Here is a 72089-nt window from a genome sequence, read left to right as displayed (position 1 = left end):
TATCAACATAAATATACCTAAATATAAAGAAAATAGGCCAGTATATTATCAAAATATGTCGGAATGTTTTAAAAATTCCTAGCTATATCTAGGGGAAAACTATGAGTTACCAACACGATAACCAGGAACAATCTACTAGTTATCCATTCAGTGAGGACATAAATCCAGCAATTAGAAGAAACAGCTTAGCACGAACTCCTCCACCTGTAAACACTCAAAAAGACAGTTCCAATCCACTAGATGAACAGCAGAAAATAGTCAAAACATACAACAACGATCTACAATCACATTTATCAAATTTTCAAATAGATAAACCGCAAGAACATCTCCCAGATGCAGATGTAGCAAAAAGTGATGGTGAATGGGTAGCAGTCCACCACAATAAACGTCAACGCAATGACGACAGTCCTGATTTGAAAAAAACCAAACAAGCTACACTCAATGATTATTGGCTGAGTAAAACTGTTCATACATCTAACAGATACGAGTTACTTGAAGATGATACATTTCGTGAAGAAGTTGTAACGTTGGAAGACCGAAGAGAGGATCAGCCACCACCCATATTTATACAAAATGTTGAACGCATCAAACCACTACAGGAATTACTACAGAAGATAACTCCAGGTAAATATACTTTAAAATGTCTTGCTAACAATCAAATTAAAGTTCAAGCTGATTCATCAAAAACCTACTCAATAATCGTAAAATCTCTATCAGAAAAAAATACGCAGTACCATACATACCAACTAAAACAAAACCGAGGATTCCGAGTTGTTATACGTCATATCCACCCTTCAACAGATCCAGACGACATTAAAAAAGCATTGCTGGATCTCGGCCATACTGCACTGAACATCTCTAATATTAAGCAAAGAGGCACAAAGAAAGATCTGCCGCTATTTAATATAGAACTGGCTATTCACAGCAATAATAAAGATATATATGAGATCACGAAATTACTCAACACTATTGTCACAGTTGAGGCACCGCATCCGAAGAGGGAACTACCTCAATGTCAAAGATGTCAACATTTTGGCCACACACACAATTATTGCCACAGGAGTCCGCGCTGCGTAAAATGCGTAGGAGATCACCTATCGTATAAATGTCCAAAAGAAAAGAATATAAAAGATGTCCAATGTGTAAATTGTCGAGAAAATCATCCTGCAAGCTACAAGGGATGTTCTGTATACAAAGAACTGCAAAAGAAAAAAATGCCATCGCTTCGAGAAAAAAACGCAAGTCAAACACCTCGTGTTGCACATTCGTCAATCACTCAACCAAATATCAGTTATGCGAACATTGCTGCAGGAAAAGATAATAAAAATACAACTAACACAAATGAGACTACTCATGAGATAGAAACAGCAACTCCCCAACATATACAAAACAATTTAGAACTTGTGGTACATAAACTAATGGAAAGAATGGATAAGATGTTTGATCTAATAATGTCTCTGATATCTAAGCTTAACCTTCAACACTAAACTTAAGATGTGCTGTTGGAATGCCAATGGCTTAACTAATCATTTTCATGAAGTAAAAGCTTTTATTTATTCTCATAATCTAGATGTTATGTTTATTTCCGAAGCACACATGACTATTAAGAGTTATTTTAATATTCCCAAATATTCAACCTATGTAACTCAACATCCATTAGGAACGGCCCATGGAGGTACGGCAATTATTATAAGAAATAATATTAAGCATCATGAAATAAACAAAATTAGCAGAGTTAACATTCAAGTCACATCAGTGTCGGTAGAAGATTCACAAGGCTCGATTGTTTTGTCTGCTGTTTACTGTCCACCGAATAAAATAATTAAAGCTGATCATTTTACTGAATACTTTGAGATACTCGGACACCGTTTCATTACTGCTGGAGATTACAATGCCAAACATCACAAATGGAGCTCCAGAATCATAACCTCACAAGGGCGAGAATTATTAAAAAGTATTAATGAGAATCATTTAACTTCTCTCTCTACTGGACAGCCTACTTATTGGCCCACTGATAGACAAAAAATGCCTGATCTTATTGATTTCGCTATATTACAAGGAATAACACACACCCATATCCAAATTTCTCGTTCTTTTGACCTATCATCGGATCATTCCCCTTTCTTCATAGACCTACTAAGCCAAATTCACAATTGTCCTAAACTTCTAACACTGTGTAATAAAAGAACAAACTGGGTTAGGTATAGAAACGAAATAAAATCATCCATTAACCTAAACTTGCCTCTTAAAAGTGACAGGGACATAGAAAATGCAGTCACTCACTTAACTACAGTTATTCAGCAAGCTGCTTGGTCGTCCACTCCAGAAATTACCTACACACACAACTCCGAGTCGTATCCTGCTCACATAAATACACTTATACTGGAAAAAATAAAACTAAGAAAGAGGTGGCAGCTCACTAGGCACCCAGAAGATAAAACAAATTTTAATAGAGCTTGCAGATTGCTCAAAAGAAACTTGATCCAACATAAAGACAATGGAATCAACAATTATTTAAAGAACCTCTCACCTTCAGATGATACAAATTATTCTCTGTGGAAACTAACAAAAAAACTTAAAGACAACGAACAAATGAATATGCCAATCAGGAAACCAAATGGCACATGGGCTAAAACTGACAAAGATAAAGCTTATACTTTCGCAAATCATTTATGCGAGGTATTTCAACCGCATCAGAGGGAAGTCTCAGCTGAAGAAGAAGAAGATATTCATGAAGTCATAAACGCACCATATCAAATGGCTCCGCCTATTAAAATTTTCAAGAAATCTGAAGTAGAAGAAGTAATTGATAAACTGGAGAATAAGAAGTCACCTGGGTATGATATAATATCTAGTTTGGTACTAAAAAATCTACCCAACGAAGGTGTAAGCTTAATTACTTATATATTTAATTCAATATTAAAAACAGGTTACTTTCCACTCCAATGGAAAGTAGCTCAAATTATTCTAATCAGAAAACCTAATAAGGATCACACGGAAGTATCTTCATATCGCCCAATAAGCTTGTTGCCTATTATATCCAAAGTGTTCGAGCGGCTTTTCCTGAGAAGACTAGAGCCTACATTAGACAGCAACAATGTTTTACCTAATTATCAGTTTGGCTTTAGGAAACAACATGGTACCATCGAGCAAATTCATAGGGTAGTAAAAACTATCAGAAATTCGCTCGAACACAAAAATTACTGTACAGCTGCATTCCTAGATATCTCACAGGCATTCGACAAAGTTTGGCATGTAGGTCTTATCTCCAAGATTAAATCCATATTTTCTTATCCCGTAAGTTCACTATTAACATCTTATCTGACAGATAGATTTTTTCAAGTCAAAAGAGGAGGGGAAATTACTAACCTGTTTCCAATATGTTCTGGAGTTCCACAAGGAAGCATATTAGGACCAACACTTTACTTAATATACACATCGGATCTTCCAACCACCATTAATACAACAATTGCTACATACGCGGATGACACAGTTATAATGGCTTCAAATCCTATAGCAACAGAAGCATCCGAGGTATTGCAAAATCATATGACTGAACTAGAGAGCTGGCTTAAATTGTGGCGAGTACAAGTCAACAGTTTAAAATCCACATAAATAACATTTACTTTAAAAAAAGGTGTCGCGCCTCCGGTTTCTATAAATAACACTCCACTACCAGTCAATACCGCCGTAAAATACCTGGGAATTCATTTAGATAGTAAACTTAATTGGGGCACCCACATCTGGAAGAAACGTCTTCAACTCGGTCTAATCTACAGGAAAATGTATTGGTACATGAGTAGGAAATCAAATCTTAGCCTGGAGAACAAAATTATGATTTATAAATGTATTTTAAAACCGGTGTGCCTATATGCAGCACAAATATGGGGAACAGCAAGTAATACCAACATTCAAAAACTTCAACGGTTCCAGTCAAAAGTGTTGCGCCAGATCTGCAATGCCCCTTGGTATGTTACGAACCAGAGATTGCACCACGACCTACAGCTACCAACAGTTAGCGAAGCAATATCTGCTGTAAATTCTAGATACAAGACCAGACTATCCTGCCATACAAATCCACTCGCCACGGACCTGCTCAACATTTCTCATGAAAGACGATTAAAAAGACCTGACCCTTTGGACCTCTAGTACATCTGGACATCAGAGCAACAACAGAGTGCAGTGTCATAGTGCAGTGAAATAATCATGTTTTAGTTTCAGTGATTTTTTAAACTTCTATCGTATTTTTATTCATGTTCCTTAGACTTTTAATAATCATATTTTTATTGTCTGAACTGTCCATTATACTAAATTTTATCTATGTATGTATTATGTTCCAAGTAATTGTTATGTCTTATTTTAAAATTATAATGTTATATGTCTTACTGGGTGCTCGCCACTGGGCGGCTTCCATCTGTGTTATTTTTTAATAATTATATGTATTGCTTATTGTTTGTGATCAGACAGATTGCAATAAACGTTGGATGTTAAAAAAAAATTAACATATTCCTTGGCGAACACCAATCAAATACGTCTATTTCTTTGCCTAATAAAAGGTTTATTTCTAGCGTTTCGACCATGTAGATTATTTTTTGGTATATTTGGGGGTTACATATTTTTCCAAACTGTGTTTCCAGCTTATCTCGCAATTTTGGCGCACTTTTTTTAGGATTATTTGCTATTTTTCTGATAATCCATCTTTCCTCGCGCTCGGTAAAAATTTTATTAGGAGCTAGCCTTGATTTATTTTCAACTCTATTTTCATTTCGGTAACGTTCAATGATGTGCTGAACTGCCGATGAACATTTATTTACCATTTTGGATATGTTTCTTTGGCTATATTCGTTTCTATGGTGAGTAATACTTAATAATTTTTTCACTAATCATAGTTCGGCGGCCCATTTCTAAATAATTTTGTTATTTGGCAATTAAATGCTTTGAATTCACAAATGCCAAATTTCAAATTAAACAGAAATAATTACAATATAAATTTGATCTAACGCCTACTTCGCAAATTTCAAATTGATAAGTGGTGTAAGTCTTTATCGTATCTGCATCATTTTAGCTGTGGCAGGTATCTACATAAAAATCGTACATAAAATAATCAAACCTTTTTTGTTATTTAAGTATGTGTATTTGAAACCCAAAAAATAGCTTATGCTATTTTCTAAGAGTAAAGGGCCGGTTGTTCAAACGCTAATCAAGAAGTTGATTATAATCATTCAGTTTATTGTAATCAATTTTCTGGATGGGAATCAAATCGAGACATAAAAAATACATGTAAAACACTAATCATTCATTGATTGTATGTTGGTAAATCAGGAATTAAAATATAGCTGCAGCTCTTAAATTATTATAAATTGTTTAATATCATTATTGATTTGTAAGTAAAAACAAGAAATTAACATCAGAAATACACACACAGGCAAAATTAGCCGAACATCTTAAAAATGGGACATGTTTGATGTCTCGAATTTCCTAAACCACTGGTCCGATTTGAGTGATTTTTTTAGTATATTATAGCCTTTTTATTTAACAATATCGTAGTAATAATATTGTTGCTGGACAGGTAAATATCATTTTATACCGGGTGTACCAATCATACTGTGTTTTTTTCTTAAAGTTTGGAACACCCTGTGGAATATTCTAGCATATGTAAAATATTAAAATTAATACTCGATTGTAGTCTGAGGCTTTCTTAACATTTTTCTTTTTGATTTATTTACTTATGTGAGATAATAAAAAAGTTATGTGCGTTAACAACTATCCATGTTTTTCATGGGGTCGTTTACTCAAGTGTTATGGGGACCTATTGGATTGTGAAGAGTATGTTGTGCTAAAATCAGAAAAAGGTTAAGTTAAATTTTCCATAAAGTGTGGGACTTTTCATTTTTTAATTTAATTTTCCATTTGAAACAATCATTTTTCTCCGACTATAGCGCTATCTATCCATAATACTCTGAGCTAATTAGCAAAATACAAGGAAAAGTTATTTACCAGCAATTTTATTGCTGGAATCGAATCTTATTATTGTATGTATTAATAATATAGATATGCAAAGTCCGCAGATAGTGTGCTACTTTTTTTATAAACAAAATGGCGCCCGAAAATCGTGTTTTTTTTCCATTTTTGCTCTATAACTCCAAAGATTTTAAATTCAGACCAAAAACACCAAAATAAAAATTCACCGCAATTAAATTGTACCGGGTGTCCCAATAAGAATGGCTCTCGGCCATATCTCAGGAACGGTTTATAGTAGAGCTTTGAAATAAAAAATTTTATAACAAAAGTTGCCTCAGGAAAAGCCTGGAAATTATTTTCATAATTGTGGGTCCACCGCTAGAGGGCGTAATTGAATATCAAAAATTAAAAAATCTAAATTTTACAAAATTTTCCTATTGAAGGGGCATTGGAAATCCGATTATTGTATTCTTCATCAAATTCTGCGCATATTTGATTTAACAAGTTTAACTCTACCTTTGCAAATAAGAGGTGGGGGTGAGTGGGAACCTTGTTATGAAAAAATGGCTGTAAGTCCGGTTCTGCTAAATCAAATTTTGAAAACTGGGTCTTGTTGAAGACAGATCTTTTTCTTCGATGTAAGCGTGATAATTTTGAACCATCCTAATAAGTAATAAGCCAGCTGGGAGGCGTTATTTAATTTTTTTCAGAAATCTAGTTTTTTTTGGAAAATATTAAATACAAGTATGCATTTTTAATCATACTTTATAAAATTAGATTAAATTAGCAATAGAATAGCGAAAACCGCATGTCGATACCTTTTGTCTATCTCAAGATATCTCGAGAAACGTGTAAATTTTATACATAACTGTTACTATCACCGGTAAACTAAGTTAATGAAAAGTAGTGTGCTGTGGAAAAAAACAAAATAACATTTTCCAGATGTCAACGTATAAAAATATAATTAATTAAAACAACAATATAAGGAGAAACAATACTATTAAAATTAAATATAACACAGAACACAAAGAACTACTTAGTGACGACCTAAATATTCAAATTGTTGCCCATCATACACTACTCTAGAATACATTATCCAGAGAATACTAAACGCCATTCAAAGCATATCGAGAGCAGAAATTGAGACTGCTGTTCAATCTACTCTTGAAAGAGTAAATGTTTGCAACGAAAATGATGGGCAAAAATTTGAACGTTTATGTCATCACTAAATAGTTGTTTTTATTTCTTTGTAATAGGGCTTTTCAACGCTTCTCATTTGTTTCGAGCCTCTGTCATATGCCGTATAATCCGTGTATAATATTAATATACGAGTTATGAACGAGGCTCGAAACAAATGAGAAGCGTTGAAAAGACCTAATATACGTTGACAGCTGGAAAATGTTTCTTTGTTGTTTCCATAGCACACTACTTTTAATAAATTATTTCGTTTACCGGTGACAGTAACAGTTATGTTTTTAAATTTACACGTTTTGTAAGATATCTCGAGATAGAAAAAAGGTATTAACATGCGGTTTTCGCTATTCTGTTGCTAATTTTGTCTAATTTTGTAATATGGTATTAAAAATGCATGTTTGTATTTAATATTTTCCAAGGAACACTAGATTTCTGAAAAAATTAAATAACGCCTTCTAGCTGGCATATTACTCAGTAAGTTGGTTCGAAATCATAACTTTTACATTGACGAAAAAGATCTGTCTTCAACAAGACCAAGTTTGCAAAATTTAATTAAGCAGAACCGGACTCACAGCCAGTTTTTCATAACAAGGTTCCCACTCACCCCCACCTCTTATTTCCAAAGGTAGGCCTAAACTTGTCAAATCAAATATGCGTAGAATTTTATGAAGAATACGACGATCGGATTTCCAGTGCCCCTTCATTAGGAAAATTTTGTAAAATTTAGATTTTTTAATTTTTGATATTCAATTACGCCCTCTAGCGGTGGTCCCACAATTATGAAAATAACTTCCAGGCTTTTCCTGAGGCAACTTTTGTCATAAAATTTTTTATTTCAAAGCTCTACTATAAACGGTTCCTGAGATATGGCCGAGAGCCATTCTTATTGGGACACCCGGTACATAGAGACGTGTTTTTTCCGATTTACTTTGACGAAAACTTTCCCCGGAAAAAGCGGGTTTTTCCAACAAAATCTTTAATTTTCAACTAAACTTTTAGATAAGTAGTTTTTAATCATCAGGGAGTTGAGTTGAAGCAAGCGAGGAGGTCGCACGTATTTTATGTGACTCGGCGGTAAACAACTCGGATTCGGGCTTTACCACGAAAACCATTTAGATATGTGATGTAAATTGATTTAAAAGTGATTTAGGATTGATTTAGGATTATTTAGTGTTGTGAATGTTGTTTGTGTACAAAGGACACAGAAGGATTTTGATTTAGCATTTTGCGAGCGGTAAGTGATTTTTTAATTAGTAATGGTTTTATAAATTTGACCTAGTTGAAATCGGTGTCAAATTCCTCGTGCATAAACAATTTGAATTAAACCTTTACTGTAAATAGCAAATTGATTGCAAAACATATATTTATTTTATAAATAAAAACAAACAACATTCAGATAGAAATAGGAATACCAGTAAAATACAGTCAAACAATTAATTATAATAGTAATTGAAATTAAGATGACTGACAGCGGCAGCGACACTTATTTATCAGAGGATGGTAAAAGGAAAGGAAATGAATTTGACGGAATCTTTAGTAAGAGCAGAAAAGTATATCGATCTCCCGATATAAAGAATGCTGGAGGTAGAGAGAATGAAATTACGGAACTGATGAAAACGTTAATAACTGATAATAAAAAGAAAGATAAGGAACTAGAGGATATAAAAAACATGGTAGGTGAGTTGGTAGGAGAAATGAAAGAACTCAGAAAAGAGAATAGCGAGTACAAAGAAAAGATTAAACAAATAATTCAAGAAAATGAAAATTTAAAAAAGGAAATGATGAGTATGAAACAAAAAATGGATAAATTAGAGCTAACTTTAGAAATCTGCCAAAAAGAAAGAAAGAAAAATAATTTAATAATGAAGGGTTTGCCAATAAGTACGTCTGATATAGAACAGCTTAAGAATGAAATAGGAAACTTTTTAAATAAAGAGCTACGAATAATGGCAGAGTTAAATAAGGTACAAAAGATCAACGACAATATGTGCATTATTGAGTTTAGTAATTTTGAAGACAAACTAAGAGTACTAAAAGCAAAAAGTAATCTTAGAAGTTATAGACAACACCGCGTATACATTGAATGCGATTTAACACTTAAAGAGATTGATATGCAGAAAAATCTTAGACATATAGCAGCAAAAGAAAAGGCAAATGGCAAAAGAATAAAAATGGGTTATGGTTTTATCGTTATTGAAGACACCAAATGGAGATGGAACCATAGTACGAATAATATAGAAATAGTCAGAGATAATGTAGCAGCAACTGGTTTAAAAAACTACTAGTTAATGCAAATTCGAGGATGGATATGGATACGAACATGGCACAGATTATGGACATGAGAGAATATAACAAAATCGATGCGAGTCTTGACAAAAATATGCAAAAACTAAACCATAAAAATACAGACAATGAAAGAACTATGAATGCAAAAAATGAAAAACAAAATAAGTATTAGAAAATTGGGTTGTGGAATATACAAAGTCTAAATGGTAAAGAAGAGGAACTTATTGATGAGTTTGAAAACACAAAAATGGATTTTTTAGCATTAACTGAAACAAAGAGAAAAGGTAGTGGATGTATTAAAATGAGAAATGAGCACTACATGATTTTTGGAGGTGTTAATGAGTCAGAACGTGCGAGGGCAGGAGTTGCCCTAATGGTTCACAGAAATGAGCATAAAAATATCACTAGATGGAAAAATATTTCGGAAAGACTCCTTAGAATAGATATGAGTAAAAACGAGAAGACAACAATTATTGTTGGGTATGGGCCATCGGAAAATGAAGCCAAGGAACTCAAAGATAGCGTCTGGGAACAATTGCAGGACGAAATGGACCAAATAAACCATAAGGTCATAATAGTAGGCGATTTTAATGGGCGAGTGGGGTCAAGCAATGAATATGACTACCCTATAGGACCATATGGAGAAATGGTCAGGAATAATAATGGGCAAAGAGTCATCGAGTTTTGCATCATGAATGATATGCAAGTTAGTAACACATTTTTTCAACACAAGGAGATTCATAAATACACACGAGTGATGGATTCGCGGAACGAAAAATCCGTTATTGACCTAGTATTAGTACAGAACAGATACAAAAATGAAATAGCGGACGTGCGTGTTAAAAGAGGCTATGAGATCAGCTCGGATCATTTTCTCGTTGAAACTAAAGTAAAGACAAGGAGAGAACAGGCATTTAATATTAAAAATGAAGAAAATCGCTACGAACAACCAAGTATTAAAGTATACAAACTTCAGTCTGAAAATATTAGGAAAGAATACTGTCGTAAATTAAATGAAGAAATACGAAAAACAAATTGGAAAAATGAGGAGGATATAGAAATATTATGGAACATTTTTAAGGAGCTGGTGTACGCAACTGGGATAAAGTATGTGGGGTAACGAAAGGAAGATATCTGAAAGGTACAGCTTGGTGGAATAATGACATACAATTGGAAGTTTCGAAGAAGAAAAAATTGTGGAAAAAGTATATAAGCAATAAAAGTGAAAGTAATTATCAAGAATATAAGGAACAGAGAATACTGGTTAAAAATAAAATTAAAGAAGCTAAGAATCGACAATGGGAAGAATTTGAAAATAAAATGGAGTGATAGTAAGGGGAATGCGAAGTTGCTTTATAGAACTTTAAAAAATCTAAGACAAAAAAAATCAAACGGATTAACAGGTTTAGAGGACAAAGATGGTAACATATTATTAAAAAATGAAGAGATTTCCGAAAGATGGCGAGAACATTTTATGGAGTTATTAATGGGAGACAACAACGAAATAGAGAATGACAGGGAGGAGTACAATTTAAATGAACAACAAGATGATGATGACATAACATACGAAGAATACAGGGAAGCAATTTTAAAATTAAAAAATGGCAAGGCTGCAGGACACGATAATATTAAGGCTGAGCTAATTAAATATATGGAAGGAGAAGGATTACAATTACTATGGAAGATCATAAGGATCTGTTGGCGTACCGGATGCATACCTAGAGATTGGACGCTTGCAACTATTCTACCATTACACAAAAAGGGCGATAAACATATAAGTGTTCTAACTATAGAGGAATATCATTGTTGGTAGTTGCTAGTAAAATCTACGAAATAATACTAGAGAAAAAGCTGCGAGAAAAGATCGAGGCCACACTGGATGACAGCCAATGCGGCTTTAGGCCAGGGCGAGGTACAACCGATCTCATATTCACGGTGAGACAGTTATCAGAAAAAGCCCTAGAGCATAACAGTAAGTTGTATCTCTGTTTTGTGGACTTGGAAAAAGCATTTGATCGGGCGCCACGTAACAAGATCTGGGAAATATTAAACCGCAGAAATGTGAAACCGAAGTTAATCCAAGCAATAAAAAGTATATATAAATGTACACGTAATAATGTAAAAACGAACAATTGCTCATCTCTTGAATTCTACACAAGGACAGGTGTAAGACAAGGTGGTGTTCTGAGTCCTTTGTTATTTATCACTCTAATGGACGAAATTGCAAAAGAATGCAGGGGTAAGGTAAAAAGAACTAGGGTTGGGGTGTATAAACTTCAACAAGTTTGCGTGTCAGAGTTGATATATGCCGATGACCTGGTTATTGTGGCAAAATCAGAAAAAGACTTGCAAGTAAATGTGAATGTTTGGAATGAAGCCTTTAAGAAATTTGGGATGAGAATAAATATTGAAAAAACAGAAGCTTTAGTAATATCGAAAACACAAGAAAATATAAATGTTAAGTTGAATAATGAGACCATTACACAAGTTGAGGACTTCAAGTATCTAGGATCAACAATGAATGGGCAAGGAAATATAGAACCAGAAATAAACAGCAGGGTAATGAGTGCAACAAAATTATACTATGCACTAAATAAAAGTTTTATTAGGAAGAAAGAAGTAAGCCTGAAAACAAAAATGAAAGTATTTCAAACCGTATACGAGCCGGTGCTACTCTACGGTAGTGAAACGTGGACAGTGAACGACAACATCCGTAGTAAAATCCAAGCATGCGAGATGCGATATTTACGTGCGGTATCCGGGGTGACCAGACGTGATCGTATAAGAAATGAAGACATACGTGAAAGGTGCGGTGTTGGAAGGACCTTAGACAGACTTGAAACGAAACAGTTATCGTGGTTCGGACATATGGCGAGAATGAGTGAAGGTAGAACTGTAAAGAGGGTATGGAAAGCGGCATCTGACAACAAACGAAGAAGAGGCAGGCCAGCAAGAACGTGGAATGCAAATATTGGAAAGGCTTGCGGAAAAAGAAATATTGGGTGGAGAGAAGCAGAAAGACTAGCTACCGACCGAAAGGCATGGAGACGTCTCATTTCTCCACTTACCTCGACACCGTAAGGTACAAGAGGACGGCTTAAGTAAGTAAGTTTTTAATCAATAATTAAATAACTTGGTAACGTAAAAGACCTTTCCGTATGTATTATAATTCCAGAAGCCTATGGAAATTGAATGAACATTTTAGCAACAATTAAAATGTTAATTAAAAATTTACGGTCGCTATAATAACGACAATAATTATGATGCATAAGAATAACTATGAGTTTTTCATAAAAAGACACTAAACCTATCTAATGTACTTTACAGAATTGAAATTGGACTATTTAAGCGGCCTCGGGAATATTTTAAGATTATAAACAATTTTTGGGTTTAAAATCAAATAGAATATCTCGGGAAATATTAAACTAAATTAAATTTTGAAAACGTTGTTCGAAAGGCAGCGGCAGAACGCTTCTTTTAAAAGAAATAACGTTTAATTACGATGAGTGGTTCCTGAGATACAACCGGTCAAATTTGACCGGAATTTACGGCAAAGATATAAACAATAGAATCATAATTTTCAAACCGTCACCTTTTTATTTTTGTCCTCTTTCTCCACACCAATTTTCATATCTTTAAAATCCTCATAACATATATTATTATAATAAAAACTATCGATAATACGTGTGAAAATTGCCAAAAATAGCAAAATTCCAATCAAAAATTAGGTTGGAGAAAATGTAACCCTCAAAGTTCAAAATCGGTATACGTTAACAAAATGCATTTTCTCGGCTTCCCATGGAGCAATTTCCTTCATTCTTTTGTTTCCTAATAATTCGAGTAGAGCCATCGAACTAATGCATTATTAAATGTCAAACTTGCTTTTGTTTTGTTATAATAGATTAATTTATTTATAAGAACAGAAAATTACATATGTTTTCCAGTTGTAGGCTTTTTTTAGATAAATTTACTACAAGTGTACCTTTTAAAGTTAAAAACATAAATATTCTCATTTGAAAGCTGTATAATTATTTAAACAATTTTTATTTAAACAAATTAAAATATTGTGTTATAATAAATAAATTAATTTATTATAACAAAACAAAAGCAAGTTTGACATTTAATAATGCGTTAGTTCGACGGCTCTACTCGAGTTACTTGGGAACAAAAAAAAAGAATGAAGGAAATTGCTCAATGGGAAGCCGAGAAAATGCATTTTTTTTAACGTATACCGATTTTGAACTTTGAGGGTTACATTTTCTCCAACCTAATTTTTGATTGGAATTTTGCTATTTTTGGCAATTTTCACACGTATTATCGATAGTTTTTATTATAATAATATATGTTATGAGAATTTTAAAGGTATGAAAATTTGTGTGGAGAAAGAGGACAAAAACAAAAAGGTGACGGTTTGAAAATTATGATCCTGTTGTTTATATCTTTGCCGTAAATTTCGGTCAAATTTGACCGGTTGTATCTCAGGAACCACTCATCGTAATTAAACTTTTTTCTTTTAAAAGAAGCGTCCTGCCGCTGTCTTTAGAAAACCGTTTTCAAATTTAATTTAGTTTAATATTTCCCGAGATATTCTATTTGTTTATAAGCCAGAAAATTGTTTATAATTTTAAAATATTCCTGAGGCCGCTTAAATAGTAAAATTTCAATTCTGTAAAGTACATTAGATAGGTATAGTGTCTTTTTATGAAAAAATCATAGTTATTCTTAGGCATCATAATTATTGTCGTTATTATAGCGACCGTAAATTTTTAATTAACATTTTAATTGTTGCTAAACTGTTCAATTAATTTCCATCGGCTTCTGGAATTATAATATATACGGAAAGAGCTTTTATGTTACCAAGTTATAATATTATTGATTAACAACTACTTATCTAAAAGTTTAGTTGAAAATTAAAGATTTTGTTGGAAAAACCCGCTTTTTCTGGGGAAAGTTTTCGTCGAACTAAATCGAAAAAAACACGTCTCTATGCAGAATTTAATTGCGGTGAATTTTTATTTGAGTGTTTTTGGTCTATAGTTAAAATCTTTGGAGTTATAAAGCAAAAATTGAAAAAAACACGATTTTCGGGCGCCATTTTGTTTATAAAAAATGTAGCACACTATCTGCGGACTTTGCATATCCATATTATTAATATATACAATCATAAGATTCGATTCCAGCAATAAAATTGCTGGTAAATAACTTTTCCCAAAAATGGCCTATTCTCCGATAATCAACCCAGACTATAATTCGAAAACATATGTGTCGAATAAAAGTTACTTATTTTTACGTAAAGAATCCAAATATGCAATAAAAATTGGGGGCTCCAAAAAGTGGGGGTAAATTCAAAATTTTAAATACTAATCCCGCGATATTTCGCGAAATGAACATCAGATCGTAAAACTGCAAAATACACCTATTCAATATTTTTCAAAAATCTACCGAATGGCACCATATAAGACCCCCACGGAGGTAGGGTTAAAATATTAAATAGGAGCCCCCAATTTTTATTGCAGATTTGGATCCTTGACGTAATAATAAGCAACTTTTATTCGCAACATTTTTTCCAATTATGGATAGATGTCGCTATAATCGGAAAAAAACGATTGGTGGAAATGGAAAATTAAATTAAAAAATGGAGAGTCCCACACTTTAAGGAAAACTTAACTTAACTTTTTTTGGTTTTAGGACCTACTCTTACACAATCCAATAGGTCCCCATAACGCTCGAGTAACTGTAAATTTAGCATACTTTCCTTCCCTACTATGAGGATTTATTGATAAAAAACATGGCTAGTTGTTAAAGCACATAACTTTTTTATTTTCCAACATAAGCAAATTAATCAAAAAAGAAAATGTTAAGAAAGTCTAATCTACAGTCTAGTATTAATTTTAATATTTTACATATGCTAGAATATTCCACAGGGTGTTCCGAACTTTAAGAAAAAAACACAGTATGATTGTAACACCCGGTATTTACCTGTCTAGCAACAATATTATTACACCGATATTGTTAACTAATAAGGCTATAACATACTAAAAGAATCACTCAAATTGGACAACAGGTTTCGGAAATTAGAGACATCAAACATGTCCCATTTTTAAGGTGTTCGGCTAATTTTGTCGGTGTGTGTAGTTTAATTATGGTTTAAAGGCGCGTTTACGTGTATCCAGTAACTGGCGCCAGTCGCACTGGAACGACAGTGCTGGCATCATGTAAACGCTTTTTTGTTCCAGTCCAGCGCTGTCTGCCAGCACTGTCTCGAGTAGAAGGCTGGTCTATTTTTCGTGCCAGTGGCACTCGTCCGCGTCCCCTCTAACCCCGTGCCAGTGGTTGTAGACACGTGTAAACACAGCGTTCCAGTCGCTGGCGCTGTCGTACCTGTGGTTTCAGTGGCCGTATTAGGATTTTTAATAAGAGTGCCAGTGAGATTGGCGCCAGTTACTGGATACGTGTAAACGAACCTATCCAGCGCTATATTAGTCAAGCACTCGCATTCCAGTGAGACTGGCGCCAGTTACTGGATACGTGTAAACGTTACTTCATTTTAAATTAACGCCAAAATAATAAAATAAATCAATAAACATCACCTCAACATCTGTCAGAAGTACGCTTAATCAAATATAATTGTAATTAAATATTTGATAATGATCATTGGATTCCATTTTTGACTGGCGTTCGAACAACCGGCCCTAATAGTAATTTAATTTCAGTATGTAATGTTTTTCTAATAAATATTGAGCCACTGACACTAGCTAGTTTTATTGCGTAGCGACTGCGTCATTTAAGCTGCGACTGCATCATTATCCTTCATGTATGTAGTTTATATTTTTCCCTATGGCTAATGAATTTATCACGTAAATACTGCCGTCGAAATTCCAGGGGTGGTCCAATAATCATAGCATGGTAAAATAAAAGTGCTATATTTGGATCGGCACCCCAATTAGTTCCACAAAAAGCTCTTAGAATACTCATTGCGTTTTCAGACTACTTTTTTATGACTTGATGGATGAGATCCTTTTATAGAAGTTTTCTTTCTAAATAAGTACCGAGATATTTTATACCATTTCTAATAGAAAATTGAATTTGACCTACTACTGTCAACTGACCGTGTGGAATTTGAAGATTTCTGGAGAAAATGCTTTCTGTTTTAGATTATAATATTACAATATATTATTAAAACACTATAAATTACAACAGAACATAATTTAAAATATATATCACAGAAATAAATTTGTTTTTGTCTTTCATTTGGTCCCTAAAGACGATTAAAATCGAGAGCAGTAGCAAATTATTATACCAGCCAACCCAAAACGCATCATCATTGGTCGTGACGTCATATTATAATTTGATCGACGTTTGAGATCCGCGCCATTAATTCATTATGTTTAATATTCGTTTACTTGTTGTTATCATTTTATGGTGTACCTGTCTCAATTTTATAAATCTTAAGTTCTATAAATCTAAAGTAAAGGTAGTTGCTGTGAACTGTATTATCTCATAATATTCGAGTGTTTTTGTCTAGACAATATTTTAAAGAGCAGGGGTTTTTCTAAAGATCAGTATGATAACTCACGCATTATGAACGTAAAGCTTTATTATTATGATTAGCTAATTTTAATGTTATAGTAAAAACTGTTCCAGAAAATTATTGTATAAATAAATATCATTCAATCTGTAATATACATCTAAAAAAATTTACCAAAATTTATATTTTTTTGTTTAAAATACACTTGATTGATTTAAAAATATATATATATACTAAACAGACAACAGACATTAAATACTTACTTTAAAATTAGTTTCACATACATGAAGACCTTGAGAATAAACTAAAATGTCTTTAATATTCTTTCAACATGCATGGAATCACTTTATTAAACTCCGTTTCTTATGCACTGGTAATCTAATAAATATTTTTCGTACTTCCGGGCCTAAAGTGACAACTTCACTCCCTTGTGACAGGTACTAAAGTGTCACATTTAATCCCTCCGGGATTAAATATTGACGAAACTCCCGGAACGATTAAATCACAAACAAACGAATTTAAGGGATATTTTATTGAAAAATATAATTAATTAGAATGGTAATTAACGTTAATATTCAAATTAATATTGTGACAAATTTCCAAATTTACCTTAAGCATTAAATATTTATCATCCGGAGCCTCCCGTAAGAACTGATCTACCTCCTCAGACGTGAGAATTCTTGACTTCTTTGGCTTAAATCCCTCATTTCTTCTCTTCAAAAAAGCTAATAATTTTGGAAATTTACTTATATCAATATCTTCTCTAATGTTAATAACCGATTTCAGCATTGAGTAATGTGCCCAGAGAGTTGAGGCACAAACCGCTTTTGATTTATCATCGAAGTAGACTAACAGCGCATTTTCAGTAGGTTGTCTCACATTTTTTAAGCGGCACCACTTTTTAAAAGCATCGTACTGCTGCTCGTATAGTTTTCTAGATTTCGGTGGTAACAATTCTTCACCTACTTCGGCTGCTCTTTTATCAATATCAGATACACCTTCTTCACTCATGATACCAATAATTATCAATAACAATGTTTCTTTACAATGACACTAGTAATGACAATGTTTCTAAATTATAACTGTCACAACGCAATGTTACTATGGTAACTTATTTTAAAGACAGTTTATTAAATGAGTTGAAGAGAGAAAAAACTGATTGAAATTATTGAAATAATTAATAAAATCATACCGGAAGTACGAAAAGTATCGTATATACCTTGCGACTGAAGTACATTTAATCCTTCAGGTAAATTATGGCCCTCCCTGCGGTCGGGCCATAAACTTTACCTTCAGGATTAAATGTACTACTTCAGTCCCGCGGTATATAATGTACTATTATTGAGGGTTTCAATGGTAATACTTTAAGAGGAAACAGTAGCGATCAACAGGTAGCAAAAACGCGTTCCAAGATTGCGGCTCTACTTTTGAATATTTTTTCCGAGATATTTGGCACACGTATTCGCAATATAATAAAGAATGGCGGTACAGAGCCCACTTTGTAATAGTATATTGTGCAACAAGTGCAGAAAGGTACTAATTTCTCACGAGTTTGAAAAGTTGCGGTACGAGCGCAAGCGAGTGCCGCAATTCAAACGAGTGAGAAATTACCTTTCTGCACGTGTTTCACACTATACTTTTTCTACAAGCACAGTTTTTCCTAAAAATAAAAATCACAATTTCCAAACGACGATTAATTATAATAGGTACCTATGTGATAAATTTTAAACTGTATTTAATTAATACCTACTAATCAATTAAAATTCCTTATACCTAAATAAATCGCACAGAAATCAGTTAAAAAATTAATGCACTGCCTTAATTTGTTTAAATTTAAACAATTATTACACATTATTGACATTATATTTATGCAGTCACGGATTTACACAAAACCTACTTCATTCGACGTCTCTTGCACAGGTTGCTAAATCCTTATTGGTTATTTGATAATTATAAAATGTTTAATAAGAATAAAATTGTAAAATAAAACAGTTATAACATCCATAATTTAGTTTCTATGCTATAGTTAAATATAATAATTGTCTTATAGGTTATATATTTGTCTAAAGTTTAACCACGGATGTAAACAGAATATAACGTTACTCAGAATGCGGTAGTCCACGGATGTAAACAGAATATAACGTTACTCAGAATGAGGTAGTCAACTGTGCAGAAAAGAACTTTGCGGCACAGAAACGTCACGAAACCGTGCAGAAAAGTGCACTTTGAATAGTGGTTGTAGAAAAAATATATTAATATATGGAAATTACTCTGTAATTAAATACAATATTAATAAAACGAGCCTGTACCGCCATTAAGTAGAACAAAAAAATACAGTTTCTTCAAATAAACTTTTTTATCCGATGCCTAGATTTTGTGTCATTTTGGAACTACATAATAAAATTTTTTATTTCATTAGTAGTTCCAAAATGACACAAAATCTAGGCATCGGATAAAAAAGTTTATTTGAAGAAACTGTATTTTTTTGCTCTTCTTAATGGCGGTACAGGCTCGTTTTTTTAATATTGTATTTAATTACAGAGTAATTTCCACATATTAATATATTTTTTTAAATTGGGCTCTGTACCGCCATTCTTTATTATATTACGAATACGTGTGCCAAATATCTCGAAAAAAATATTCAAAAGTAGAGCCGCAATCTTGGAGCGCGTTTTTGCTACCTGTTGATCGCTACTGTTTCCTCTTAAGACAATAGTACTTAACAAAACTTATAGCATTTACTTTTATTTTCCATATTAAACACACACAATTCAATACTATCAATTAATAAACTGTATTAAACTCCAAAGCAAAAAAAGGTATATAATTTTATATCAGACAGGAAAATGTCATTACAAAATATTATGAAATGACGTCATAAGGGTTATGGGCGCTTTTTTGATATGTAGTTTGAAATTATTTAAATACACAGAAGATTTTAGATTTGTACTTCTAAGTTATTATGAGGTTTTAAGGCGTGGAATTTTAGAAATTTTATTATGAAGATTAATATGTAATTAAACAAATATTTATTTGCATATTCCCTATTGGCATTTTTAATATACTTTTAGAGACGTAAAGGCATTAAATTTGTTTATGAAATGGCGCTGTGTTTCATTCATATTTACTGGAACTTTAGCCTGCGGAGGAGAAATGATATGTATTTTGGTAAGTATTTTATATTTTTTCTGGCAGTAACCTTTGAAAAATTTATTTTATACATTCAAAGGTTTATTGAGACATCATTTTATTATTTAAGATAGTAACACCTTTGAATTCCGTTTTAATAACAGGAACCAGTCGGATCGAAATCCACCCTCGAGAATCGTAATCAGCATCCAAAAATCCATAAGAAACCGTTGAGTTTGCCAATCAGAATTGAAAAGGCGCCTACACTATTAGGGGTGAAAGTAAAATAATCAAAAATACCGGAAAAATATGTTAACTTTTAATCAAAAATTGAGCTGTTATGTTTCTAAAAAAATTATCGTAGTTCTTTAATGCCTTTGATTGGTTTTGGTTGGGCCACCTTATACAGGGTGTTTCATTAAGAATTGTCCATATAGTAACTGGAGAAACTTTAGCACAAAATACGAAGATTTAACCCAAAACACTTAAATAAAATATTCCTCCTTACCGAGATACAGAGTGTTTTATTACAAATATTCTAAAATGATTTTATAGTCTAAGAGCTAGTGAACCCTCCGACTAACGGTCGTCCTGTAAGGCTAGAAATTTTTCTAGTGATAATTCATAGCACACCAAGGCTAAAAACCATGACCTGGCAGGCATCAGCGGTGCACGTGTATCTACCAGGTGAATCGAAAAGTGCAAATTTAGGGGGTAAAATAAACTTTCTCCTGTAAGGTTTAAATTTAAGTATGTGTTTGAGTAGGTCATTTAGAAGAAATGTGTACAATTACAGGAGATTCTGAAGAGCATAAGACCTTGCCAGGCGAGGGGAAAGATTAGGGGCTTTTCCTAAAATTATTCTTTTTGCATAGAATAAATTTTTTTAGATTTTTTGAATTATTCTAAACAGAAAAGGTCTTTAGTGATTTTTCTCTTAAGTTAATAGTTTTTGTTATATAAGCGATTGAAAATTTTGAAAATTGCGAATTCGGCCATTTTTAACCCTAAATCGGACATTTATCTAAAAATTTCAATGTTGCCAAGGTACGTAGATATTCTTTAAACATTGATTGATGAAATCCCGAAGAGTTTTTGGCAATAAAATATTGAAAACCTCTTTGTTTTTTTAACTGCTAATCAAGCGGGCGCGACACTGTAGTGTAAGTGAGGACGTTTGAGTTTGCATAAATTCATTATCTCGAGAATGGGCAAATTTCAAGAGAAATCCTCAGACAGGTCGATTTTTAATTTGAATTAGGACTTTTTAGCATATATATAATACTAGTGACGTCATCCATCTGGGCGTGATGACGTAATCGATGATTTTTTTAAATAAGAGTAGGGGTTGTGTGATATCTGATTTGAAAGGTTATTTAATTCTCTATTCAGTAATATAAACATTAACATAATTATTTATACAGGGTGTACAAAAAAAAATTTTCTTCTATTTGTCAAAAATCAAAGTTAATTTAAAAAAAAAATTTTTGGACACCCTGTACAAAGAATTATGTTAATGTTTATATTAGTGAATAGGGAATTAAATAACCTTTCAAATCAGCTATCACACAATCCCTACTCTCATTTAAAAAAATCATCGATTACGTCATCACGCTCAGACGGATGACGTCACTAGTATTATATATATGCCAAAAAGTCCTAAATTAAAAATAAAAATCGACCTGTCTGAGGATTTCTCTTGAAATTTGCCCATTCTCGAGATAATGAATTTATGCCAACTCAAACGTCCTCACTTATACTACAGTATCGCGCCCGCTTGATTAGCAATTAAAAAACAAAGGCGTTTCCGATATTGTATTGCAAAAAACTCTTTGGGATTTCATCAATCAATGTTTAAAGAATATCTACCTACCGTGGCAACTTTGAAATTTTTAGATAAATGTCCGATTTAGGGTTAAAAATTGCCGATTTCGCAATTTCCAAAATTTTCAATCGCTTATATAACAAAAACTATTAAATTAAGAGAAAAATCACTAAAGACCTTTTCTGTTTGCAATGATTCAAAAAACCTAAAATAATTGTTCGGTGCAAAATGAATAATTTTAGGAAAATCCCCTAATCTTTCCCCTCGCCTGGCAAGGTCTTATGCTCTTCAGAATCGCCTGTCATTGTACACATTTCTTCTAAATGACTTACTCAAACACATACTTAAATTTAAACCTTACAGGAGAAAGTTTATATTACCCCCTAAATTTGCACTTTTCGATTCACCTGGTAGATACACGTGCACTGCTGATGCCTGCCAGGTCATGGTTTTTAGCTTTGGTGTGCTATGAATTATCACTAGAAAAATTTCTAGCCTTACAGGACGACCGTTAGTCGGAGGGTTCACTAGCTCTTAGACTATTAGCCCATTGTTTAAGCACCTTTTAATATTTTTTGTTCAAAATTGAAACACAGTTTACACATGTTAGGATACTCTAACTAGTCTTAAAAGATACTTAGTTTTCCGCTGTTTCCTGAGGCGTGCTGTAGGGATATATACTTCATTTTCGACCATTTTTCCCCTCACAATGTACGCCACTATCATAATAATCATTTGAGCATGTTTTTAGATTCCTTGTTAATTTTTACATAAATATCATCCTTTTGTCTCACTGCGATAAAGTAAGTAGTTTTAAAGTTTTTTGAAGTTATACTTCTTTAGGCGCGATTGAGATTGAGGGTGAATTTATATTGATCTGTGCGCATACGCACACCGACAGTTTGGTATTAGTCTTTATACGGGCTCTGATTGGATGTTGAAATGGTCTGTCAATAATTATTCAATATGGACGTTATCGGTAATCGGTAAACGAAAATGTTGTATAATATATTAGTTTTTATTGTTGTGAGGACAGAAATAAAATCAAATTTATAATTATAGTGACTTTTTAAATAGTTTTGAAAAGCCACAGGTACGTAATTCTAAATGTTTCAGTTTTATTCCAATAAAAAAATTTCTTCATACCTATTTGGAAAAAAAATAATGTACTTACCTAGTACTTGCTGTGCTATACCCCTAGTAGGCAATGCTTTAATTTACATAATCTGACTACGAACAAACTTTCTACAAATTTTCATCTAATGTATCGTTTTCTTACTCTATATATTGTTGTATTTTAATTCGACAAAAATCAAACTAATAAAAATTTATATAAACAAAATGTCAAAAAGTTGTTCAGTTTGTGTATATTCCCACATGACGTATACGCGAAGGTGGTCAGTTTGAAATCGCTTTGACTCTCGTACGGCGGGATACACGGGAAGTAGGTTCAAGCCCAATGCAAGTTATATCATTTTTTATTTTTTTATAGATTTTATGATTGTAAGTATATTATTATATAATTTTTTTCAGAAAATACGTATTTAATTAAAATTTTTGGCAATAATTATTGTTCAGAAATCATTTGTGGCATTTTTCAATATGTTTGTGTGTGTTTTATTCTTTTATTTTTTTTAATTTTTGGTATTGTTTTAATAAAATTTTTTGGAAAGTAGTAGAGAAACTGTTTAAAGTATATTGATTTCGTTGAAATCATATAATAGAAGTATAACTTCTTACGTGCGTACAAAGTACACACATTCTTTTTTTTTTATTTAAATTTACGGGTCTCGACAACTATGGTCATTGACACGGGAACAAAAACAGTTACAATAATTGGTTACAATATTTGGTTAAGCTACAAGTTTTGGTACTTTTACAAAATTTATAAATACAGTGGAACCTCGATTATCCGTCTCTCCATTAACCGTCACCTCTGTTAACCGTCAGGGTACAAACCGAAGTTGTATTGACCACATAAGCAAAAATTTTAATGTAAAAAAATTAAAAAAGCTAATTTGATTTGTGATGAGGACACAAACGGCTATACATTGCTGACAGATAAAGAAATCGTTGAAATGGCAACAATGACAGATTCAGAAGCTGACGCAGACTTGGAATTTGACTGTAGCTGTTTTGATGGACCTATTTTAACTGACAAAGATTTGCGTAAATAATCTAGAGAAGCTGCATCGCACATGCATCAATTCATCGAGTGGTATTCTCAACAAGAAGAAGTCAATAAATTAGATTTCATGATCTTATGCTAATTAAGAAATTCAGCCGACGCAATATGTGAAGCAACAATAAAACAAACAAAGATTTCAGAATATTTTAAATTGATTCGATTGTACGAACACAAATCCCTCTTATATTGTCAAACAAACAGCTGATTAACTGAAGTTAACAGCTGATGACAGTGAGTGTGTACCTTATTGACTATTGGGTGTTGTGAGTTGTGATCTTAAGGTTTTTAGTGAATGAATCGATGACAGTGAGTCGGTGCATATGGCTATACGTTTGCTGCTTTTTGGTGTGACTATTAGAGCTTTATTTTTATTCCATATAATGTCGCTGTATGTATACTGCAGTTTGAAGGGAGGCGGAATGACGCTATTGTCATATACTACTTATATATACTTTATCTATGGCCATTGTTTCATTTGTAGTAGTAACTGCACAGCTTGTACCATGTTCATCTTTGCTGGCGTCTGTGTATAAGATTGTATCAAACTTTTCCATGTCGATCATTTTATTGAACTCTTGTCTAATCATACGGCTGGGTGTTTCCTTTTTGTCGTATCTACATAGACTAATGTTAAAACTAGGTTGCTTTCTGGTCCAAAGCGGGGTATGAGGGATACAGATCGGGGTTATATTTGAAAAATTTATGTTGTTAATTAACTGGTGTAATTTGCGGTCAATTGGGTATACAGACCTAGGTTTTTCTGTTGGATCTATTAAGGCCATAGAAAAAAGTGTTGTGTGATTTGGTAGAATGCGATCTTACTCTTTAAAAAACATGTCACGTATTTCAGCGCCATCTCAGCACCTGGTTAAATGGAAGGATACTACAAATCTGGCCTCCACATAAGTGGTCTGTAGCTTCGACATGATAGGTGTGAAATTTTAAACGCCCTTGTTGTTGATTGGATAGGAAGGGTGCCATAATCTAGCCTCCATGCTAGGTACGTAGCCTCCATACGGTACTTCCAATATTTAATATTTTATTCAATTGGACAATAAAGGTAAAACACAAACAACTTTTGTTTCTTACTTATTTATTTATAAAATAATGTGACATTTTACATAGAAATATGAGTATTTAATTTGGATTAAATAAATGTTTACTTGTTGAACTTTTCCACCGTCTGCACACAACAGCTGAACGGAGCCATTAGACCTAACAACAAAACGCGAAATAAAGTGTGTATTTTAAAACTGTTGGATAAACAGTACCTACAATCAGAAAAACTTACCTTTAAAAAGGTACACGATTACAAAATAACAAAAATATCAAAAAACACGACTGAATATCCGCTTTTTATGGTGACACAACACATCACATAACCGACCATATAACATAACTAAACGACAACGAGACAACGAACGAACGAGCACGAACACTGAACAGAGATTCACAGATAGCGCAGGATTTGTCAAAAGTCATGTTCCACCAATCACAACGCCGACATCAGCGCCTCTGACAAAATGAAAGGAAAATAAATACGATTACATGTTTTTTATTAGAGTTCGCGGGGCATGATTAAGGCCGCGTCTCACCATCAAATAATTTGATCAAACAGTTTGAGCAAACTTGACGTACTTGAGGAAGTACGTCAAAGTGACGTCACAATTGCAGTTTTTTTGAAATTCTAAAAATCTGTGCTCTCACTATCAGTCTAGTTTGATCAAATTTTTTGTATTGAGTTGTCTAACTTGTTTGTACTTTATTTAAAATTAAAATTTTTCATTATTATTCACAATGAACACTCAGAATGTGACGTCACTAACTGTCACTTTCAGTTTGCTCAAACCAGTTTGATCAAATTATTTGATGGTGGGACGCTGTCTTTACTGTGTCTGGCAACAAGATTGGCAGCTGGATTTGAGGGGTTGGCAGAGACCTTTGCAAAGTAATTCAGAAGGAGTCTTTGTCTACTATCGGTCAGTTTTAAAGTTATTTGAGTATAAAGTTAATGAATTCCATAAGATTATGTATTTTAAACTGCATTCAGATTATGTGTTTAAAATACATGATCTTATTGAATCCATTACATTAAAACGAAAATAACTTGAAAACTACTTACTTTATCGCATTGAGACATATACGCTCTGAGCTTCGCTGGTGTCGTTCCTAGCGGCTATTAATTCAACTTTTACCGGTAATTTTTAAATTTATTATTTAATTGTCATCGCTTAATATTTACAACGCAAAAAAGTAATTAAATTGTAATAGATTTTTTTAAGATTTTGCTAATCATTTTGACGTTCTATTGATAAAATATGAATTTCTTACTTCGGATACTTTCACAATTATCGTGTAGATGGCGCTAAGATTAATTTATAATTACATATTACGGAACATTAAAAAAATTAAATTCAGTATTTAAGACGTAAGTATATTTAAGGTAAAAATATATACCACAGCTTTGACCAACTAATATTTTTTATAATTAATGTTTTTAATTTTAATTTTAAATTAATCACTTTGACATTTATGTCAAATTTCCGGTAAACGTTTACAGACTTGCCACTACTGGCGCTCGCGAATTTGTAAATATCCGCTCTACGTACGAGCTCACAGCGCACAGTACATGGTGCTCACAGCGTATACGCCCTGAGCTTCGCTGGTGGCGTCCTGGCGGATTACTAATTCAACTTTCACCGGTAATTTTTAAATTTATTATTTAATTGTTATCGCTTAATATTTACAACGCAAAAAATTAATTAAATTGTAATGGATTTTTTTAAGATTTTGCTAATCATTTTGACGTTCTATTGATAAAATATAAATTTCTTACTTCAGATACTTTCACAATTATCGTGTAGATGGCGCTAAGATTAATTTATAATTACATATTACGGAACATTAAAAAACTTAAATTCAGTATTTAAAACGTAAGTATATTTAAGGTAAAAATATATACCACAGCTTTGACCAACTAATATTTTTTATAATTAATGTTTTTACTTTTAATTTTAAATTAACCACTTTGACATTTATGTCAAATTTCCGGTAAAGGTTTACAGACTTGCCACTACTGGCGCTCGCGAATTTGTAAATATTCCCTCTACGTACGAGCTATGGAGACCTACACAGAGGAGAGGAATCGAGATAGGACGACCTTGAAATTTTTGTACACAATTTTGCCTGTTTGCTTGGTTTCTCGCTAGGGCGGCGGTGGCGTAGAAATAGATGCTACTTTTACATTGGAGTGAATGTGAAAATTTCGAAAATAATTAATTATTCGTAGTTAATATAAGATTATTGGTTTTGGTGGTTAATATTATTTAAATATGAGTGCCAAGAAAGCTTACACTAAAAGAACTTGCTTCGTACCGGGATTTATATCGAGTTATCGTTCCGATAAAAAATTCAAAAGGGAACTTAACGAAGTTAATAAAGACTTTTTATAAAGATTTGTCTTTATGTTATTTATAACGTTCGTGGATTAAATCTATTCGTTTGTATGTTATTTCCTTCGGTGTAAATAAAATTTGTGCCTATTATTGGTTTTTATTTTAACCTGAAAATTATAGTGATAATAGTAGGACGATCTTGAAAGTTTTTCTGTCGAAACAATGCATTTTTTGAGACAAAATATTTCACAAAAATTAACATTAATTTTATAAAAGTCAGACTATCGTCTGCGTAGTTTATAGACATATATTTTTATTAACTAAATTTAAACATCTGATAGGTAAGCTTTCAGAATATAGATAAATGAAGTATTAAAAAAAAGCAGTTTAAATTTTGATAAAAAGAATACTTAATTAAAAAAAATTGATCAATAAACTTCAAATTATTTAAATAACTTTTTAAACTTTTTAAAAACAATTACGTACAGTTAAGTCAATTTTTTCAACTAACAAACTTTTTAATATCAGTTACAAAGATATTAAAAAATTAATTTGCCGTTGAAATACCATTGGTATATAAATGTGGCAGTTAGATAATGTGACAAAATATTTCCGCTTCAAAATAAGCTGTCCTACATATTAAAGTAATGACAAATTTAAATTTGATGTCACATCTCCATCTACAATGGTATATAAAGAATACACTTTTTACCGCACGTCGATATGTTATACGGTTAAAATAATTTATTTTTGGCATAAAACATATTCAGCTACAATCTACCAATAAATTAATGTCTAATTACGCTAAAAACAAAAATAAAATGAGTTAAATATTAAATAAGTCCATAAGAGCTAATGTATTTGTAGCACCTATTCGAACACTTGCGCCTCTAGCGGCGATTGCTGAAAGTTGAATTAGAGGTTGAAAAGTTAGCCCACAAACGATGCATTGCGTTTCCACTCCTTCTTACAGGTCTCAATAGTACGAGCTCACAGCGTATAGGGCTTTTCATCGATTGTCATTTGTTTCGAGCTTCTGTCATGTGTCACATAATATTAATATATCTACGTCATACGTCTTTGGTTTGTATCATTGTATATACCAATAACGTATGTCGTAGATATATTAATATTATGTGACACATGACAGAAGCTCGAAACAAATGACTGTGAATGAAAAGCCCTATAGATGATATTTACATAAAAAGTAATGAATAATCAAAAAACCATGCTGAAGTGATTATTACGACAGTGGCGTAGATTGTAAGGGGAAAAAGGGGCGAAGAGGAAGTATATATCCTTACAGCACACCTCTGGTAACAGCGGAAAACTATCTTTTAACATTTGTTAAAGTATCATCACATGTGTAAACTGTGTGTTAAGTTTGAACAAAAAATATTAAAAGGTGCTTCAACAACGGACTAAAATCATTTTAGAACAGTTGTAATAAAACACTCTGTATCTCGATAAGAAAGAATATTTTATTTAAGTGTTTTGGGTTAAATCTTCGTATTTTGTGCTAAGGTTTCTCTAGTTACGATATAGACAATTATTAATGTAACACCCTGTGTATACAACCACTGGTATCGAAATACGTATCCTTCAATACTGTCTTTATTTATCATTTCTAGATTACAAATGAAAATCAAAGGAGACCGTATCTGGTAATGGCCTTGGCTGCTATTTTCACATTTTTGATTGGATCAGAGATTGGTCACCAACTACAGATTGAAGTAAAATCATTATTTTTAAAATACTTTTTGCATTTTGTTTGTAAATATAATAATAATTATTTTTTTTTAGAGCGAGTACTTGATTTCAAATAGTTTACAGTTTAAATGGTACCAGTGGAATAAAGCAACTTGCCAAATGTTTATTATATTACTATTGCAAATTCAGGAACCAGTAGTATTTAAATGTTTCGCATTTCCTTATATAAATCGAGAATTATTACTCAGGGTATGTTTGCGTTAATCCTTATATTTATTATTTCATTTAATTCCAGTCGCTGAGTCTTTACACACACGCCATTATTTACTTCATATGAATTAAATCAAAAGAGTAATTCAAAGATATACGAAGACCTTGCGAATGAAATCGGTAAGAGATTTAGGATAAGGCAAATTAATTATAGGCAATATTTTTAATCTTAAGAGCTTTGAGAGTCTGTAGAATCGACTACCGATATTCCAACATTATTCAACATATATAATTATGCAAATGACACAACAGCAATAAACTTTCATACCCAAATAAAACTAAAAAGGGGAGTTAGACAAGGAGACAATATGTCACCAAAACTATTCAATGCCGTAATGTAGTATGCATCCCAGATGTTAGAATGGGAAAACAGAGGTTTGAATGTCGATGGCGAAAAACTGAACCACTTACGGTTTGCATATGACAAAGTTTTAATAACCGACGACTTAAAGGAAGCCCACGAAATGCTGCAAGAACTGCAACGAGTTTCTCAAAAAGTAGGGTTGAAAATAAACTTTGGGAAAACTTAAATGATGACCAATTTAGTACCTAGCGAACCATTGAAACTAGAAAACCGCCATATCCAAACAGTTGACAAATACATATATCTGGTCCAGGAAATGCAAATAAGTAGAGACAACCAAACATGCGAATTATCTATAAGAATAGCTTTAGGATGGGCAGCCTATGGCAAACTAAGAAACGTGTTCAAGTAAAACATCCCAATAAAGCTAAAAAGAAAAGCATTTAACCAGTGCGTACTTCCGGTGCTTACTTATGGAGCTGAAACTCTGACATTGACTAAAGCGTTAATAAGAAAATTACAAGTCTGGACCTCGGAGGTAAACTACACTATGTCATTTCGAGCAACTGTGTTTAGCGTGTGTTTGCAAGAACGTTAAGAGCACTTCGAATGTTAATAAAAATCTGATATATGTCATACTGGGTTGATAGACAATAGGTAGGTCTTTATTTTATTGATAATATATAACTAATTTCTATAATCCAACTAATAAAACAAGTGGATTAAAAAAACTTGTTCAAAAAACACCATGTCGACATTGTGTAGTTTACCTCCGAGGTCCAGAAGTATCACAACGGAAAATAGAAAGATCCATGCTTTACCTAACTTTGAGAAACAGAAGAAATGATGAGTTACGGCGAAGAACTGGAGTGGAAGACATATGAAACGCATTACGAAGTTGAAGTGGAAATGGTCAGGACACGTCGCAAAACAGAGAGACAACAGATGGACAAAGAAGATTTTAGAGTGGCGGCCAAGAGCAGACAAGCGAAGTCGTGGAAGACTATATTGTTAACAGAAGAAGTAAATCAAAATATTATGAAATAGAAATTTGTTTTAAATTCGTATCGAAATTCGTATTGTTAGATTTTTTCTCTACACGCGACTGCTTATCGTTGATTGCTCTAACGTATTATTTAAACTATTTTACCACTACACATTTAAAGTTGCATTGAAAACTTTTAATTAGTTATATTTTACAGGTTTTTAGAGTAGTTCATGGTTATATAGCCTGTTTTCAGACAATGAAGAAAAAGTCAAAACGTTTTGTTTAAATATAGATAGTATATCTATATAAACAATATATGTAGATAAGATTCACTAAAATAAAAAAACTTGTATTTCGCATATTCTTTTATTTTTGTTATATCTTATCCTAAGGCCATTCTGGGCTCCAAATCCTCCAAGTGAGTCTCCGGGTTGATAAGGAGTCAGATGAAAAGTTCAAAAGGCTTCAGTGGAAGCCTTATTACCTTCTCCAGAGAGAAAGGATTATACCGTTGGAAAGGTGTAAAACGAGACAGGCAGATAACATTGGGGAACCAAACTTTGCAACCAGTACTTCCGAACCGCATGAAGCAAGCCGAAGGGAAATATATGCAGGTGGAAGAAATTACAAGAAGGCCTGTTGTAATTTCTTGAGATGCCAGTATAGTGGTTGCAATATGCAATAAACGTCTCAAATGGGGAAAACTGCCCCTTAAAAGAAAGTCGTCCTTATTGGCAAGTATCTTGGTGGCATAAGGAGATGTCTGATCTCAAAAGAGGAACAATACGGTTCTTTAATACAGGGTGTTTCATTGGGAAAGTAACATAGGTTAACTGTAAAAAGAGGACACATAGGCGGTCTCAAAATTACCATACTTAATGGATCTTACGCCATTAATAACAAAGATACTGGGTGTTTTATCTATTTTGCCATTTTCTTATTTGGCTCATAACTTTTTAACCACACTGTATATTTATTTTATATTAGGCACGAAAATATTCTTTAAGGTGTACAATCAATTGATTTATTTACAATTGTAAAGAATCCAGGTCCGGATTAAAAAATAATGGAAAAATATTCCGACCCAAAAACAACACCCTGTACATTAAATTTTTTTAAAATGGATTTTGCATTTGAAAAGAGAATGAAAACTAAATTTAGTGGAGTACTTTGAATTTTCGGCAAAATGATTTTTCTGGCAAAATTTTGAATTTGAATTCTGAAATTATGCGAATTGTGAGAGCTCGAAGTAGAAAAGAAATTGAAATACGACTTACAACTTGTTAAACACACTGTATATTTATTTTATATTTAACACCGAATATTATGTAAGGTGCCCAATCAATTAATTTATTTACAATTATAAAAAATCCAGGGCCGGATTAAAAAATAATTGGAGAAATGTTCTGACCCAAAAAACACCCTGTGCATTAATTTTTGTTTAAATGGATTTTGCATTTAAAAATACGACGAAAAACTAAATTTAGTGGTATACTTTGAATTTTCGGAAAAATGATTTTTCTGGTAAAATTTTGAATTTGAATTCTGAAATTATGTGAATTTCGAGAGGTCGAAGTAAAAAAAATTAAAATGAGACTTAATTTTAATTAGTACAATTATTTAATCTAAATTGGTAAAATGTTAACATTTCAGTGTTTTTTATTATGGCGACAAATAATTCATAACAAAGGTTCACCTTTAATTAATGAATAAAGAATGGGTCCACAAAAAGGGTCTAGCTCTTTTTGTTATTTGTCTGATTGACGATTGACTTCCTAATCTCGTTAGAATTATTCTTTATTTCTTGGAAGGCCTCTCGAATCCGGTCAAGAAATCCTTCCCTACTATTTATTTCCTCGTTATAAACTTTGGATTTAAGATATCCAAAAGTTATTTTTCAGCAATTTTTTTCTGTTTTTTTTTTTATTTTTGAAGTTATACTTCTTTAGGCGCGATTGAGATTGAGGGTGAATTTATATTGATCTGCGCGCATGCGCACACCGACAGTATGGTATTAGTCGTTATACGGGCTCTGATTGGGTGTTGAAATGATCTGTCAGTAATAAATAATTGTTCAATATAAAGGTAAACAAATGTATAATATATTAGTTTTATTGTTGTGAGGACAGAAACAAAAAAGTTTATAATTGTAGTGACATTTAAATAGTTTTTAAAAGCAACAGGTACGTAATAATTGTAAATGTATCATAGGTACCTACCTATTTGAACCTACCAAAATACATAGTATGTAATACTTTTATTTACATAATTTGATTACCATCAAAATTTCTATCAATGTTCACCTAATATATTGTTTTCTTACTCTATGTTTTGTTGTATTTTTTCAATTCTAAATCATTTCAATTCAAAATCAAAATAATTTAATTTAATTCAAAAATGTCAAAAGCTTAATCCGTTTAGTTAGTCGATCTTCGCACATAATGACACATTGCCTCCATGGCGAAGCGTTTAAGGCGAATGAACCCCAATATACCAACCGCGCTGATAGCTGGTTCGAATCCCAATAAAAACTTTTATTTTTTTATTTTTTTTTATACATTTTATGATTGTAAGTATATTTATTATATAATTTTATTTTCAGAAAATACGTATTTAGTTAAAAAAATTTCCGACAATTAATGTTCAGAAATCATTTGTGGCATTTTTAATGTGTTTGTGTGTGATTTATTCTTTTATTATTTTAATTTTTGGCACTGTTTTAATAAAAATGTTTGAGAAGTAGTAAGTATAAATTAGTTTAATATTTAAATAAAATATAAATAAAAAGTATATTAATTTCGTTTAAATCATATAATAGAAGTATAACTTCTTACGTGCGTACAAAGTACACACACATTCATTTTAAGATAGTTCGTTGATTAAAGTTATGTATTTTTTGTGGATTCTTTATTATTTATTCATTAATTAAAAGTGAATATTTGTTCTGAATTATTTGTCGCCATAATGAAAAAATACTAAAATGTTAACATTTTAACAATTTAGATTAAATAATGGTATTAATTTATGTTCTTTTGTATGCTGTGGAGAAATGGACTCTTAATAAACAATGTTTCCATAGATTGGAAGCATTGGAAATGTGGACATATCGAAAAATGCTGAGAATCTCCTGGACAGACAGAATAACCAATGAGGAAGTACTAATAAGAATACAGAACAGCAGGAAGATACTGGATTCCATCAAAATAAGAAATCTTCAATACTTGGGTCTTATAACACGTGGTGACAGATATGAACTCCTAAAATTAATTATGCAGGGAAAGATTCAAGGAAGGCGCAGCATTGGTAGGAGAAAAATGACCTGGCTGAGAAATCTCAGAGAATGGTTTGGATGCAGCTCATCTAAACTCTTTCGGGCTGTAGTGTCAAAAGCTAGAATAGCAATGACGATTGCCAACATTCATCGCGGAGATGGCACGTAAAGAAGAAGAATGGTATTAATTAAAATTAGGTCACATTCTAATTTTTTTATTTCGAGCTCTCGCAATTCACATAATTTCAGAATTCAAATTCAAAATCTTACCCGAAAATTCAAAGTGTACCACTAAATTTATTTTTTCATTCTCTTTTCAAATGCAAAATCCATTTTAAAAAAATTTAATGCACAGGGTGTTTTTCTGGGTCGGAATATTTTTCCAATATTTTTTAATCCGGCCCTGGATTTTTATAATTGTAAATAAATTAAATGATTGGACACCTTAAAGAATATTTAGTGTTAAATATAAAATAAATATAAAGTGTGGTTAACAAGTTGCAAGTCGTATTTCATTTTTTTTTCTACTTCGAGCTTTCGCAATTTACATAATTTCAGAATTCAAATTCAAAATTTGACAAGAAAAATCTTATGCCGAAAATTCAAAGTATACCACTAAATTTAGTTTTTCATCCTCTTTTCAAATATAAAATCTATTTAAAAAAAATTTAATGTACAGGGTGTTGTTTTTGGCTCGGAATATTTTTCCAATATTTTTTAATCCACACCAATTACAATGGATTTTTTACAATTTTAAATAAATTAGTTGATTGTACACCTTAAATAATATTTTCGTGCCAAATATAAAATAAATATACAGTGTGGTTAAAAAGTTATGAACCAAATAAGAAAATGGTAAAATAGATAAAACACCCAGTATCTTTGTTATTAATGAAGTAAGACTCATTCAGTATGGTATTTCTGAGACCGCCTAAGTGTCCTCTTTCTACAGTTAACGTATGAAACTTACTTACTTACCCAATAGACCAGGGCGCATCTGTAAAAATATTAGTACATTTGGATGTTGAGAGACGACTCATATTTTTTTGCAGAAATTGCTTGAAAATAACTCATATAATAATATTTGAGTTATTCTCCCACTCCAAAAGGTCCGGAATATTATTTAAATAATCAAAATGTCAAAAAATGAAGGAAAAATTCGATTTTTTTCTTCGTTTTTTGATTATAACTTTAAAAGTATTCATTTCCAAGAAAAGTTGTACTGACATAAATGTTGCGTAATTAAATTTACTACAATATAGGATTGGTTCAAAATTTTAAAAAAGTCACCCTTGTTGCAACATAGCAATAATTGCGAAAAAAACATAAAAAACAAGTATTTGCATTGTACGGTTTTCAACCATTTTTGCTACACTTAGGACTTTCATATTTCACCCAGAAAAACTTATGATATAATAATAGTGGAGTCACTGAAGGTTTTCACCTCCGATTTCGTTGAACCTTTATTGATTTTCATGAAAATTGGTGAGTAGTTAGAAGATACTTCAAGGAATAAAGGTGACATTATGCCAACTTGCGCTTTTACCCTGGGGGTGGATGCCACCCCTTCTCGAGGGTGAATTTTTTTTATTAAAAATAATACCAGAAATCGATAGAGGGGCAACTTCTAAGCAAAATTTGTTACATAAAGCTATTAACATAAATTAATACTTTTTGAGTTATTAAATATCAAAGATTTAATTTTTTCTTAAATAAAATGCATGTTTTAAAGTTGTTTTTCACGAATTACTCAAAAACTGTAACCTTTTGTAAAAAAGCTATTATTACCAAAATTAAAGATAATAAAAAATGTAATACATTCCCCTTTTAAAGAACTAAACTAATGTTACTTCAAAGTGAGTTTTGGGTAATCGAGTGTATATTTTTTTCGACGAGTACTCAAATCTAAGTATTCAAGCTTACATAACGGGAAAACGATGCATTTTATATAATATACTTGTAAAACACTTGTCAAAGTACTTCGGAATACCTATCAAATGAGCTTTAGTAGAAGTTCATAGCATCAAAATTAAGCAAGTTAAGATGAAAATAAGACAACCCTTTCGATTTTTTTAGGAAAAAGTGAAAAATAAAACATACGCCATTCCCACAAAAATTAAAATTTGTATTAATCCTCACAAGAATTTCTTTAGATTAACATAGTTAATGATTTCAACAATTTTGACCGGTTTAGAATGAAATTCAGAATTTTTAAAATTATCGTACTTTTCATTTTCTTTTAATAATAACTCCAAAAATACTCCATATAGGTAAAAAATCATATATAACTAAATTTTAGTTTTTTCTGTTCCAAATACTTTGTCCATTTTATTATTTCTGTGAAGTAAAAAATAACCGAGATAGAAACGTTTATTTAAATAGATAAAAGAGATAATATTTAAATTTTGCTGCGAGAACCATGTAACCGGGGCCATTTAACCTTTTATTATTAAAAAAGTAAGAGGTTTAAAAGACTAAGTTTGACGTTTTTTAATAGCTCTTGGAATCAACTTTTAAGTAGGTTTTAGGTGAACCTTGTATCTTAAAAATTAACGGAGTTATTTACAAAAAAACAATAACATTTTTTGGAAAAATTTTTAAAAAATACATTTTGAAACATTTTTGGTGCATAAATTTTAATGCTATCAACTTGTTCGAGGGCTTATTTGATAGATATTTCTATGAACTTTGACAAATGTTTAATAAGTTTATGTTATAAAATTCACCATTTTCCCGGTATTTAAGCTTGAATACTTAGATTTGGGTACTCGAGGAAAGAAATATACATTCAATTACCTATAACTCACTTTTAGTTAGGTTAAGGAAAAAGGTTAAAAAGTTTAGTTAGGAAAAGGCACTTTACTCCCATGTTATACATATGGTTTTTCCACCTTCCTCAAATAACAAGTCATTTTTTCATTTTTACTTAATTTATTTATATAACTAACCAACAAAATTTATTAGAACTAAAACTAACAAGTAGGTACAATACAACTGTCAACTGTCAAATATAAGTCAAATTATTAATGTAAATATTGTTAAATCAGAATAACAATTTACTGTTTTTTACCATTCTGCAAAATACAGAGTGTTTTTAAATAAACGTTAAAATGTATATATAATTACGTAATAGAAAATAGATATTGTACAGGGCGTCAATAAGTTATATGTCATGAATGAAATACCATGACGTCACTTTTACTTTTCCTCCCTAGGGAGGAAAAGTACAACTTTGCTCCCTACAATCAGGTCCGGAAAGGTATACTTTCGGTAGAGGTAGGTGGAAAAAGTATTTGTGCGTTTCGAGTTTCCAGTTTTCAAGGTATCTCTTCGCTTCGGAAATTTTCTGGTACATCTGAATATAAATAACCGCTGTTGATCTTTTGATAGGGTCCAGTTTTGTTTATTAATACATTACCGTCGAGTTTTTGATATTTTTCTATTGCAGTTCATTGGACATTTACAGACTTCCTTAACATTGTGATTGTCGATATAAATTTTAATTTTTTTCGCTTGTCGTTCACTAGGATTTTCTTCGAATTTTCTTCTTCTTAACGTGCCCTATCAAGTCCCCTTGACGTTGGCGATTAACATGGCGAAACTGTCTCTGTCTCGAGCTATTCTAAATAGGTGTTCTGCTTTCTTTATTCCTGTCCACTCCCGGATATTCTTCAACCAAGAGGCCTGCTTTCTACCAATTCCTCTGTATCCTTCGATTTTACCCATCATAATAAGTTGAAGAATATTATATCGGTCTCCCCTTACTACTTGTCCAAAATAGGCCATCTTTCTATATTTGATGTTATCAAGCAGCTCGCGGGTAGCATTTGCTCTAGCTAAGGACTGCCACATTTGTCAGCATAGCCGTCCATGGTATTTTCAGTATACGTCTGTGCAGCCACATTGCAAAGGCCTCCAAACGGTTAATGGTGGATATTTTTAATGTCCGTGCTTCGAAACCATACAAGAGGACTGACCAAATGTAGCATTTAATCATGCGCTTTCGAAGTTGAAGTTGCAAGGTATCATTACAGAAGAATGACCTCATTTTTAAAAATGTCGTGCGGGCTATCTCGACTCTACATTTGATCTCTTTATCTGGATCTAGTTGTTCAGTAATATGGCAACCAAGATATTTAAAACTGGATACTCTTTGAATTATATGACCATCAACATATAACCGTGAATCTTGATGGGCCAAACGGCTAAATACCATGTATTTTGTTTTTGAACAGTTTATATTTATACCAAACTCTCTTCCCACTGTGTCAATGGCATTTAAAAGGTGTTGTAATCCATTCATATCATCACTTAAAATAACTGTATCGTCTGCATATCTGATTGTATTTATCAGAATTCCATTAACTTTCACACCCCATTCCAAATTATGCAGCGCTTCCTTAAATATTCTATCTGAATATAAATTGAATAACAGTGGGGACAGTATACAACCCTGTCTGACACCTCTTTGTATTTTGCATATTTCTGTTGATTTTCCATTTATGCAAGCTGTCGCTGTTTGACGCCAGTATAATTTTTCTATGATTCGTACATCTTGACTATCAACTCCTTTATCCTTTAATATTTTAATTAATTTGTGATGTTGTACTCGATCAAAGGCCTTCTTATAGTCAATAAATACAGCAAAGACGTCTTTCCTTTGATCTCGGCATTTCTGCAATAACACATTTAGTGCAAAGAGTGCGTCCCGGGTTCCCAGTCCATTTCTGAAGCCAAATTGTGTTTCATCCTTTCATCCTAAAGTTTTCTCCTCTTTCTAAGCTCTCCCTTTTTCGTGTACAACTTACTTTCTGATGTATGGATTGCCTCTTTTACAGCATCTTCTAGAATAGTTACAATAAAATTATAATCCAAATTGGTTACAAGTGGTGGCATACTATTTGATAAGAAATCTTCCTGCGCTATTGTTGCTTTCGTTTGCATAGATTCCTTGTTTTCGGTGTTTGCAGTCCTCACTATTATGTCTGATATTATGTTGTTTTTTGAAGTTGCTTTATTGTTCTTCAATAAGTGTAAATCCGTTGAAAATGACTCGTCTTCTATTTCACTAGTCTCAGTCTCTTCAGATTCACCTTTTTCAGGTATACAGTCATTATTTTTCGTTACACACCTTGGTTTTTTAGTCTTCTGTCTGATTACACTTATTTTTTTCTGAAAATGACTCGTCTTCTATTTCACTATTCTCAGTCTCTTCAGATTCACCTTCTTCAGGTATATAGTCATTATCTTTCGTTACACACCTTGGTTTTTTAGTCTTCCGTCTGATTACACTTATTGTTTCTTGTAGGCTTTTATTTAATGCATCCTGAACCATTCTCTTGGAACGACTAGCAGTTCTGCAATTTCTGAAACAAAAATGAAATATAAAAGCTGAAATAAACAAATACATATTATTTATTTAAAATTTAAATAAATATTAAAAAACTAATTCTACAAAGTCACTCGCAGCCAGTTTAAAAATAAGTTACACGTATCTATAAATGATATTCACGTAAAAATAATCAGTTTTGCTGTATTTTCCCGCGCAAATAAACACATGAACAGAAATATCTAAAGTAGGTAACTGCTTAATAGTATGTACTTACTCAGTATCCATTGCAATTCTTCAAATATATTGCCTCTTTCAATTTACTGTTTTTAAAACTAACAATACCAACAATAATTCACACCGATACACGTCAAACTACACAGTCAGAAGTTATTCCTTACTGAGGTTTAAGATTATGTTGTTGAGTCACGTGTTGCAAACGTCATTCTATATTAAGAGACATTGTCCTATCTGCATATATCAGCCAACTTCGGACATACTCGTCTAGCAATATTACTTTAGGACAATTTTATTTGGTAGTTGATTAATTTTTGTTGGTTAGGACAAAATAAATACCTATGGCAATATTGAATAATTGCCTGTCAATTACGGCTTTTTGGCGTAGTAAATATGTTAAGTTTTAAACTAAGAGTCCAGTGAGACAAAAACCTGAAAATCCGAATTTTTGTCTTAGGAGTGCAGTATTAACAAAGAAACTTTAGCCCAACCAAAAGTGACTGACTGAACTCTGAAGAGATTTTTTGGTTCTCACAAGGTCAGATGAGCTACTGAAATTTTTTAACCTTACAAAGCTACAAACCTGCGGGACCCCTAAGCTTCTTTAAGGCGGACTAGAAATAATTATGGGTCCCTTGATCACAATTTTTAGAGCTAGCCATGTTCTGGGATACAGTCCCAAAGCATGGAGAAGGGCAAGGTTGGCGTTTATTTCCAAAGGCCAACCTTTCCAAACGCCAAACTTCCATTAATTACAAGACGCCACCTTCAAAGAGCTCTAGCTCCATTAGGAAGCATTTTCGCACTAAGTGAATTGCGTTAAACTGTCTTGAAAACCTGAGGGATCTCCGGTGCTCGTTTGTCCTCAGGAGAGTTTTAGCACAACCTGTATACAAAGAGAGAGAGGAAGAGAGAGAGGAAGAGAGAGAGAGAGAGAGAGAGAGAGAGAGAGAGAGAGAGAGAGAGAGAGAGAGAGATAAATTTATCATACAGGGTGCGTCAGCATGGGGAACTGTACATACTCCTACCTCGTATGGGGGCCCCTATGGGTAATAACAAATGACCATTAAAAAGTGTCTGCTCCCATTGTTTAATAATATACAGGGCGAATTGTTAATTTTTACAGAAATTTGTATTCGTCATAATTTTTGAACGGTAAACTAGATGTGTCTCTTATTTTGGTCAATTGTTACACTATTACCACCCAATCAACTGATTTATTCAAACTAGAAAAAAATCAGGTCCGGCTTTAAAAAATTAGTTCGTTTTGGTCTGTGAAAAATTTTCACCCTGTATACGGTGTTTAAAAACTCTAATAATAATTTTACAAATTAGACAAATAGGCAATTAAAATGGCATATTTATTTTTTTCCCCACACGAATACTTAATTTTTTATAAAAAGATCAAATTTGACTATGAATTAAAAGTTTGTTGAAAAGAACCATAGATTTAAAAAATTAACTTTTTTTACAAAAATTAATTTTTTTTTGAACAAATAGTTAATTTATAAGTTATTATAATCAACTGTTTAATTTAAACTGGAAAAAATCAGGTCTGGCTTTAAAAAATTAGTTCGTTTTGGTCTTAGAAAAATATTTCCCCCCCTATACGGTTTTTGAAAACTCTAATAAGAATTGTATAAATTAGACAAATAGGTAATTAAAATGGCATATTTATATTTTTCCCCACACGATTACTTAATTTTTTATAAAAAAATCAAATTTGAGTATGATTAAATGTCAAATTATCATTAGTAATTGCACAAGAGCTCTAAAATTATCGAATTTTTCCCGAGTGACACTTTGACAGTTTTAATTTCACGACCCGAATGGGTGTCAAATTATGTCAAAGTGCCACGAGGGCAACAATTCGATAATAATTTTAGAGATCGAGTGCAATTTGCTGCGATTATTTCATGAATAAAACTGTTCAAAACCAACATTTTATTTGATATTGGACTGTTGAAACAATATTTGACGGTTGAAAGTCATCACTTTTAAAACATGAATTGTCATTAATGTCACTGAATTTATTTTTTCGTAGCAACGAAGGGCATCTGACGTAATATACTTGACGACGGGATATTATCAAAAATTATCAGTTTAATTTGTATTTCTGTAGCTTTCTATTGGTCAGAATCGCCTATGAATAAAATAATCATTTTTATACACATACATAGTTAATACATGGTGAGAAGGTAGTGATGCAAAAAACGACGGGAAAATATTTATTTTTGTTTTTGTTTAATTTAGGTTTATTTGTTTATCTCCTTTTTGACAAACTATATTATACAGGATGATGTTTTAGTATTATTCAAAACAACCTGTTCCTTTTAAAATTCTAAAAATTGGCTAAAAAGGTTTTTTTCTGAAAAATGGCTTTGGCAGAGCCAATTAGCCAGACTTGTTTGTAAAAATGTTGTATTATTTAAAACGTATAACAAGAGCAGTGGTAGTATTTTTACATATAAATTAAATATAAATATTTGTTCAAAAAAATTAATTTTTCTAATAAAAGTTTAATTTTTTTAAATTCATGGTTCACTTCGGCAAACTTTTAATTCATAGTCAAAATTGATTTTATAAAAAATTGAGTAATAGTGTGGGGAAAAAATAAATATGCTATTTTAATTACCTATTTGTCTAATTTGTAAAATTCTTATAGAGTATTCAAAAACCGTACACAGAATAAATTATTTTTCTAAGACCAAAACGAACTAATTTTTTAAAGCCGGGCCTGATTTTTTTCTAGTTTGAATAAAACAGTTGATTATAATAACTTATAAATGAAATATTTGTTCAAAAGAAAATAATTTTTGTAAAAAAAGTGATTTTTTTTAATCTATGGTTCTTTTCACCAAACTTTTAATTCATAGTCAAATTTGATTTTTTTATAAAAAATTAAGTAATTGTGTGGGGAAAAAAATTAATATGCCGTTTTAATTGATTATTTCTCTAATTTGTAAAATTCTTATTACAGTTTTCAAAAACCGTATACAGGGTGAAATTTTTTTCTAATACCAAAACGAACTAGCTTTTTAAAGCCGGACCTGATTTTTTTCTAGTTTGATTAAATCAGTTGATTGGGTGGTAATAGTGTAACGATTGACCAAAATAAGAGACACATCGATCTTACTGTTCAAAAATTATGACTAATAAAAATTTCTGTAAAAATTAACAACTCACCCTGTATATTATTAAACAATGGGAGCAGACACTTTTTAATGGTCATTTGTTATTCCCCATAGAGGCTTGCATACGAGGTAGGAGTATGTACAGTTCCTCATGACTCACCCTGTATAAATTTATGTTAATTGGTAAAAGTAAAAAGTAATATCACAACATCAAACTAATTTTATTTAAACAACAAAAATATTATATTATATTTATCAAGGTTTTTTCGTTTCCGGAGGAAGAGTCTGGTAACAAATAAAATAATTAAAAGCTGCCTCTTCGCGAGTTTTTCCATTTTTAGTCCCACATTTCAGAATTACTGTGTCCAATTCTTTTTCACTGCCATACACGTTTTTATATATTTCTCTTACGTTACTCTCGATCATATCTCCATTTTCGTTTATCAGTCCACTTTTGTTCAATACGCAGAAGACTGTCGCTCCGTCTTTTTGTAGATCCAACGATTCCTTGAGTTCATTTGCCCCACCAGGTCCAGCACCACATTCTTTTACGGCTTGAGCTAAGTCAAGGAATTTATCACCAGCCTAAAAAAAATTTACTATGATTACGTACAGGGTGTTTCATTAATAATTGTCCATATAGTAACTGGAGAAACCTTAGCACAAAATACAAAGATTTAACCTAAAACACTTAAAAAAATGTGGTTCCTTACTGAGTTACAGGGTGTTTTATCTAAAAATTTAAAAATTATTTTTGCTTAGCATTTTCAAACTATTCGACGTATCCTTTTCATACTTGGCAGGTAGTATAGGTACTGTACAAACTACTAAATTATGCTAAACAAACGTTTCTGGCTATTACCAGAGGCGTACGATGGGGGAAAGTGAATGGTTGGCCCTTTTCAATTTTTGCGCCACTGGCGATATTGCTATTTTAGTTCAATTTTTGGATTCCTCAATACTTTCTATGAAAATAATATACTCTTCATTCGTAACGATAAAGGCTTTAGTTTTCGAGATCTTTGAAGTTAAAAATGAAACGACACGGTTATTTTGATTAATGTATTGTGTCGCTTCATTTTTAATTTCAAATATCTCGAAAACTAATCATTTTATCGTTACGAATAAAGAGTATATTGTTTACATAAAAAGTATTGCAAAATCTAAAAATTACACTAAAATGGCGTAAAATTACAGTGGCATAGAATTTGGGAAGGGTCAACCAGCCACTATCCCCTGTCGTACGCCTCTGGTAGTAGCTAGAAACGTTTATTTATCTTAATTTAGTAGGGTGCACAGTACCTACACTTCCTGTCAAGTATGATAAGGATACGCCAAATAGTTTTAAATTACTGGGTACAAATAATTTTTAAAGTTTAATCATATGAATCATATCATAAATTAATCAAAATAACTGTGCCGTTTCATATTTAACTTCAAATATCTCGAAAACGAATGACTTTATCGTTACCAATGAAGAGTATATTATTTACGTAGAAAGTATTGGAGAATCTAAAAATAGCACTAAAATAGTAATTCCTCTAGTGGCGTAGAATTTGAGAAGGGTCAACCATTCACCATCCTCTGTCGTACGCCTCTGGTAGTAGCTAGAAACGTTTGTTTATCATAATTTAGTAGGGTGTCTAGTAGTCGCACTTTCGCACAAATGCTGAGCAAAAATAATTTCTAAATTTTTAGATAAAATACCCTGTAACTCAGTAAGGAATTACATTTTATTTAAGTGTTTTAGGTTAAATCTTCGTATTTTGTGCTAAGGTTTCTCCAGTTACGATATGGACAATTATTAGTGAAACACCCTGTATAGATTACAGGGTGTAAAAAAATGTAGGTCATAAATTAAATCACATATTCTGGCACCAAAAGGAGTTCGATTGAACCTAATTTAACCTTAGTACAAATGTGCACACAAAAAAAGTAATAACACTAATAACCCTGTAAAGTTACAAGATGAAAATCGATTTTTTTCAATATATCGAAAACTATCAGATATTTTTTATTGAAAATGGACATGCGGTATTTTTATGGCAGGAACATCTTAACAAAAAATAACAGTAAAATTTGTATACCCCATAAAAATTTTATGGGGTTTTGTTCCCTTAAACCCCCCAAAACTTTTGTGTCCGTTCCAATTAAATAATTATTGTTGTACCATTAGTTAAACACAAAGTTTCTAAAAATTTTTGGTTCTTAATATTTTTTCGATAAGCCATTTTTATCGACGTGCGACTTCTTTTTTAATATGCTTACATAAAAATTTTATGGGAGTTTTGTTCCTCTAAACCCCCCAAATGTTTGTGTACATTCCAATTAAACTGTTATTGTGGCACCATTAGTTAAAGACAGTGTTTTTAAAACTTTTTTTCCTCTTCGTATTTTTGTAATAAGGCACCTATTATCGAGATGTTGCTTCTTTTTTAATATATGGTTCAAAGTATACCTAAAAATGTACGTTATAAATAAACTTTCACATTATAATATTAACAACAGGTCTCTATACCATAATATACAAAAAATATGTGGCGGATTAAAAAAACATTCAAAATATCTCGATAAATACTAGCTTATCGAAAAATAAAATCATTGTGTTTAACTAATGGTAAATACCACAATATTAATTTATTTGGAACGTATGATTCAATGAAATTGTGTTTTGACTAGGAAAGTTTTGGGGTAGTTCTGATTTTTTTCATTATATATGGATTTTGGGCTGCTGAATCCGAATATGAGGTTTGCGGACAAAATTTCTTGCCGGAACATTTAAAAAATCGCGAAAAAAGCGAAAAATTTCTGCTTTTTTCCGCTTTTTTGCTCAAATCTGGAAAACTATTAACTTTTAGTAAATGGTCTGCTAACAGAAATTAAAGTACTTGTTATTATCTACAAATATCACTATTTACTTTTTTTTTTCAGATAAACCGTTTGGCCTAAAGTACAAGTTGAAAAATGTAAATTTTTAACAGTCGCGGCAAAACCCACTTTTTACATTCCAAAACTTTATTTTTTATTAGAATGCTGTCATTTGATAAATTTCTCCTAGTTTTCTGTACAAATAATAAATGTTAGTTCATAGGTATGGTATGTCTCTTGTGGCAGCTTCCATGAGTCCATTCCGTCCTAAGTGGCCGGGAATGTCTCTGCTTTTCCCTTAGAGCCACAGAAGATCAGGCACAGATGAAGTCACAGTTTCAGTTGGTGTGAACATTACCTTCGGATCTGTTATCTTGATTTCTGACAAACCTTGAGGTTCTGTCCTTTTAAAATGAATTAGTTGAACAGCTCCCTGACTTCCATAAACCTCAGGCGCGGGTTTCTTTTTTATCCGAGGAATGGATTGCTTAGGAGCTACTGCATGTTTTGGTGCAATACAAGAAATGCCACATATGACGTGAAAAGTGTGGTATTCGTTGATTGTATAAATCAGCGTTATCGTACACCTGCTGTGTAAAGCACGGCACACTGTGTATCGTACACAAAATTCTGCAGATCGCCTGCGATTGTTGACACTTCCAGGCGAACAGCTTCTGTATAGGATGAAAAAAACCCCAAAGAGGAAACTACATCAACCTATTTTCTTGAGCCGTACTTTTTGTAGAGAAAACGGCCAGCCCTGCAAGGAATTGTGAGGCCAACTATCTGGGCCTTACTGCCGCTACAAGACTTTGAGCAAGCGCGTTGCTTATCTGGAAGTGTCATCAATCGCAGGCGATCCGCAGAAAATTGACCAGCCGTGCTTTACACAACAGGTGTACGAAAACGCTGATTTTAACCCTTTCTACGACAGGCCTTAATTTGCATGTTAGTCCCTCAATCCCGAAGGATTTTTCATGCTTAGAGTCCCATTGCATTATACAGGGTGTCCCGAAAAGATTGGTCATAAATTATACCACAGATTCTGGGGTCAAAAATAGGTTGACTGAACCTCACTTACCTATATACAATAGTGCACACAAAAAAAGTTACAGCCCTTTGAAGTTACAAAATGAAAACCGATTTTTTTTTCATATATCGAAAACTCTCAGAGATTTTTTATTGAAAATGAACATGTGGCATTTTTATGGCAGCAACATCTTAACAAAAAATTAAAGTGAAATTTGTGCACCCCATAAAAATTTTATGGGGGTTTTGTTCCCTTAAACCCCTCCAAACTTTTGTGTACGTTCCAATTAAATTATTATTGTGGCACCATTAATTAAACACAATGTTTTTAAAACTTTTTTGCCTCTTGGTACCTTTTCGATAAGCCAGTTTTTATCGAGATATTTTGAATATTTGTCGAATCCACCACATATATATGGTTAAGTACGATTATAGAGACCTGTTCATAATCTGAAAAATTATTTATAATTTACATTTTTAGGTATATTTTGAAAAAGAAGCTACATCTCGATAAAAGGTGTCGTATGAAGAAAAGACTAAGAGGTAAAAGTTTTAAAAACACTGTGTTTAACTAATGGTACCACAATAATAGTTTAATTGGAACGTACACAAACATTTGGGGGGTTTAAAGGAACAAAACCCCCATAAAATTTTTACGCAAATATATTGAAAAAGAAGCCGCATCTCGATAAAAACTGGCTTATCGAAAAAATACTAGGAGTCAAAAAAGTTTTAAAAACGTTGTGTTTAACTAATGGTACCACAATAATGAATTCATTGGAACGTACACAAAAGTTTGGGGGGGTTGAAGGGAACAAAATCCCCATAAATTTTTTATGGGGTGGACAAATTTCACTATAATTTTATTTTAAGATGTTCATGCCATAAGAATAATATATGTCCATTTTCAATAAAAAATCTCTAATAGTTTTCGATATATTGAAAAAAATCGATTTCCATTTTGTAACTTCAAAGAGCTGTAACTTTTTTTATGAGCATATTTGTACTAAGGTAAGTTAGGTTCAATCGACCTATTTTTGACCCCAGAATGTGTGGTATAATTTATGACCAATCTTTTCGGGACACCCTGTATATACGTCGCATATAAATAAACAAATAAATGACCAAAACATGTTTTAATGAGTTTTTTTTAACCAACTTAAACTTGAAAAAATGTAGCTAACCTAAAAAAAAATAATGTAATGTAAATTAACATTAAAAGTTTTCTTTTTTGTGGTAGGGGAACAAGGGGCTTGTTGTAACAGGGGTAAGTAGTAACACGGCTTTTTCATAGGTTATTTGACCGTTGTTAACTAATTTAGCTGGCTCAATCTTATTCCCTTATCGCCCTGCAAATGACACCGTCTAGCCAGTCATCCTCCCATAGTTGCAAATAGTAGTTTTGTGCACGAGCTTCAATTGGATGAGTTAATATAAAATTTGACACTCATAAAATTTTGGTTATCGCTATTGTTTTAAATGGAAATGAAACTTTTGGTGTTCATTTCTTTTCTAAATTTAGTTATTCTTTGATGTTGCTTAACAATTTTACGATTAGGAAGATATTTTTACAGTTATTTTAATAAATATACAAAATTGTGCTACGGGGTATGTTGTAACAAAACGTTGGGGCTTGTTGTAACATGTAATATGGCTTCGTATATTCTGAAGTGAGCTGAAATATGTTTTGGATTAATTTCCATGAAGATGCGAAAACTGTCTTACCAATGTGCCGTGAAACTCAGTGCTAAGCAACTTCTTTCTTATTGGTATCAAAATTATAGAGTTGGTCCAGATTGGGTTCAAAATGTTATGTGTAGAAATTTACATTTATATTTAAGAACACCGGAAGCCACGCAATTAAGTCGAGCAACATCTTTGAAAAGGAGCAACGTTTCTTATTTTCTTCGAAATATAAAAAAATTCAAATTATCGTACTGTTACAACCTGCCCCATTAGATGTTACAACTAGCCCCAAGCGTGGGGTAAGTTGTAACAATGCACTTTTTTTCGTAAAATGCTAGTTGATTAAAAAATACCAGTCTTTTTAACTTTTTTTCAGTTCAATTTGATTCAGAAAGAGTTAAACTAGCGTTGAGTGTTTAATTAGTGATAATTGGGAAAATAGCTGTCAAGATATATTTGATTTTATGAAAATTGTTACAACTAGCCCCCTCCTCCCCTACTCCTCAAAACATGACACTACACAAACGCCGACTCCGAATCTTGCACACATGTATCTCGATTCGCTTCTTTTTTTTCTGGTCTTTCCTGTGGCTACACACGCTTCACCTCCTAGCAGCTACTTATAAGCGTTGCCACCAGTGCTACAATATATCATATATCTAAAATATGTGAACAAATATATACGGCAATGGGTCCGCATGACCTGTCTTAGGTGGCAATATTTTGAGGCTTTGGGAACAATAATCTAACATTTTCGGACATATTTCTACGGCATTGGGACATCAATGAGTCTAAAATTTTATAAGCAACGCATATTTTCGGCTTTGGTAAATTGAGACCATAACACCTTGAACGTATACGGCGGCTGGGAATACAGACCCATTTTTTCAAAAACATTTATATGCAGCGTTGGGACAGAAAGGGTTAACGTACATACAATCGACGGATACCACACTTTTTACGCCATGGGTGGCATTTCTTGTACTGCACCAAAACATGCAATAGCTCCTAACCAATCCATTCGTCGGTTAAAAAGTAAACCCGCACCTGAGGTTTATGGAAGCCAAAGAGTTGTTTAACTATTACATTTTGAAAGGACAAAACCTCAAGATTTATCAGAAATCAAGATCCGAAGGGAATGTTCACACCAACTGAAACTGTGACTCCGTCTGTACCTGATCTTCTGTGGCTCTAAGGGAAAAGCAGAGACATTCTTGGTATTTTAGGATGGAATGGATTCATGGAAGCTGTAAGAAGAGACATACTATGAACATATGAGGAACATATGAAGAGACATATTATGAAGTAACATTTATTATTTGTACAGAAAACTAGGAGAAATTTATCAAATGACAGCATTCTAATAAAAACTAAAGTTTTGGAATGTAAAAAGTGGGTTTTGCCGAGACCGTCAAAAATTGGCAATTTTCAACTTGCACTTTAGACCGAACGGTTCGTCTAAGAAAAAAAGTAAATAGTGATATTTGTAGATAATTTTAAGTATGTACTTTAATATCTGTTAACAGACCATTTACTAAAAGTTAATAGTTTTCGAGATTTGAGCAAAAAAGCGGAAAAAGATGAAATTTTTCGATTTTCTCACGATTTTTTCAAGGTTTCGACAAGAAATTTTGTCCGCAAACCTCATATTCGGATTCAGCAGCCCAAAATTCATATATAATGAAATAAATCAGAACTACCCCAAAACTTTCCCACTAGGGAGCTCGTAGAGTACAAATTCACTGAATCAGTACACAAAAGTTTTGGAGGGGGAGGGGGTTAAGAGAACAAAACCCCATAAAATTTTTATGGGGTGTACAAATTTCACTATAATTTATTTTTAAGATGGTTCCTGCCATGAGAATGCCACATGTCTATTTTCAATAAAAAAAATCTATAATAGGTTTCGATATACTGAAAAAAATCGATTTTCATTTTATAATTTCAAAGGGCTATAACTGTTTTCGTGTGCATATTTGTACTAAGGTAAGTTAGGTTCAATCGAAATATTTTTGGTCCCAGAATATGTGATTTAATTTATGACCTGTGTTTTTGTTAAACCCAGTATATTTATTTCAAAAGTATTCAACTAGTGAATGCAGTCAGAGGTTAGATCAGTCATTTAGGTTAGCAAATAAAAAAAAAAGAAGTCAGCTACTTCATTGGTTTAATTGAAGACATTACAAAATATGGTAAAAATAATCCCATTACGAGAAATGTTAAAATATTATTAAAATCAATTAATTTAATTATTTTTTATAGTAGAAGAACTTTGTATGCTAAATTTGCAGTTACTAAAGCATCATAGGGACCTATTGGGTTGTGAAGATTAGATCCTAAAACCCAAAAGAAGTTAAGTTTTCCATTTTAGTGGAGATTTTCCATTTTTTAATTTAACTTAGAACCGTAATCTAACTCAAAAATAATTCTTTGCGATTATAGCTCCATCTGTCCATAATTCGAGAAAACGTCTCGAATAAAACTTGCTTATTATTGCATAAAGAATCCAAATCAGGAATACAAAAATGGAAGTTCCTATTTAATATTTTAACGTAACACCCCATCTCACCTCCGGGGGGCTCGTGTTTGTTGTCATTCGACACAGTTTTGAAAAATATTAAACAAATATTTTTCAGTTTTCAATATTTTTCAGATCTGATTTTACATTTCGCGAAATATCGCGGGGTTCCTTTTTAAAATCTTATACCCCCACCCCCCTCCGTGAAGGGTCATGTTTCGTATCATTCGAGAGATTTATGAAAAATATTTAACACGGTTTTTTCACTTTTTCGATTTGCTATTAATTTCGCGAAATATTCACTTTTTTTGTGAAACTTTGTGACTCACTCATTTCCAGGGCCTATTTTACCACTAGGCCCATCAGGCCCCTGCCTCGGGCCCGCATTTTAATGGGGCCCAAAAAGATCACCAAAAGAATATTTTTATTGAAAAAAAAAAACAAATTAAATTTTCAAAATTATTTAATTTTACGAACAGGAAATGATAACAAATTTGGTTAGAGTTATATTCATAAACCATAAATCATTCTTATCATAAAACTGCAATAAGGGTAGGTAGATTGCCTTGTCGGCATTTTAAGAAAAGCAAAATTTAAACACCCCTCCGAAGGATTAACAAGAGGTACGATTTACAAGAGGTATAGTCACGTATTTGTCATAATATTTATTCAAAATGCATTTTTTTTAATATATTAGTTTTCAGTCCTGTTGTTTTTAAGTTAGCTCAATTAATCTATTAATTAATCAGTCATCATCATCAACCCGTACGCGTCCACTGCTGGACATAGGTCTCCCTCAGCTCTTTCCATCTTTCTGTGTTTTGTGCGGCTTTCATCCAGTTGCCGACAATACGCTTCAGATCATCAGCCCATCTGGTTGGTGGTCGTCCTCTGCTCCGTAGTGCTTTTTCTCGTGGCCTCCACTTGACAACACGTTTTGTCCATCGGTTGTCTGACAATCTGGCGACGTGTCCTGCCCAATTCCACTTGAGCGACGCGTCTCTTTCGACGGCGTCCGCTGTTCTTGTTCTACGACGTATTTCTTCGTTTGGGATTCGGTCCCTCAGGGAGACACCCAACATCTGGCGCTCCATAGCTCTCTGAGTTATGCGAATATTGTTCACTACCTTTTTTGTGAGTGTTAATGTTTCCGCTCCATAAGTGAGTACAGGCAATACACACTGGTCAAAGATTTTCCTTTTCAGGCATATGGGTAAGTCCGATTTAAATACATAGCTCAGTTTACCAAACGCTGCCCAGGCTAATCCTATGCGACGTGGGAGCTCGCACGTCTGGTTATCTCTTCCCAACCGAATTTCATGTCCCAAGCACTTATAAGATGCAGTCTGCTCAATATCCATTCCACCAACAACAATATTACGATTTAGCACCAGATTAGTCATTATTTGCATCTTGTTGATGTTAATCTTTAGTCCGACCTCTAAGGAAGCGTAATATAACTTGTTGAACATTATTATTGCATCATCCATACGATCGGCTATAAGGACGATGTCATCTGCGAATCTCAAATGACTGAGCTTCTCTCCATTTATGTTGATACCATATTCGTTCAGATCTGCCTTCTTAAAACTGTGTTCTAAAAGGGTTTTGAACAGCTTTGGTGAGATGGTGTCTCCTTGCCGTACTCCTCGCTGTATACAGAATTTATTTGTTTGTTGAGCAGATAGTCTTACTCCTAGCCGTTGCGTTGTGGTAGATATATTTTATCATGTTAGTGTAGCGATGGTCTATTCGGCATTCTGTCAATTCTTTTAACATTTTCTGCTGGTTTATGGTATCGAAAGCTTTCTCGTAGTCCACGAATATCAGTGCCAATGGTTTGTTGTATTCCGCAGACTTCTCGATCAAGTTTTTTATTACCAGTAAGTGGTCGTTAGTGCTATATCCGGATCTGAAGCCAGCTTGTTCTCTAGGCTGATAGAAGTCTAACTTAGCCTCCAATTTTTTGATAATTTTTGTGAAAAGTTTATATATGTGTGATAGCAAACTGATAGGACGGTAGTTTTTAGATCTGTTATGTCACCTTTCTTGTGCAATAAAACAATGACTGCATTGTTCCATTGAGAAGGCGTTTTTCCTTGGTAAATGCATTCAGCGAAAAGTTTGGCCAATTAATCAGTACCTAGTCGTTTTATTAAGTTTCTTTGAATACTTATTTTTCTTAACTAAGTAATCGTTTCGTTATTATCATGAGTTACAAACATTTAAGTGGCAGTGAAAAACGAAAAAAAAAAAACAAAAATCAAGAAAACAGGAACGGCTGGCACAAAAAGATGCAATTTTATCATATTTTACAACCCACAATAGTGTGCAAAAAGGAAGTTCGTCCTCCCATCCTCTTCTTCTTCTTCTACGGCACTACAGCCCAAATTGAGCCTTGGCCTCCTTTATTTTTCGCCTCCAGTCTTGTTTATCTGTCGCTGCCCCCCCCCCATACACGGACTCCTAAAAATGCTTGTGCATCGCGGTTTACTGTGTCTTCCCAGCGCTTTCTTTGCTTTCCAACCGGTCTATTTCCCTGCATCCAAGCGTTCAGTGCTCTCTTTGGTAGCCTAACCTCTCCCATTCTTATCACATGTCTGGCCCATTGCAATCTTTGTATTCTGATAAAGTTTGGCAGGAGTGTTTCCTTATAAAATTGATAAAGCTGATTGTTGTATCGAATTCACAGGTCCTAGTTTACTCCTCAATACTTTACCTTCGAATGTGTCGAGTTTGTTTTTGGATGTTTCTTTCAAGACCTATGCTTTACTTCCATAGCATGCTATTGGTCGAATTAAGGTTTTATATATTCTTATCCTTGTATTTTGGTGGACACTTTTAAACCGAAATATATGGGAGCGGGCAAAATAAGCTCTGTTTGCCTGTGTTATTCTCCTCCGTATTTCTCTATCTTCTAATCCATTGGCATATGTTTCTACTCCCAGGTATGTAAACGTTCCAACCGTTTCAATGTCATCTTCATGTATAATGTTTTGTGGGACTATATTTCTTCTCGTCTGTATCATTATTTTTGTTTTTTTCTGTGTTAATTTCCAAACCTAGCATTTTCGTTTGCGTTTTTTTAACTCTGCGTATGTTTCTTATGCTCCTGTTGATGTTCTACTCATAATATTAATAGGTATCATCGGCATAAACGGCCAGTTGAACGGTTCTGTTGGTCAGTAGGTTTCCTCGTCCAGTCTGCATTTGCCTAACCGCATACTCCAGTGCCAGGTTAAACAATGTTGCCAGCCCATCTCCTTGCTTCAATCGCTGCGAGATTTTGAAAAAGTCTGTCAGGTGGTTTTGTGCTCATACACATGCCTGAGTTTCATCCATTGTGTCTTTAATGAGCCTAATTAGCTTGTGTGGTATTGCGAATTCAGCCAAAGTAGGTATAGTCTCTTCCTTTCGACTAAGTCGTATGTCTGTCTGAAGTCTACAAACACATTGTGAACATAAATGTCGTGTTCCCATGATTTGTTAAAGACCTGCTTGACTGTAAATATTTGGTGCATTGTCGATCTTCCCCGTCTGAAGCCCGTCTGAAACTCTCCAATAATATTTTCTGCTAGTGGTTGGAGCCGCTGGTTTATAATATACTTACGTGAGGACTTTATATGCTGTACATAGTATAGAGAAACTCCACATTAGTTTTTGTACTTCAAACAATTTTTAATTATTGAAATATAAATTTTACTTATTGCAATATATATTAAATATTAAAAATTGTATTAATTAAAAATTGCAGTTTTAAAATTTTAAATTGTTGGTGCAACTATATTTCTATTAAATAACTAATACATTTAAAAAAGTTATTATTACTATTTATATAAATTTTTGTTAGGGACCCGAAAATTAAGTAGTGCCTAGGGCCTGATTTAAAGTAAAATAGGCTCTGCTCATTTCCTTACGCCTCGTTGATATCGTCAGATTTTTGAAATATACATTGTTCTTGATGTACTTAACTAACCTTGTCTTACTCTGACGTTTTCGAGTTTTTTAAGGATCGATTTTATTACGGACTGCCCCCTACACACGCCCCTGTATTAAGAGTCCATGTATGGCAGAGGTACATTAAATTTTAGAGGGAACCAGGTTTCTTCCCATGTAATTTTCAGAGGCGCTCGAGTAACTGCTAAAAGCCTCGTTTGGCTTACTAGCATTAACATAGTGCACCGTTATTTGGAATATCTACAAATATTTAAAGCAAAATAGGCTTCATACAGGTTTACTTTGTTCTTTTGTAAAAATGGTATATTCGTAAATAAACAAGTTAATTTCTTATTCGGTATAAGCAGGAGAATAAAACAGTTTTTACTTTTCATCGATAAGGCTCAGGACCGTCCTCATTTCTTACTAAGAAGAAAAGAGTTTATTGATTGAAATTTGATTTTCATCACAAGGTTCTAACACAATAAATTATTGCAATTTATGATTTGTGTTACTTACCCATGCTTCAGCACAAATCACAAGTAAGACAACAAAACTCTTCATGACTGAACCACAATAAAAATAAAATATTAGTTCAATTTTATACTATATAGATTTGATAGGGATTAATTAGTTGACCTTCATACACATATTTTTAAATTAGCAAAAATTTAGGTACTTATTCCTATTATAGTGTGATTAATTATATACCCCTCAATATCAACACCGGAACATAAAAATTACCGTAATTTGAATATTGTACAATCCAAAAGAGACAGAAACTTTGAATTTTTTGGGTATAGTAGACATAATTACTTTATTGTAACTATGTGACAAAAGAAGTACTATTTATACAAGGTGTCCCGAAAAGATTAGTCATAAATTATATCACAGATTTTGGGGTCAAAAATAGGTTGATTGAACCTCACTTACCTATATACAATAGGGTACACAAAAAAAGATACAGCCCTTTGAAGTTACAAAATGAAAATCAATTTTTTTTTCATATATCGAAAACTCTTAGAGATTTTTCATTGAAAATATACATGTGGCATTCTTATGGCAGCAGCATCTTAAATAAAAATTAAAGTAAAATTTGTGTACCCCATAAAAAATTTCTGGGGGTTTTGTTCCCTTAACCCCCAAACTTTTGTGTACGTTCCAATTTAATTATTAGTGTGGCACCATTAGTTAAACACACTGTTTTTAAAACATTTTTGCCTCTTAGGACTTTTTCGATAAGCCAGTGTTTATCGAGATATTTTGAATATGTATCGAAACCACCACATATTTGTATATGGTTCGATCATAGAGACCTGTTTATAATCTGAAAATATATTTATAATTTACATTTTTAGGTATATTTTGAAAAAGAAGCCACATCTCGATAAAAGGTGACTTATCAAAAAAGGAATAAGAGGCAAAAAAGTTTTAAAAACACTGTGTTTAACTAATGGTACCACAATAATAGTTTAATTGAAACGAACACAAACATTTGGGGGGTTTAAAGGAAGAAAACTCCCATAAAATGTTTATGTAAATATATTAAAAAAGAAGCCGCATTTCGATAAAAACTCGCTTATCGAAAAAATATTAAGACGCAAAAAGTTTTAAAAACGTTGTGTTTAACTAATCGTACCACAATAATGAATTAATTGGAACGTACAAAAAAGTTTGGTGGGGTTTTAATGGGATTTATCTCATTATTAAGATCTTTTAGTAATCCTTAAATTACCTTAAAGTATTCGTTAGATATTTATTTATAAAACAATAAACATCACGCATATTTGTTGTAATTGCATAAGTGGAACACCTTAGCTAAATGCACGTTCTGCTTACTCAACAAGGTTGATTATTTATTTGACACAGTAACGAGAATATATACAAACATATTTACAAAACGAAGTATTTAATAAATATGGGAACACGATCAGATTTGAGTTATTAGTTGGTCAGTAGAGTTAGTTAGTTAGGTTTGGGGGTTTGCTGCCGTTAGAGCAGAATAGTGTAATCACCTATCAACTGAATACATGTATATGGTATTATTTCAACCAAATAAATTAGTTATGAGTATATAGTGTATTTCTGATATCAACCCCATCACCAGAGCAGTTCAATCCTCAGTTACCACCATAGGGTTTAAAGGATCAAAACCCCCATAAAATTATTATGAGGTGGACAAATCTCACTATAATTTTGTTTTAAGATGATCCTTCCATAAAAATGATACATGTCTCTTTTCAATAAAAAATCTTTAATAGTTTTCGATATGTTGAAAAAAATCGATTTTCATTTTGTAACTTCAAAGGTCTAAAACTTTTTTATGAGCACATTTGTACTAAGGTAAGTTAGGTTCAATCGAACTATTTTTGACTCCAGAATGTGTGGTATAATTTATGACCAATCTTTTTGGGACACCCTGTATAATATTTGCGTTCATTTATTTAAGTATATCTGTTACCGTTAAAAACTGAATTTACTAGGAAAACTAGTTTTAACTATGGGCTTTAGACAATTCTTGTTTTAACTAATGAAAACTAGAACTATAAAATATTTTCAGTTAATTCTAGTTCAGAATAAACATATTTCAGTCAAAACTAGTTTTTACTAAACTTTTCAGTTATATCTAGATTCAACTCAACTAAAACTCGGTAAATAACTTGCTACCCCGGTTGTTTGCAAATAATCTCTAAAACGTAAGATACTGGACAAGATCGTAAACGTAAAAAACGCAAGACCTTTGACCACGTTGTTGTGTTATTATCTTGCATTCAGGCTGCTAATATTTTCTCGATGTCTTAGTTAGCTCGCTCTACTGAACCTTGACTCTGGTTGTGCCTTGGTTTTCCATAAACTAATTTTGACTTAGGCCAGTATGAAAATACCGCATTTATAACTGCATTACCGACCTCTCGGCCATTATCGAAAAGTAAAATACATGAATGTAAAAAGTCAAGAATATATCCCTTAATTATTGCGAAGCAACTTCTTCCGCCCTATTACTTTGTAATGGTCTCAACAAACCAAATTTGTTGACTGGTCTAGATAAACCATAATAAACTTGTAACCGTGATCCTCTTGTGAGTGCATATCGATCAAATCTACCTAACAGCGACTATTCATTTCTGAATGCAATATAGGTTTCGACACAAGACCCCTCTTCGCTTTTAACTCCAGTTTTTTAAAAACTGATCATTCTAAGCCAGTTTAACTTCAAGAAACTATTAATAATACATACATAAATAAGGATGAATAAGGCCAATGACTAAAAACACAGCTAACTTACATTTTTATGCTTCCAATTGGATTTCTCCTTTTTTTTTTTTCAAAAAAATATATTGATTTTTAACCGTAACTTTTTTATTTTTTATCTAAGAAAGTTAAGTAAAAAATAATTTTGTAGGTCTTTACAAGGTCTATAAGCTATATTAATAATAAATCTTTTTAAAATCATCAGTCGCAAAAAGTGGTGACTTTGAAAGGATTGGTAAAGGGTTATTACAAGTTTTAATTGTCAATAGCTCACTCAATTTTTGCCGTAGAAAAAATTTTTGCAAACCGGGTTCTTGGTAATTAAATAAGCTACAATTTTATATTTAAACATTTTTTCGTTTCTCTGATGCTAATCTTGTTATTCTGAAGAAAATTCCATTTTTTTCCAAACTACAAAAATTCGTTATTCGCTTTTAACTCTTTTTTTTTAACTAATCATTCTAAACCGGTCAAACTTCTAGAACCTATTAATAATACATAAATAAAAAAGACCAAATAAGGTCAATGACGAATTTTAATTAGGGTGGTGATTAGGGGGTTGCTTGCGATCACTTTTTCGCTGAAAAAAATAGGGACTGACATTCTTTTTATTATGTCACTCAATTTTTGAGCTAGAGACTTCTTTTTTTATTTTTGAAGATAGATATTTTTAAGTACTTTAAATTAGCTCTAACAAGTTGTCCTCGAAAAATGCATAGTTTTCCCGTCTTTTGACTTTGAAACTATAATATTTAGCATTTGACGAAGAAGGGCCAACATATAATAAAGTATAGCTCGATTACTATTGGTCTTATAGAAAATTTAAAAAAAAAAACGGTTTTGTTTATTTTTTCAAAAGGTACATTTATAAGTATTATTTTGATAAAACGAAAACTTTTGGAGTTATTAGCAGAAAACTTAATAAAAACATTGATTTTTTCGATATAAAACTAACACTTTCGATAGCAAATAAATCGAAAACTATCAATTTTATCAAAAAAATGTATAGAACGTTTTTTGCTTAGAATGAATGTTTTTACCAACTTTTATGATTAAAATATAATAAAAAATTTCCCCCCCCCCCCCCCGAGATGAGGTGGCAACAACCCTCGTGGTAAAAGCACCTTTAGGCATCATATAGATTTTGATCCTTGGACTATCCACTGCTTATTCTCAAATTTTCAAGAAAATCGATCCATTCTGTAAAAATTGCGAGGTTTTGTCCTACTTTAAGCTTCATTACTTGGACTATTAGCCGCACTTCTGCATCTTCTGCGGGTTTATTCTTCCTTTTTTCATCCCTTATTAATATGATCAATATAAGTAATATATATTTCTTCCCCAACTATGTAAACCAAATATTAAAATTTCTGAATATTAACGTTTTATCTTCTAACATGTTTGGCTCATTTTATGCAAGATTCGTCATTTCATCGTTTATACTACATATTATCGCCGGTCCGGAATAAGAATGACGTAACTGCAAATTTTGTCAATTCCTGTTTATTGCGTAATTAACTTCTAAAATACTGTGTACAGGTGATACAAAAGCGACAGAACTGTAACTACATGCTAAGCCACCACAGGGTAGTTGCGTCGTTATTGAAATGCGCACCATTTTAGACTTTGCTTCAGATGAAGAATGACTAAATTAAGATACCGAAATTCAGACCAATAGGGATGAAAATAAGAGCCATCGCTGTAAGAATAAATGGCATCATAAATATTTAAAAATAGTATTTTTGTACAGAAAAAATTTCAGATAAAGAATGACGCAACTGTAGATAGGGATGAGCATGGGGAATTAAATTAAGATAATAAAATTCGAACCAATGGGGATGAAACTAAAAGCCATCATTGTAAGAATAAACGTTATACCGATTCTCCGGACGGTTACTCTTTATTTAATCACTATTTTAAATATTTAAAAAAATTAGATGAAGAATGATGCAACTGTAAAAAGGGTTGAAATGGGGGGAGTAAATTAAGATAATTAAATTCGAACCATTAGGGATAAAAATAAAAGCCTTCATTGTAACAATAAACGCCATACCGATGCTCATTTAATCATTTAAACTACATACCGCCGGTCCGAAATAAGAATGACATAACTGCAAATTTTGTCAATTACTGTTTATTGCGTAATTAACTTCTAAAATACAGTATGCAGATGATACAAAAGCGGCAGAACTGTAACTATATGCTGAGCCACCACAGGGTAGTTGCGTCGTTATTGAAATGCGCACCATTTTAGGCCTTGCTTCAGATGAAGAATGACGCAACTTTGAATAGGGTTGAAAATGGGGGGACTAAATTAAGATAATGAAATTCGGACCAATAGGGATGAAAATAAGAACCATCGCTGTAAGAATAAACGGCATAATAAATATTTAAAAATAGTTTTTTTGTACAGAAAAAAATTCAGATAAAGAATGACGCAACTGTAGATAGGGTGGAACATGGGGGGATTAAATTAAGATAATTAAATTCGAACCAATTAGGATGAGACTAAAAGCCATCATTGTAATAATAAACGCTATACCGATTCTCCGGACGGTTACTCTTTATTTAATCACTATTTTAAATATTTAAAAATTATTAGATGAAGAATGATGCAACTGTGAAAAGGGTTTAAATGGGGGATTTAATTAAGATAATGAAATTTGAACCATTAGGGATAAAAAGAAAAGCCATCATTGTAACAATAAACGCCATACCGATTCTCCTGGACGATTACTCCTCATTTAATCCCTATATTTAAAAATCGTTTTTGGCTTTCTGCAGTTACGTCATTCTTATTCAGGACCGGCGATATGTGCATTCAAATTATATGCTAAATTTTTGACTATAGAACCATAAAGACAAATACAACGAAATTAACCAAACAGTTATAGACCTGAATCCCGCGTACCAAAAAAAGGTTGATTAATAGCAAGCTAAAAATTTGTTAATAGCTTAACGGTGTCTAGTCGGATAAAATTTGATGCACGGGAACACTGTAACAGGGGAAGTTTTAATTGTGGAACAGGTTAAAAATTTGGAACGTCAGATTACGAAAACGTTCCATGTATTTTGTCGGACAGAACTTCCAATTGATTTGTTACCAATTCATTAAACTATCATGCAACAATCAGACTGGTGTTTATTACCAACTGGGCATTTTAATGAGTGGAACACGCAGAACATATCAAATGACAGGAATCGTGTTGGTTAGTAATAGCAGTCTGATTTTTTCATGAGAGTTTAATGAAAGAGTAACAAATCAATTGGATGTTCTGTCTGACAAAATACATGGGACGATTTCGTAATCTGACGTTCCAAATTTTTAAACTGTTCCATAATTAAAGCTTTCCCTGTTCCAGTGTTCCCGTTCATCAAAGTTTGTCCGACTAGACACCGTTAAGCTATTAACAAATTTTCAGCTTGCTATTAATCAACTTTTTTTGGTACGCGGAATCCAGGCCTATTACGTTAATACACCTAAACTCGTTCTCAAAATACAAATTAAAAAAAAATATTGTTTTACTAATAGTCCGGGAACGTCAAATTTTACCGCAGAATTTTGGCATAGCTGTTTTTTTTTTACACTTGAGTCCACGATTCTTTACCCGTGCGTCATTAATACCTGGCGAGATAACTCATGAAACTTCAGATTCTCTTCCACTCATGAAACTAAAGACAAACCAGCTACCGCATGTTATTAAGTAAAAACACATATATGTTATTTTTATGAACGCTCTAAACTCGGTACAAAAAAAGACGGTTGGAGATGTTTTCAGGATTTTAAGTACAATTTGTGACGTTTCTGGCTTGTTTAGTTTTGTGGCTGTCAGTCTGTTGAATTATTTGCTGTTTTCATGTTGAATTTTTGCATTTTGAAGTTTTTTGTATTACACAAACAGTTGTTTTCACAACTAATTTTACATTGGAGTTTGAAATTTTATGGCAAGTATATTTTATTTTGCAAGTGTATTTTATTTTTACAACATACAAAGCTCACCTCATTCACACAGTTAAGGAATGGTTGTTTAAGTTTCCGCCAAAGTGAATAAAATGATAAGAAAATATTTTATTATATTTTTGTTACAAATTGTTAATTAATCACTAATGATATTATAGTATATTATGCAACGAGTATTTAATGATGTTCATTATGAAGCGAGTATCACGGATACGAAACGAGTCGCCTAGCGGCGAATTTCGTATAGAATACGGGTTCATAATGATAATTTAATGCAAGATGTATACACGATTTTTTCTATGATCATTCACAACAAAAAATGATATATTCAAATTTATTAATTTTGTAACGCAAACAAATTAAGTAGGTATATGGTTAAATTAATTATTTTGTTCATACATTTACATATATTTTCAATATTACAATTATTAAATGAATTTGAATATAAATTTTTAACCTCCCTATCGTCTTCAGACATTTTCTTAAAAATATTTAATTTTTCATTAAATTTGTTTACATATTCATAACTGTCAAAGCGTATGTATTTGACTCGCCATTGGTCACTGCGCGTGAGCCACCTTCATCGCGAATGCCATATCGCGATTCTATTGGTTAAAAATCTGTATCGTAATGAAAATCTGTATCATAATGAAGCTCATTATAGTACGGGATCCGAATATAGGTCGATCTGTACCCATCTGCTTGCCGGACGAAACATTTTTTTTTCAATAAATTTCGTACATAGACAAATATTTCTAGCATGGGTTGCCTATCAAAATCGTGTCATAGCTATCCTTAAGGGGGCCGTAGGGGTTGAAATCAATAAAAGCAGGTTTTCCCAACAAAATCTTTAATTTTCAACTAAAATTTTAGATAAGTAGTTGTTAATCAATAATTAAATAATTTGGTAATGTAAAAGCCCTTTTTGTACAGATTATAATTCCAGAAGCCGATGGAAATTGAATGAACCGTTTAGCAACAATTGAATTGTTAATTAAAAGTTTACGGTCGCTATAATAACGACGATAATTATAATGCATAAGAATAACTATGATTTTTTCATAAAAAGACACTATACCTATCTAATGTACTTTACAGAATTGAAATTGGACTATTTAAGCGGCCTCAGGAATATTTTAAAATTATAAAGAATTTTTTGGCTTATAAACAAATAGAATATCTCGGGAAATATTAAACTAAATTAAATTGTAAAAACGTTATTCGAAAAACAGCAGCAGGACGCTTCTTTTAAAAGAAAAAACGTTTAATTATGTTTTTTTTTTTTGAAAGTATGGTAGAATTATTTTATTTTTAAATTAAATAGGCATATTCAGTGCAATTCATAGATTATTCAAGAAATAATCCAAAGAAGAGTATTATAAAATAAGCCAACTATGGCAAATTTTTAAAGACACTGTCGAGTTTTTTACTTTTATCGAAGTTTGATTGTTTGCTATCACTCAAAAGTCAAAACAACGAATGTTTTTTGCAAAAAAGGGGGAAAATCGACATATTTATTATTGCTAAACAAAAAATAAGCATAAAACAGAGAAAATATTTCAACAGTGTTACCTCAAGGAATGTCTAAAGAAAATATCGCACCCTCAGTGCAAAACTGTTGTGAGTCAAAAATTTTATGAAAATGAAGTAATCATTGGCTTTTAAACATGCATATCTATCCCGTGTAAAACTTAAATAACTTTCAAATGCTCAAACGGCCAAATATCACAACTATCACACCGATATTAGCACACCGATAATAGCACGAAAATAAACAAAATCACTGTTATCTCGAAACTTACTTATTTTGACTTACAACAGTTTTGTACTGAGGGTGCGATATGTACAAAATTCCAGATGAGTTGGTCAAATAGTTTTTGAGGTACAATGTCTACAGGCTTTGAAAAAAGCAGTTTTGAGAAAAACGCGTTTAAAGTACTTATTGTCAACTTTTATTTTCAATTTTTTTTTGTCTGTCAAATGATAAAGTGATGCACACCGGAATAAGATTTTGAATCGCTGGGTAATTTACAAAAGAAAACGAGAACAGCTGTTGACCGTTTCTCACTTCGCTCAAGCGAGCTGGCGCAAAGATACTGCAAAGCGAGTGGAAGGTGTAGAGGTAGGGAGATAGTGTTGAATATCCCTATCTTCGACTCGCTTTGCACAGTTTCCCGTCAGCACGCTTGAACGTAATCAAAACGGTCAACAGCTCTTCTCATTTTCTTTTGTAAGTTACTCCGCGATTCAAAAAGCTATTCCGGTGTGCATCATTTTACGATTTGACAGACAAAAAAGAAATTGAAAATAAAAGTTGAAAATACTTTAAACGCTTTTTCCTCAAAACTGCTTTTTTCAAAGGCTGTAGACATTGTAACTCAAAAACTACTTGACCGACCCACCTGGAATTTTGTATATATTTTCTTTAGACATTCCTTGAGTTAACGTTGTCGAGATCTTTTTTGTTTTATGCTTATTTTTCCTTTAACAATAATAAATATGTTGATTTTCACCCTTTCTGCAAAAAACTTCGTTGTTTTGACTTCTGAGTAATACCAAAAAATCAAAAGTCGATAAAACTAAAAAACTCGACAGCATTACCTCTAAAAACGCATGAGCTAATAAAATCTGTTTATATTTTTTGTTTACCATGATCCAATGATGAGTTCTGATGTCCACCGCAAAATTCATTATATTTTGGTGTCATCAATGCCAGCGTTAGCTTATTTTTCAATATTGTTCCTTGAATTTTTTTTGAATAATCTATGAATTATACTGAATATGCCTATATAATTTGAAAAAAAAATAATTCTACCATACTTTCAAAAAAAATGTGCTTGAAATATTGATTTCAACCCTTACGCCCCCCCCTTAAGGATAGCTATTACACGATTTTGATAGATAATCCATGCTAGAAATTTCTTGTGTCCATGTCTATGTATGAAATTTAATAAAAAAATGTTTCGTCGGACAAGCAGATGGGTACAGATCGACCTATATTCGGATCTTAGTCTATTATGATATAGATAGTGAATAGGCTATTGATTATGTACTGTAGAAAGGAACTACAACGTTAACGGGGTTTTATTATTTCATATGGTCAATGGATCTCTATATATGAAAAAACAGCGGAGTGCTACCATTTACAGGGGTGCGTTTTTGAGAAATGGGTGAATTAGTCCCTGGACACAGGTTACATTAGGGTGAGTTCTAGGCACTCTTGGTACAAACACGTCTACGTAAAAATTGTTCCTGGTCAAATTTCCTATCTAAATATCACTTTTTTAAGTCGAAGATACTTTTTTTTACAAAAATATATTCAAAAGAAAAAGCACAAAGAAACCCAAAAGAAAGAAATTTTGTTTTTTGTCCCTTAACTTCTGTCCACGGGGATATAGGTATAGATATTTCTTCACAAAAAAAAAACTTACATCTTTTCTCTTTAAAATTCTGCTTGGTAGAGGTCATTGCGATTTACAGTTTTCGAAATATGATTTTTCAAATTTTGCCACTCACGGCAATTTTGGGCAATTTTCCTTGTTATTTTCGCACATATTGTTCTGTAACTTTTTTCTACGTAACTTTAGATATATGCAATGGTACATGTAATATGAAGAGAAATGAATTACCTTTAAAATGGTCTACTGCATAACGTTGTGCGACTTTTTTAAGAGGTTATGGTTTTTCAAGATTTTATACCTTTAACAATTTTTCATATTTCTTACGATTATTTTTTAATATCTCATTATAACTTTTATTCTTCTAGATTTAGGTATATATTATACAGGGTGTCCAGAAACTCTACCGACAAACGAAGACAGGAGTTTCCTTAGATAATTTTAAGACAATTTAACCAAATTCACCTAGTCCGAAAATGCTTCCTAAGGGAGCTAGAGCTCTTTGAAAATGGCGTCTTTGAACTAGTTTTTCTTAAATACCTCCAGAACGCTTCTAGTTAGAAAAACGAAAATTGGTACACATATTTGTCTTCCAGAGCTAAATCGATTCCATTTATTGTGAATTTCTAGTACCAGTCATAGGCGTCCGTTTTTGGTGGGGCAACGGATATTTTATCGCATAACTTTTTTGTCTTTAACTTTAAAGCATTTTTGATACTGGATTATTAAATTGTGAGGTATTCTAGTACTAAAAGGTACTCTTGCTTTAAATCGGTAGGACACACCGTTTTCTAGAAAAATCAATTTGAAATTTTTCGTTTCCTGAATTTGATAAAAAAATTGAAAAATCTTTTCAAAAAATAACGGTGTATTTTACCAATTTAAAGCAAGAGTAACTTTTAGAGCTAGAATACCTCATAATTTAATAATTTAGTGTCAAAAATTCTTAAATATTAAAGACAAAAAGTTATGCGATAAAATAACCGTTGGCCTACCCAAAACGGGCGCATATGACCGGTATTAGAAATTCGCAATTAATGAAATCGATTCATCTCTGGAATATAAATAAACGTACCAGTTTTCGTTTTTCTAAATAGTTTTTTTTAATTTTTTTTTTTTTATATTCACAAAACAAAAAGTTTTCAAATCGATTTTTCTAGAAAACGGTGTGTCCTACCGACTTAAAGCAAGAGTACCTTTTAGTACTAGAATACCTCACAATTTAATAATCCAGTATCAGAAATGCTTAAAAGTTAAAGACAAAAAAGTTATGCGATAAAGTAACCGTTGCCCCACCCAAAACGGACGCCTATGACTGGTACTAGAAATTCACAATAGATGAAATCGATTTAACTCTGGAAGATAAATATGTGCACCAATTTTCGTTTTTCTAACTAGAAGCGTTCTAGAGGTATTTAAGAAAAACTAGTTCAAAGACGCCATCTTCAAAGAGCTCTAGCTCCCTTAGGAAGCATTTTCGGACTAGATAAATTGGGTTAAATTGACTTAAAATTATCTGAGGAATCTCCTGTCTTTGTTTGTCGGTAGAGTTTCTGGACACCCTGTATAATAAAAAAGAAAGCTTATTTTATTTACTTTAAAAGGGTGTAAGTATTATAAAAAATTCTAGGATTATTTTTGAATAAAATGCGCTTTATAAGATATGCATTTTCAAAATGTAGTAAGTACTTGAAACGATTTTTGATTTGAGGATTATTTTTTAAATTTCTTATTATAACTTTTTTATGTGATTGTGTGTTACGATTAAATTTTATTTTTATAGGTAATACTTTGGATCCACTTGATTGCGGCTGGCAAACTTCAAAATATAGATTAGGTACATAATTCCAATACAGTAGACTCGCGATTATCCGAGGTAACTGGGACCGTGACTATCTCGGATACGAAAAAACTCGGTTAACAATGAGATTGGTTATATTGATAGAAAAACACGTAAAATAATCATAACTGTGGATATTTTAATGACAAAATTAATAAATTATTGTCTATAAAAGATAAAAACATTTACCTTATCCATATTACTGTTTAAAAAGTCTTTGATTTTACATAAGCTTTATTCCTATTTTTGATTTTAAGGCGGCGATGTTGCGCCAAGGTTGAAAATTGTAACTCACCTGTTATGACTTTTGCCTCGGTTAACCGAGGGGCTCGGATGACCGAGACTCGGATAATCGCGAGTCTACTGTATTTACTGTCAAAGCTCCTGCACCACAAGCTTTGCTTGAAAAAATAGCATGTAAATGTACCAAAGGATGTACAAAAAACTGCGGTTGTAGGAAGATAGGAATTAGTTGTTCAATATTCTGCAAAGGGTGCATGGGTATTAATTGTGAGAACTCTAAGGTAACTGAGGTGTCAGAGGAAGATATTGAAGCTAATGCTAACGAAGAGATGGACTATGATTTTGAAAAATTTTTAAATGTCAACGTTTAAATAATTTTAACTAAAGTGATGTTTTCTAAGACTAGTGTTCATGTAATTTTTGTAAAAGAAATAATTTTAAATAATACAGGTAAAAAAATATCAAAGAATCACTCGGTTTCCATTATTTAAATATAGATGAGACACCATTTTAAAGAGCAGAAAGTAAGCTCTCTTTATTAAGCAATATATAGTATATTCATGTACAAGAAAAAAAAGTTATAATGAGAAATTTAAAAAATAATCCTAAAATCAAAAATCGTTGCAGGTACCTACTTACTACATTTTGCAAAAGCATGTCTTATTCAAAAAGAATCCTACAATTTTTTATAATACACCAGTTTAAAGTAAACAAAATAATATTTCTTTTTTATTATAAAATATAATATATACATAATTGTAGAAGAAAAAGAGTTATAATGAGAAATTTAAAACATAATCGTAATAAATATAAAAAATCGTTAAAAGTATAAAACCTTGAAAAACCATAACCTCTTAAAAATGTCGCACAACGTTATGCAGTAGACCATTTTAAAGGCAATTGATTTCTCTTCCTATTACATGTACCATTGTATATACCTAAAGTTACGTAGAAAAAAGTTACAGAACAATATTTGCGAAATAACAAGGAAAATTACCCAAAATTGCTGTGAGTGGCAAACTTTGAAAAATCATATTTCTAAAACTGTAAATCCTAATGACCTCTACTGAAGAGCATTTTAAAGAGGAAAGATGTAAGTTTTTTTCTGTGAAGCAATGTCTATACCTATATCCCCGTGGACAGAAGTTATGGGACAAAAAACAAAATTTCTTTCTTTTGGGTTTCTTTGTGCTTTTTCTGTTGAATATCTTTTTGTAAAAAAAAGTATCTTTGAATTTAAAAAGAGATATTTAGATAGTAAATTTAACCAGGAACAATTTTTATGTAGACGTGTTTGTACCAAAAGTGCATAGAACTCACCATAATGTAACCTGTGCCCAGGGACTAATTCACCCATTTCTCAAAAACGCACCCCTGTAAATGGTAGCACTCCACGGTTTTTCCATATATAGATGTCCATTGACGATATGAAATAATAAAAACCCGTTAACGTTGTAGTTCCTTTTAGCTATCTTTTTTTTTTTTTTTTGAATATAATCAATAGCCTAGAAATCATAATCGATATATTAAAGTATGAGAATTAAAAAAATTATTTATTAAGCTACTTCAAATGTAGCTGTAATTCTGCACCAAAATTTTAAAGCAAGACTTGCATTAAATATAAGTCTTGCTTTAAAATTTTGGTGCAGAATTACAGCTACATTTGAAGTAGCTTAATAAATTATTTTTTTAATTCTCATACTTTAATATATCGATTATGATTTCACTATCTGTATAATAATAGTCTAAGATCCGAATATAGGTCGATCTGTACCCATCTGCTTGTCCGACGAAACATTTTTTTATTAAATTTCATACATAGACATGGACACAAGAAATTTCTAGCATGGATAATCTATCAAAATCGTGTAATAGCTATCCTTAAGGGGGGGGGGGGCGTAAGGGTTGAAATCAATATTTCGAGCACATTTTTTTTTTGAAAGTATGGTAGAATTATTTTATTTTTAAATTAAATAGGCATATTCAGCATTTTAAATTAAATAGAATGTCAAATTTTGACATTCTATTTATTTGATAACGTCAAATTTTATAATATAACCCGTTATCGGAACAGTGGCCACTTTCTGTCACTTGCTGTTGCGAGGAGTAGGGATGGGAAAAACCTACCGGTTTTAACCTAAAACCGGTTTTTTACTCCGCAGTAATCGGTTCTTCCGGTTATTTTTTTTGTCCCGGTTATAACCGGTTTTTTTCTTTTTTAAGTAATAACCGGTAATCCGGATAAGTGGAAAAAATAATGCATGCAGAGAACAAATGGGAAAATTTTTCACCCCTCGCACGCGAACGAGAAATTTTAAGCTGACCTAAACCGATTTGACAGCACTGATGACTGATATCGATTCGTATGGAATATTGCAAACTAAAGAGCAGTGTAATTGTAACCTACTGGGTATTGACTATTGACTAAAAAAAACGAACACCGGTTTTTGGAATAACCGGTTTTTTGACCGGTTATAACCGGCCGACTTATCGGGGTTCCACTGTATAATTAAAAATCTAAATTTCAAACTTTGTCGGTCAACATTTGCGATTAAACTTTGCAATTCACGAATCTGCTCCTTTTACTTTAAAAAATTCATAACTTTTATTATAATAGGACTCAAAGCTTTAAATATGCACCATTGGCTTTAGAAAGGTGAGCAACATACACTATATAATGTTTAGAAAAAAATATTAAAACAGAACAGAGTTGTAGGGAGCTAAACGTAAAAAAAAGTGATTTAATTTTTTTTTATTTTTAGGGTAAAATTACGATTTTGAAAATATTCCCCCACCTAAAATTTAGAATAAATTTCATTTTCGCTTTCAGCATGGTCAAAAACATAATGTAAGACCAAAATTAGCCATTTACCATCCACGGTCATTATCTCGAAAAATAAGCGTTATTTTGGGGATTTCTAATGTCGATATTAAAAGTCGCACTCTTTTTTTTTCTATAAAACATTTTGATCTAAAACTTTCCAGAAATTTTCTTTCAACTCTATATTTTAACATAAACGTGATTAAAAAGCTAACTTTCAGATTTCGTCACTCAACTTTTGCAATTAATCTTTTCAATGCATAAATCTGCACCTTTTAATTAAAAAAATTCATAACGTTTATCAGTATTAGACTGAAAGCTTAAATCAGATACTGTTGTCTTCAGAAATGTTAGAACTATAGGCTGTAAAAATTTCAGAAAACAGTATTAAAGTAGAACAGAGTTGTAACGAGGTAAACGCCAAAAAAACGTGATTTCACTTTTTTTTATTTTCAGGGTAAAATTGCGATTTTGACAAGATCTCCCACATAAAATTCAAAATAAACCATTTTCGTTTTCAGCACTATCAAAAACATACAGTATGACTAAAATTGGCCATTCACCTTTCCGTGGTCAGTATCTCGAGAAATAAGCATTGTTTTGGGGGTGTGCCGCTCGTCTATTATACATAATAGGAGATAGACTATAGATAAAAAAAACTTTGTAATGCTTCAAAAATAATGTTAATAATAAATGTTGGTCATATTTTTATGTAAAAACTTTGGTATTTAGGTTATAAAGTTTACATAACTACTAATGGGTGATCATTTTACAAGATTATGATCATTATTGTTTTCATTAATATAGCTTTCTAACTCATTTGATTGAATATACTTATCAAAATGTCACGCAAAATATATAATGCTTTATTTGGGAAGTTAACAACTTTTGAAGGTAAATTAATTATATTAGAAAGTTTATAATAATACCTACTTATTATAAAGATATATGTATATATTTTTCGGACATAAAAAGATGTCAGAAATCGGAAGTATTCTCTCCAAATTCGCCCCTTTTCGAGATAATGAATGTATTCCAACTCAAACGTCCTCACTGTATAATATGATGATATATTACTTATATGATTGATGTATGATGGTATATTATAGATAAACTTGTAATCCCTATTCCACGAACATACGCCTGTTTAGGATTACTTCGACAACGAATATTGTACTGTGCAAAATAAGAAGAACGAAAGTAAATTGCAAATTACATTGTTGTTTATAGGAATAATTATTAGCGCCATTTACTTTCGTACTTCTTATGTTGCAAAGTAAAATATTCGTTGTCGAAGTAATCCAAAACAGGCGTATGTTCGTGGAATGGCCAAAGAGTCCAAGTAATGAATCTTAAAATAGGGCAAAACCTCGCAATTTTTACAGAATGAGAATATTTACTTGAAAATTTGAGAATAAGTAGTGGATAGTCCAAGGATCAAAATTGAAATGAAGCCGAAAGGCGCTTTTACCATGGGGGTGGTTGCCACCCCAACTCGTGGGTGGAAATTTTATATTATATTTTGATTACAAAAGTTGGTAAAAACATTCATTCTAAACAAAAACGTTCTATACATTTTTTTGATAAAATTAATAGTTTTCGATTTATTCGCTATCGAATATGTCAGTTTTATATCGAAAAAATCAATGTTTTTAATACGTTTTCTGCTAATAACTCCAAAAGTTTTCGTTTTATCAAAACAACTTAAATCAACAAAAATGTACCTTGTGAAAAAATAAACAAAACCGTTTTTTTAAATTTTCTTTAAGATCAATAGTAATCGAGCTC

At 32.2% G+C, this 72089-nt stretch overlaps 1 protein-coding gene across 1 annotated transcript; it reads right to left on the bottom strand.

Moving 5' to 3' along the window:
• Positions 1–42951: 42951 nt before the first annotated feature.
• On the bottom strand, positions 42952–55412 carry LOC126880338 (uncharacterized). The gene is made up of 2 exons (XM_050644140.1): positions 55306–55412; positions 42952–43334 (listed from the first exon to the last, which is right to left on the bottom strand). Exons 1-2 carry the CDS (start codon positions 55348–55350, stop codon positions 43005–43007), a joined length of 375 nt encoding a protein of 124 aa, XP_050500097.1. The 5' UTR covers positions 55351–55412; the 3' UTR covers positions 42952–43004.
• Between the last annotated feature and the right edge of the window lie 16677 nt (positions 55413–72089).

This window comes from Diabrotica virgifera, chromosome 2 (genome assembly GCF_917563875.1).
Source record: "Diabrotica virgifera virgifera chromosome 2, PGI_DIABVI_V3a".
In the NCBI taxonomy this organism is placed as follows: domain Eukaryota; kingdom Metazoa; phylum Arthropoda; class Insecta; order Coleoptera; family Chrysomelidae; genus Diabrotica; species Diabrotica virgifera.
Note: the sequence above shows the minus strand (reverse complement) of the source record. Positions and strands in the feature narration are given on the sequence as shown.

What these genes read in the sequence shown, in the direction of transcription:
- LOC126880338 (XM_050644140.1), bottom strand. Translation starts at nt 55,350, where the DNA reads ATGAAGAGTTTTGTTGTCTTACTTGTGATTTGTGCTGAAGCATGG. An exon ending in TGATTTGTGCTGAAGCATGG is followed by an intron (nt 43,335 to 55,305) that starts GTAAGTAACACA and finishes AATTTTTTTTAG; the next exon opens with GCTGGTGATAAATTCCTTGA.